Source organism: Sphaerodactylus townsendi, linkage group LG08 (genome assembly GCF_021028975.2).
Source record: "Sphaerodactylus townsendi isolate TG3544 linkage group LG08, MPM_Stown_v2.3, whole genome shotgun sequence".
In the NCBI taxonomy this organism is placed as follows: domain Eukaryota; kingdom Metazoa; phylum Chordata; class Lepidosauria; order Squamata; family Sphaerodactylidae; genus Sphaerodactylus; species Sphaerodactylus townsendi.
Genome location: NC_059432.1, coordinates 26562885 through 26629912, shown reverse-complemented (window position 1 = coordinate 26629912; position 67028 = coordinate 26562885). Strand labels below are relative to the sequence as shown.

General features: G+C 45.7%; 1 protein-coding gene across 1 annotated transcript; it reads left to right on the top strand.

Moving 5' to 3' along the window:
* Positions 1-7177: 7177 nt before the first annotated feature.
* Positions 7178-42408, top strand: SLC29A3 (solute carrier family 29 member 3). The gene is made up of 6 exons (XM_048507043.1): positions 7178-7273; positions 9480-9781; positions 26270-26352; positions 31139-31365; positions 36140-36302; positions 39312-42408. Coding segments are annotated over exons 1-6 (1452 nt in total). The 5' UTR covers positions 7178-7272; the 3' UTR covers positions 39988-42408.
* Positions 42409-67028: the final 24620 nt, after the last annotated feature.

Sequence of the window (67028 nt, the reverse complement as noted above, 5' to 3'; positions counted from 1 at the left end):
ACGATAAAACAGTGCTACAGTATAAAGGCAGAGTATAGGGTAACAACTAGAACATGTGTCAGCACATGCTGGGATAGCTCCAGAAGTGGTTAGTTACAAGGACAGAGGTGCCCAGATATAAACAGCTGTGGACCAATAATGGCTGTACCCAAAGCATGTGGAGGAATTCTTTAATATCCACGTAGCCTTCATGGTGGCCTTATGGTATGGCAAATGCAATGGTAGACCACTAGAAACCGCACCTGTGAATTAGTATTAGGAAGCATTCAGGCAAACAGAAGTTAATCTTGGCAGAAAGCTAGAGGGGGTCCCACCCAGCAGGCATTGATGAGCCCAGACACTGCTGAAAAACTCCTGAAATTAAGCCACCTCAAGGCACATTGATGGTTTCTCTTCCTTTGGATTCAGCCTGTAAGGTCAAAAGGGAAGATACAGATCCCCCCCCCCCCTCCCATGCCTGATAAGTGTTGAGGGTTTTGATGCAAACCACCACAAGGGTGCTTTCACCCAGGGAAACAGTACAACTCCATTATCTTTCAAAGCCAGGCACTAGGGCAAGCGGAGATGTGGGAACTGGGGTGGGCAGGATTGTAAAAGAAAAATCTGATTTTTATTTTGCACACAGAACTTCAGGAGCTCTGCAAATTCCATTCGAATTCCGTTCAGTTTAATACAGAAAGGACATCTTTTCAGGCTGTGTGCCAGGAAGGCTCAGGAGCGAAGCATAAGCTTCACTATTGACACTTAAAGAATCTCAGGTAACAGAATAGTTTCCTGCTTGAGGATCTGGTGTGCTGCTGCTGCCAGTTAGAATAGACTGTACTGAGCAAGACAGAGCAATTGAGGGGCTCAGTCATGTGTTAAAGGAGCAGCCATAATGTTCACTGGAGAGTGTTAATGGAACTTGTGATGGTATAAAGCAGCTTCATATGTCCATAAACATAAATAAAGGGAAAGGAACCCGAGAAGTCATTCTGAAAGGCCTGTATAACCTGAGTAAAACTATCCCATTAATGGCATTCCTTTAACATTCCTGCACAATTAAACAGGAGTCCAGTGGACTACAGTCTGTCTCAGAAAAAGATATTAGTAAGGTTGTATATTCCTTCACTGCAGAACTGAACATGATGCCAGACCTTCTTTGTTGTAGAATGCTCGGCTTGGGTCCGAGTGAGTGGTGGGATTCAGCCAGTTTGCAACGGTTCACTAGAACCTGAAGCTATTTTTTTCTAGTTTGCAGAACAGGTTATTATCCCCCAGCCTGGCCTCTCTGCCCCTCCCTTAAAACCCAGGCTCTTAAAGGGAGAGGACCTTTCCCTTTAAGAGGACCATTCCCTTTAAGATGACCTTTCCCTTTAAGAGCCCCAAGGGAGGGACCGAGACCAGGCTGGAAAGTGGAGCTTACCAGGCGGGAGGGGGAGGGAGACCTCCAGGCCCCAACAGCTGCCCGAGACTGATGCAGAGCTTCCAAAAGTTAGTTGGAATGGGGGCATGGCCAGGGCCCTTGGGGCAGAAGCCTTCCCTCCCCCCCCAAAAAAAAGGCCAGCTGGGCCCTTGAGAGCCTGGCAGAGGCCTTCCCTTCCCCCCGCCACCCCTTCCCATTTCCACCCCCCTAGCCACCCCTTGCCTCCCCCCCCCCCCCCCACTACCTCAGCTGGTATTGTTCTGAGCGTGGTGATTTTGAGGTGACTTAGTGCAAAAATCAGGGGATCCATGTTTTCCAAGCAGGCTTTTGTGCCACTGATGTGCCACGGAGCATGGGATGTGTGATCGTTATGTTCAGGCATGTTGCCAGGGGCATGAGCTGCGATGTGCTGGTGATTTTGGGGTGACCAAATGCAAAAATCAGGAGGATCCATGAGGATCCGTGTGTTTTAACTACATTTTTGCGCCACTGTGGTGGCACGGAACATGAGATGCAGGACTATTGTGTTCAGACATGTGTCTAGGGGTTTGAGCTGTGATGTGCAGGTGATTTTGGGGTGACCAAGTGGAAAAATCATGAAAATCCATGTTTTTCAAGCAGGTTTTTGTGCCACTGTGGCACCACGAAGCAAGGGATGTGTGATTGTTGTGTTCAGACATGCGGCTAATGGCTGGAGTTATGATGTGCCGGTGATTTTGGGATGACTTAGTGCAAAAATCATGAGGATCCGTGTTTTTCAAGCAGGTTTTTTCATTAATATTTTAAAATTCTTTCTTATAACATAATCTAGTTTTGTGTTCCTCTTTTATTGTTCTTATTTAAGTATTAACTGTATGAAATAATAAACCACCTTTCAGTATATCTTTTTTTATACTTAAAATGGTCATTAAGGCAGCAAACTGGTTGTTAAATTATTTGAATCCCACCACTGGAAGTTCGGGTCCGGTTGTTACATTATTTGAATCCCACCACTGGTCCTAGTCCATACTTCGCCCTGCTCCCCCACATCAGTTTGGAAGTAGAAGAGGAAGGGTGGACCTTCATGTTGGAATCACAGGAGGTTGAGTGGGACAGAGATGGCAGTGAAAGGGGGGCATGGGTGGTAGGGGGGGTGTCAGAGGTCCCAGCCTCCCCATCTCTGCCTTGCTCCACAACCTGTGCTCTCACCATGTATATGCTTAGGGCTGCAATTTCAGAGTTCAGTGGCAAGTTTCAAGTAACTGCTCTTGGATGCATTTGAGATCATATTGAAAAAATAAACAGTATTTTGGAGCAAATATTGTAGCACGGGTGTCTGAAATGCTGGACAGGAATGCCCCCCTCCCTGCTTCTCCCTAAATGGTATCCCTGAACATACTTATAGCTCAGTAATAACTTACAAACTGTACAGACAAAAAACAGGAAACATCATTTTTCAGACCAGACATGGTCCAAAAAAGAACTGAATTCAGAGGACAGATTTTAATCAGCTCCAATGGGTTTTGAATATGGGCTCTGCCTGGCTAAGGCAAAGGGCATGGGGAAAACGAAAGAAAATAGCAGCGGAAAATCATATTACATGTGTATGAAAGCTTGCAAAAGCTGTTACGGGCCACCACACAAATCTGTGTTTCTGATTGAATACATCCCGCTTTTGGCTTTCTAAGCAGTTTTTAATGGGTAATATTTACTTGATGGACCAGAACGGCTTCAGCTAAATGCAGGTTTTTTTCTGTTACTAAACACTAATTGTATTGTTTACCCTGGCAGACTGTCATAGCCTCCCGTATTAATCTGATCTGAGGCGTTATCTTGACAGTGGCTTTTCTGACATGATCGACCACAGCAGCTCAGCAATATTGAGCATGGCCTCCTGAGCCAACAGCTTATGTAGTCTAGGTTCAGCTGAGCGACCGCTTCCTCGGGTGTTCCTGTGACCTGATTTGGCCACACTGTTGAAGACTGCTGTGCTCTTAGGGATGCTTCCAGATTTAGGCACCTCTTCATTGGGTACTCTGCTGTGGGGACTTCCAAGGGTTCCTCTTTGTCTGCCTGTGATAAACAAACTGCTGGGTTATTTCATTAGCTCAGTCTACTGGGTTATTTCATTAGCTCTGGAGGCCAAACATTCTAACCTCAATGGTTGCAAGAGGTAGATGTAAACTCTGCTACAAAAGATAAATTACCCTCCCCAAAATATTCATCCATTCTGTTTTACCACTGCTGTAGATAGCTGGCTGGTTAGCTGTATAACATTACAACTGTTTTGATATGATGAATTATTGGATATTTACTGTTCTGATTTAGCTACTGTAATGATGGAAACCATCTTGCAGATCTGGGTGGGCTGGGAGTGGAGGATATAAATTAATCCAGAAAACAATATATTTTTTTAATCTGCTGTGCATACACAGATAGATAGATTCAGGTGGTAGTAATGTACTCGTGGCCAATGGTTTATCAAAGTGAAAATGCTGATAGATTTACAGTCCACCAGTCCACAATTTCTCTCAGATATTTTCTCTCTGAATAGAGAATTTGGCAACATTGCTGGAGTGTTCTCTCCTCCCTGTCACTTTAACAGCAGACTGTCTCAAGGAAATGACCCGGGAGAAATTTTCTCCATACCAGGATAAGCATCACCTCTCTGCAACCCCTGGAAAGCAGGGTTACAGCCCCATACACAAGTCCAGATGGTCTTGCCTCGCCCTACCACTCTCAAAGGTGCTTTCCAGGAGCCTAGGAAGGCTTCAAAAGCATGAAAACCTTCCCACTGCCAAGAAGCCCCCATTAAGCAGCAGACTTACATCCTGCCTAAAAAGTAGTAGAAACCCAAGTCTCAACTCTCGTACGCATGACATAGCTTAGATCAAATGACAGGGAGAGTGCCAACTAATATCACCTCCTCCCCTGGCCCCAGCCCTGGCCTACTGGTGGCGGCAGGGGTGCGGGGATGCTGGCACTGCATCCGGCACTGCATCTCAGTGAAAGAGAAGTATGCAGCAGTTGCATGCTAGCGGTTCCCCCTCCGCCAGGATAAGTGCCCAGGGAGGGCAAATCCAACAGTGCTGCCACGGGCCGCTTCCACCAGTGGATTTGCCTCCCCTCTCTCCAGTGCTCTTAAGCCTACTGAAACCAATGGGCTTAAACACACCTATCTCTGTGTAGGATTAATTTCTGTCTGACAGAAACCTGAGAGTAAGGGCCAAACTGCAGAAAAGTCTGGTGCCTGGCTTTCCAGGCCCAACTTGCTTTGTCTGCAAGCTGTACAGCAGCAACAGGGAATGTCATTTTAAAAAACTAAATAGGAAGCCAATCGGCTCTGAAATGCCATGGGGGTAGAGGGGCTCTTGCTTCCCCCCAGCACTCCTTCTGTGAGCACCCTTTCCCTCCCCAGCAGGGAGTTATTTGCTTAACTTTGGAGCTGATCCAAAGGGTTAAAAAGTAGTCATGCAGTTTGGCCTTCGGTCTCGCAGAACTCAGAAGTGTTGACTTTTAAAAACTGTATACTATAGAGGGATGGATTGTGGTATTCTAACATTAGGGTCATGGGGTTCCTGCATGGAAAGTCACAAAAAATACTTGCTAGTAAATATATTGTTTGGAGGTTTTGATCATGTGAGTTCCCTTCTGGAGTCTAAACTGGTATAGTCTAAACTGGCTTAACAAGCCTCCTCAGAACTAGACAAGAGAGGCAAAGGTTTTGTTGGTTTTTTCTCTTTGACAATCTCACTTTGCCTTGTAACTGGTTTAAATGTGAACGTTAAATCAAATCAGTAACTTGCAAATGAAATTCAGCTTTGTGATGCCTCCAAGGAAGTGAAGAACGAAAATAAATTAATTTGGAGCAGACAAATCCTCATACATCAGCAAGTACTTCAGTAGGATGTGTTTTCTAAGTACAGTTGTGGGTATTATTCCAAACCGAGCTAGAAAAGAAATTGTTTACATGCAGATGTTCCTGCCTGGCTCACCTGTGCATTCTAGGATGGTCGAATGGAGTACTGCATTTAAGAGTGCAGGTGGTACATTCCAGCTTTGGGTGTTCTTTTTTGCATAAAACTCTCTATGCAAACTGAAAAATAGCATAGAAGGAAGAAAAGCTTAACTCCTTCATGGTTTTCTTGTTGCTCTGGTTTTGTATTTGCAGGTAATTTTTAACACAGTAGATTTTCAAATGTGATCTTCAGTTATCCTCCCCCATCTGTTTGAAGTTGTGTGCTGCATTCTACCACCTCTGCCCTCATTCTCATTTTCTATTTTTAAAGTTATTTATCTGCATACTTATTTCCCTCCGATTGTGTGTTCCTGCATGGCAGGCGGTTGGACTTGATGGTCCTTGTGATCTCTTCCAACTCTATGTTAGTTCTGTGATTCATCACAGAAGTTGCCAACTCTTGATGGGGAAATTCCTGGAGATTTGGGGTGGACCCTGAGGGGGGTGGGTTATGGGAAGGAATCTAAGTGGGATATAATGCAGTAGAGTCTACCCTCCAAAGTAACCATCTTCTCCAGGGGAATGGAGCTACATCCTGTGGAGATCAGTTATAATTGCGGCAAATTTCCAGATACCACCTGGATATATGCATTACGTGTAGTTTCCCAACTTGAAATCTAGTCCCTCAACAGACTCCCATAACATCTGCAACATACTAGGTTCCGTAGTGAGTAGGCAGTATTACTCATTCGGTTATTAACATTAAAAGAGCATGGAGCTTATAGAGGTGGCAAGATGTCACATGTACCAGAAAAAAAGGTAGGAGGTGGTCATGCGAAAGGGCATGCCAGTGCTCCCCAGAATGGGCTGTGCCTAAAATCAGTGGTGAGTTTCAAATAATTTAACAACTGGCTCCAGTGTGGGATTCAAATAATTTAACAACTGGTTGTTTACAAGCACCATTTAACAACCGGTTCTGCTGAAGTGGTGCGAACCTGCTGAATCCCACCACTGCTAAAATATCCAAAGGACAGAATAGAAACCCACTCACCACTACCCCCAACCCCCGCAAGAAGTCGTTTTGTTTAACGATTGTGACTGATGTCTGAAAGTAACACTCCTGGGTAAGGAAACTGTTTTGAACACATTTCAGGCTATTGTCCAATGTTTTCACGGCCGGAAACACTGGGGTGCTGTGTGGTTTCCGGGCTGTATGGCCTTGTTCTAGCAGCATTCTTTGGCCCCTTCCGCACATGCAAAATAATGCGTTTTCAAACGAGTTTCACAACTGTTTGCAAGTGGATTTTGCCATTCCGCACAGCTTCAAAGAGCACTGAAAGCAGTTTGAAAGTGCATTATTCTGCGTGTGCGGAATGAGCCTTTCTCTCCTGACGTTTCGCCTGCATCTGTGGCTGGCATCTTCAGAGGATCCTTTGAGATGCCAGCCACAGATGCAGGCGAAACCTCAGGAGAGAAAGAATGCTGTTAGAACACGGCCATACAGCCCGGAAACCACACAGCACATTTCAGGCTGTTTTCTAAAATGAAGCAATGAGGCTGAGTGGGGAAGGCGGACGGCATAAGGAGCCTTCTGTCTCCCCCCTGCGACCTAATTCTGATAAGTTTTTCAAGACCTTGGGCGAGGAAGAGCTTGGCCGTGCCTGCGCAGCCACGGGCTGACGTGAAAGCCCGCGAGGGAACGGCGGCGTTGTGAAGGGAGCTGAGGGGACCTTGGAGAGCGGAAAAAGGAGCTCGTGAGCCAGACTGGGCGGGAGGGAAGCGGCGCGTCACTGCAGGCTGGGAGGGCGGCGCTGCGGGCTGAGGGCGGCGCAGGGGGAGCGGCTTCAGGAGCGTCGGCGGAGCTTGTGGGCAAAGGCCCGGCTGTGCGGCCGGCCTCTGAGTTGATGGGGAAGCCAGCGGGGCCGGCGACAGTAAGTGCTTCCTCCTGCCGACTCTCTCCTTTGTTGTGCTGCGCTCTCTTGGTTCCGGCTTCCTCCCTTCCCTGGCGCCATCTCTTTCTCTCCCCGCTCACTTCTCCCGTCTTCACGCCTATCGTTGATCTCAGAGGGAACGTCAGAGCATGGACAGAGGGCAATCCCAATCCTTGCCCTAATCATGGCTCTGACCCATCCTGGTGTGCGCTCTGTTCATGCTCTGGAAAGCTTCTCGGGATATTTATGCCTTGGGTCTGTAGGAGAAGCTTCGCCTCGGGAGTTCTTCCCACCTCTTTCTATCTTTTTATTGCCCAAATTTATTTATCCAGTTTCCTCATGAATCGACGTGTTTGTAACTGAAACTGGGTTTGCACTGAGAAAAAAGTCTTTGTGTGAGCTGGCCATTCCTGTTGGAAGCAAGAGCCAGGTCTCAGCTTTTGACCCAGGAGAGACCCAAGCAAGGAGTCGTTCTTGCCTTCTCTTGGATTCAGACATCTGCAGAAAGTGTTGCCCACTTTTTCTGAAATGCTTTGGACTTGGATATTTCTTGAAAAGCAGCTTGGCGTCATTTGAAAAGTTTCCACATCTTTCTGAGCTTTTGCTTAGCCTAGTAGAAGCTATTACACTGTCACTATGAAACACACAGGCAGCTTAGATACATAATTGCATTAAAATAATTGCATAATTCCATTAAAATCAGCTTTTTATTTGGAGGTCATATGAGATGTAGCAGCTACCCCAAATTTCCTTGCAAACTTTATCTCCATAACTAGACATTTTCCCCTGCGCTCCCCTGCATAAACAAATAAATCAACAAAAAATATTGTGGAACAATAACCAATTCAATATTCTAAAATTCTTTTAATAAAGCCATGTTGTTGTTTTTTTAAGTCTGTTTAAAATTTTTGGAAATTTTTCTGAAAATCTATGCAGACTTCCTGAGGACTCTCTAGATAGCTTTTATGTTCCAAAGACCTGAAGGACTTGCTTTGAATCTAGTCAGTCTGTTGTTTAATACTGCTTTTCTACCTTCACAGTGACCAAATTTTGCAATTTGGCATGTTTTCATGGAGTTTTTGCAGCTATCACTTCATGTTGGAACAACAAACTGATGGGTTAAACTTTAATAGTAACAACAGGAAGTGTGCATGTACCTTAGGATAACATAACTGATGCAAGTACAAGATTTTAATCCTGCAATAACCCTGTCTACAAAAATCACCTAAAACATTTCTAAAATATTTTCAATTTCCCCCACTTTACAATGATGTAAGTCCACATGCACCCCCCCCGAAATGATTACATGATTTCCCCCCTTTTTAAAGTTTTGCATTGAATCAGCGCTTCAAAGTCTTGTGCTGCAGTGCTCTGCTCCTTGTACGCTGAATGCTTTGATGATTGCCCCCCCCCCCAATTTAAAAAGCAGTAATGCTGCAAATAAACAGGCGAGGGAGAACTGAGTGAGTTCAAAAAATGATGCCAAGGAGAAAGTTCAGGAAAGCAGAGAATTGTGGGAAACATAGTAAATAGATTGCACAGCAACTGAAGAAGTTTTCAAAATGTTTTAACCAGAGAATTGTTTTAAAAGGGGATTCATTTAAAACGTTTTGAGGCTGCAAATAAAATGTTCAAGGGTAAAAACAATGCAAAACTCCCTGGAGGAAATGTTTTATTTCCCACCTCAAAATGTTTTAAAATAATTGTGTGGGAAAGGCCAATGTCTCTATAAGGTAGGACAGTATTATTATTTCCATAGTGCTGGTGGGTAAGGGGTGCTAAAGGGTTATCTGAGGTCTCCTGCAACTGAAGTGAAATTTAAATTTTAAAATATCTGTTTCACGGCTTGCTCATTGTTCTCTTGGCTGCCTAATCCCACTGAAAAGTCCACATCCCTGTAACAATTCCAGAATGATAGCTATATTAGTCCACTGCAGCAAAAATAAACAGGAGTGTTGTGGTATTTTAAAGACTTAAGATTTTATTCCAGTGTGAATGTTTGTAGATCAGCCCACAAAACTGATCGGCTGGCGTAAACCTTGTTGTCTTACTAGAGCCATGAGACTCAGTCTGTGGCAGTGATTGCAATTGTGTTTCCAGAGTTCTTCAATAGCAAAGAGGTTGTAAGAATGTATCCTGAGCATTGCAAACTACACCTGCTATAGTTCATAGGTTTCACATAAGTCTTTTGAATTTCTCTCAAAAGTGTCTGTTGATTCGGAAGAGGATGAAAATGGCTACCTTGACAGTGTTAATTCCTTATACAAGACAGCGGACTCCACGATCCAAGAAGAAGATCCACTCCTGAAGGAGCCTGTTCAGAACAGACCCGCATCATACAAGCCTAGAGACCACTTCAATGGCACCTATATTATTTTTTTCTTTCTGGGGACTGGCTCTCTTTTGCCTTTGTCCTTCATCATGACTGCAAAGCATTACTGGGTGTATAAACTTCAGAACTGCTCAGAAGAGCTGTCTCCGGCAGAGCGGAGACCACCAGATACCCGTGTAAGTGTGACACGTTCATGTTTTAGCATTGCTGTACAAAAAACAACATCGCTGTATCAATAGCACTCCCTTTACCATCAGTTTAATATGTGGATCTGCTGTTGCATTTATTATAATTAGAGAGGAGCAGGAGCTCCTTAACATGCAGCGTTGATGCGGAGTATTCATTGTTTACCTGATAGTGGTAGCAACACCTGTAGGTATGGATGACATTGCAGTCTCACTGTAATCTTATTTTCCCTCTCACTTGCATTTTTCAAATGTGGGCATGTTTTGCCAGGATTTTTTCTGCCATATGTCTCCAGCCTAAAAGCCAGGGCGCACTTTTCGCTTGCCACAGAAATGCCACTAAAGACAGTTCTCTTTCCTCCATGTTTTGGAAGTACTCAACAGCATGAGATGCAGTCCTTGACTGCATGCGATCACATGAAGCTTTTATAATAAGTCAGATCTGTCAGGGTCGGTATTATCAGCTCTGAATGGCAACCACTTTCACCCCACCTACTGCATAATCCTTTTAACTGGATATGTTGGCATTTGAAGCTGGGATCTTTGACATACAGAATCTGTGGTGCTTCTCCTAGTGCCAGTCTTTCCTAGGGAACCAGCTTCTTGTTCTGTAGAAGCTGCACCATTTCTTTTTTCTGGCACATTGCCAAAAGTAAAATTCTTGTCACCTTTCTTTTCTTTTTAATTTGCAAAAAAAACACCTTACAGGGACGGGTCTTGTGTGCATCGGTAAAGTTTACCTTGTAGTCCAGAATTTCTCCTAAGGCCTCTGTATTTGGACAACCCAGGCAGACGCAAAGTTTGTCTGAACTAGCGGAAGCTGGCAAGAAACATGCTATGTGCTTGATTGCTCAAGAATTCTAAAAATATAATGCTGGCATTTAGGAATTTGAAATAAAAATTTCCAAGTCAGTGTCAAGATGTTGCCTTAAAAATGACACTCACTAGACATTTTTATGATCATCTATCATGTTTTCAGATCATAATTCATACAGGTATAAAGTGTAGGAGCCAGAAATCACGTGTATGAAACAAAGAAGTGTTTAAACAGAAAAGCTGTTGCTGTATGTGATAGCAACAAGCACAGAGCTTTTGAAATGGCATTCTGCCTACTTCTAGGGCTGTTCATCCCATGGACATGTGGGGTCTGCTGTTGCCATGCCATTTCAAATAAGAAGAGCTCCACGCCACTTGTCACACTGCAGCTTGAATCTGGGGAATGTCATGTCTGTAAAAAGTATATGGCTAATAGTTGTTCCAGACCCTGATCCAACTCAGAACTCACAACATAGTAGTCATGGGAGGGTCTTGTGCCATGTTCAACAAATGCACAACTTGTCATTCAGATATGAAGGTTAAGATAAAGCTGCTCTCACAGGGCTTGGCCTCTGTTTGTCCCCAGCCAAGAGTAGCCGGCAGGAATATCTGTGACTTCACTTTAACAAGAGACGGACGGCATTTGCTAAGGCTTGGGAGAGGGTGAATGAATCGTTTGGGCTTCAGAATCATTAGGCAGATTTCTGATTCTTGTGCTGAACCAACCTCACAGCTTCTATTTTAAAAAGGCCCTCTATTTTTCTGATGTGGGTTCCCCTTCTTCTTGAAGGATAGCTAACATGGGGGAGGAAGCAAACCAGCTGTGTTTGGGAGACTTGAGGTATGTTTCCAATATATTCCTAAAAATGAACAGGTCGCCTGGCCCCAGAGACGTAGCAAGGGGGAAAAGCACCCGGTGCACTGGTGTGTCCTCTGCCCTGGAACGCCCTCACCACACCCCCACAGGGGAGCGCGCCTGGTGCACCATGCCCCCCCTTCCCCTTGGAGCTATGCCTCTGCCTGGCCCCCTTCTTTCCTCTTCCTACCGTGCTTTTCTCTGGTACTCTCAGAATTTTGTGTTTGTAGCAGTTGCTGCTGGTCTGGGTCCTGCAGAATGGTTGCTACAGCTGTCTAGGAAAACCAATTTCCGCAAGCGCTATCAACCTCAAACAGGGGCTTACCAGCCTGGCTATCAGATTGCGAAGCACTATAAGGAGGATTAATACAAAGTTCACACAGGATAGACTGTAGCCTGAATGATGATGACTTGCTTATTGGAGCACCATATCCAGAAAAGTAAAGCAAAAGCTCTGCCTCCAGAAGGGGACCCCAGTAGGGCCTTACACACTGCAGAAACACAAAAGTGCATTTTTGTCTGCTTCTTGAATTAAGGTGCTGCTTGAAAATAGCTGTGGGTAGGTGGGTGAAGAGGGAATTATGTGTTGAAGATCCATGTGAGGGTGAGAAGCAACTGAATAGTGGATATACCATCCCAAGGGTCAACTCAGTGCCTGCTGTTCAGCGCAAAAGACTCATCTCTACTGATGTAAGAATTGGTTGTAATTATGTCAGTATTACTTTGATGGTGAGCTCTATATGACTTGGCCCTAACATACTTCAGAATTTGCATCCATACCTATGTCCCATCACTGAGGGAAAGGTGGGTCTTATCCCATTTCATGCTGTGTTTGGAAGAAGTGAGAGTCTCTTACTTTCCTCAGAATCTGGCAGAGAGAGCAGCTTGTTCCTTTCACCAAATTCTCTGTCTGCTCAGGAAAGGGGCTGGTGGCACCCTCAGCTGAATGGCTAGCTCTTAATCTAAGCCAGGGGTCTGCAACCCGAGGCTCCGGAGCCGCATGCGGCTCTTTTGTCCTTGCACTGCGGCTCCACGTGGCTTGGGTTCTCTCAGTTTCCTTTGGAGAGTCGCCCTAATGGTTAATGGGAAAGAGTCCCTGTTCCTAGAGAGGCACAGCCCAAGACGGCTATCCCAAGCCACTTCCGGCTTCCCTGTCCCAGCTGCCTGGTTGGCTGATGCCGGTGATGATGGCACGGGGCGGGGGCGGAGCACCGCTGGTGGATCCTCTTGAACAGGTGAGCGGCGAAGGGCGGGAAATGGAAGGGAGTTGCAAGACTGCAGATTTTTAGCGCAATCCTAACCTCAGTCCGCCCCCCCCTTGAATGGGGGTGTCAGGGGTCGACCCTGCTTTGGGTGGCCTCATTTCCCCCTCCCCAGGTCTTTCTTGGGGGGTGGGACCACATGGGGGACCCCAGCACCACCTTGGGTTGCAGCCCCCCAGCAGCCCCACTGAACTCCAGGGGCTTTCCTGGCGGATGGCAGTCTGGCTGAGTCCAGGTGAGAAAGACCATGTCAGGTTTTAAAGGAATTATTACCTGCAGCCCTGCAAGGTTGCACTTGTTGGGGCTGTTTGATGGGGAGGCAGGGGTGGGTGGGAATTGTTTGCTTCTGAATTGCCAAGGAGGGCAAGAGCACATGGGGAAAGCCTTGCATGTGGAAGGTGTACTTCAGAGTAAGCCAGTGGAGGGTAAGCTTGTAGACCATGGAAGGGAGGAAGGCCAGGATCATCCTCAGTCATGGTTGTCACGGGTTGCCAACTCCCGGCGGACAAATCCCAGGACATTTGGGGGTAGATTCTCAGAAGCTGTGGCTTTTGGGACCAGGGCGGGGGCTATGCTCAGCGAAGAATATGGCTGTCAAGTCCACCCTCCATGGCAGACATTTTCTCAGGGGGGGAGAAGTTCAGCCCCCCCTGGAAGTTGACAACCCCATTAAAGGCACCAATTTTGATCCACCATCCAAGTGGAATTTGAGAGGGTTCTTTTGGGGTGGGGCATAATCAGTGTCTTTCAACACAAGAAAAGAGAAATGTGTGAAACGGGGGTTCTATTGCTGGTCATTTGAATCATGTACAAAACAACAGGCTTTTTACCCTCCCCCCCTTTTTTTTGCTTCGATGGTTAAACATGGACTCCAAAGAAAGGAACTTCTCCCTGCATGAGAATATATATAGTGTTATCTTCATTTGCAGCTCCAAGTGTTTTCTTTTCTGTGGAAAACGGGTCCAAATGGCTCTTTGGGTGTTAAAGGTTGCCGACCCCTGATCTAAGCCAACATTTATGGGTCTCTGTGTCTGCCTTCTTTTGGGCTCTGGGCCACCCTTATATGAGGCATGTATGCAAAAGGTGGTTGTGAGAGTGGGGTTGTAGCAGTGCCAATGACAGGCCAGGCTTTTCCAGGCTTGCACCTGTTTGGAATTCGGCAGGCTGTCTATGATACTTTACGGCTTTTTCCAAAGCACTGGCAGGTGTGAACTGGCTGCCTGCTGCTGCAGTGAGCCTCTGGTCTTGGCAGGCGAGATTAGAAAGTTGTCACATCTCGATTCATGGACCAGGCTTCCTGATGCAAACACAGCAGTGGAGAGAGCCTGCTTTGGGTCCAGCCTCTCGTTTTCTTCTTATTTCTTTGGGGTTTCTCCCCCCTCTTCCCCTGGATTTTTAAATATTTTTTCTGCAAAAGGGTTGATGACGTCCGTGGGTGAGCATAAACTTGTCTGTCATGATGGGCAACTGCACAATTTATTATGTGTTTCTCCCCCTTTTGAGTACATGGTTGGATGCTAATGCTGTTTGAAGTGTTAGCTTCTGAAATTCTAGCATGGGTAAAATTAACATACTTGATTTGCAGCTTTGCTGAAAATCCTCACTTTCTCTAGACAGCCTGATGCTTTTGTAGCCAACTTGCATATTCCAAAAGAGAGAGAGAGAGGGGGGGGGGGGGCTTGCAGAAACTGTATCCATTTTATTTTCTGGTTCTCCTGCTCAAGGCTGAAGGACAGAAGTCAAGAAGATGCTGCTGTTCCCTTGAGGGCTGAGGGTGAACCGAGAGATTCAGTACTACCGCATAGAGATGGAGGTGCAGGCTCCTTCCTTCCAGGAGCAGTCTACCAGTATTTAAAGGTGCCACACCCTGTTATGGGAGTACTCCAGAGGGACTGAAGTCATTCAAGGCTTTGAGAAGGTCAATTGGGGAAGATTTATGGTTCAGCAGCAGGCTCTAGGGCTATTCTCCTGCAAAGCAGCATTGAAGGGGGTGATCTACAGTGGGGAAAATGCAAACATTTTGTTCATGGGCCAAGTCTGAGTCAGAAGGCCGGGCTTTTTCCCAGGGCAAAGCAGGCTGACTCAGAGTCTTGGGGCTCCTCCAGCACAACTGGAGATTCTCCTGAGGGGGTGTTAGCTGCCCCTCCAAGTGTTTGGCTTCTTCCCATAACAAAGGAGTGCCTGTACACTGGTTCCTGATGCTGATGTATTGAGATAAGTCATGACTGGTGGAATTCTGCTTGCTGGTGTCTGTGAGCTGGAAGGACTCAACTTGGGATTGGAAAAACGAGTCGCAAATTAGTTGTGTCATGTGCTTTATTACATTTTGAGATAGTTCAGAACAGTTGAATAACCAGTGGCAAGAACAGCAGCAAGGAAATTGGAACGAAAAACTCTGATAATAAAATTGTCATGAACGTACCATATAAATATGAAATACTCAAGATCCTTTGAAAAGATGCCTTCAGATGACACATCAAGGTGATTTTAAGTCAGGATGTGCGTGAACTATCTTGTTGCCAGGCTGACATGCAAGCGCCTCTTCTGCTTTCCTTATGTGCTGGAGCACGATGAAGTATTGCTAGTATAAGGCTTCCTCCAGTTCTCCAAGATGTATGAAGTCAGGCTCATGACTTACTTAAAACTAGAGTTTGTTTAATCCAGCCTCCCCAAACCAGGATTCTGATTCTAGAGGGCCACATGTATGTCATGTGTAACCAAATCTAGCTTAAAACCAAGATTTCTTCAGTGGTGCCAGGGGGACGGGTGATGAGGCACAGAGACAAGTCTGGAAGCAAACTGGGTTTGTGCACACTCAGGATTTGATGTGATGTCTGACTACAGCTTAGTAATTCGTGCAGGAAACCTGAAATGCCAAAATTGCTATTTGCCATAATGATGGTGGAAGTGCCATCAAATCCCAGCTAATTTGTGGTGAGCCTGAAGGGTTTTAAAAGTAAGAGATGAGCTGAGGTGGTTTGCCATTACCTGCTTCTAGATAGTGACCTTGGAATTTCTTGGTGTCCTCCCATCCAAGGGCTACCCTGCTTAGCTTCTGAGAACTGATGAGAGTGGGCCAGTATATGGATATCCAGGCAGTTAATTCCTTATCTGAGATTTGAATTGTTGGCTTCCTACTCATGCTGCTGGGACTTGGTCCATTATCTGATACGTCAGTGCATTGATTAACATGTTACATCAAAAGCAAGTGCTACTTTCATTTATACAAGCTCTACATCGGACGTAATGACTGAATTGGCCCTTAGATTAGAGAAAACATCTTTACTCATAAACCTCACGTAAACAAATCAGTGCCATCCTTTATAAGAGATATGGTTAGTGGTAGTTCTAATCACCAGCAATTTCCTGAGTTAACTGGTAGGAATGCCGATAGTTGAGCTTACCATTGGCTTAAATTCCTGTTGGAAATTGATCCACTAGTTGCATGAATATTCTTGCTTTAGCAATTCAGTGCCAGAAGATCCAATATCTTAGTTCGTTTTGGGGACAAGAAGCAGCAATTTTTTTACACCTCCACTTAGTATGGAACCCCAGCATACCCTCAACTGAATCCCAGTGGGAAGGGCATCCCAGTAACATTGTTTGGGGTCTGAATGTGGCCACTTTTCTTGTATGGCGCGGGAAAAATGGCTCGAGTGCTCCATCACTGTTAGTGCTCCAACACGCATGTAGTATCAGCTCATTCAAACAAGTAATGCTGTTTATCCTCTCTGGGTCACTCCATCAATCTCTGTGTGTTGTAACAGCAACCTGGGGATATTTGTCTTTCATCTTGAAGGGTCCCAGTGCACTCTGCAGATTTAACAAGCTGATGTGGGAGTAGATGCAGGGATTAATGTGCTGAGCCCCATCAAATGTAACGGCTCCAGTGATACTGTGTAAGTTGTAACATTTTGGGTGAGATGCATCTGACTTCTAATGGACTGCCTGTGACACCTGTGGGGAAAGAACTGGTATTGAAGGGGTTCGTACTGTGTGTTAAACTTCTTTTTCACTTTTCTGAGCCTCTTTCTTCATGCCAGAGCTATATCTTCTGCGGTCCCCTCGTGTATTGAAACTCTGGGCTGTTCCCCTGCAAAGCAGCACTGAAGGGGGTGATCTGCAGTGGGGAAAATGCAAACATTTTGCTTAACATTCCCCGTTCCTCCTCCTCCCCCCCCCCCACAAGTCAGAACTCAAAAGGTGTTTTTGCGCTGATAACTTAACAGCTGTCTCTTTGCTGTACCTGTCAGCATGTTACATTGTTACAAAATATAATGTGAGGTAGTATTCCTCTTAAACATCTGTGGAGAGATAAAACTATTTTAAGTGTCCCTGAGTTTACAATCCCCCGAAGTTTTCAGAAGGTGACTCAAAAGCAAACCTGTTTCCTTTTCATACTTCTCTCAGATTTCTTAGAGAGTGTTATCCTGGTCAGTTGGCTGGTTACAAAAGAGTATCTGGGGCAGGATAAGAAAGCTATAGACTTAACCTTATGAATATACTCATTAATAAGTGTGTTCCCATTTTTAAGCATGTCTACTTAGAAGCCAGTTTCATTATGTTCAGTGGGGCTTACTCCTGGTGCATAGGATTGCAACCCCGGAGTGCCCCTTATCTCAGACAGTGTACTTAGCATCTTAAAACAAAAAACAAAATGAAGAAGCCATCCCTGCGGTGGGCCATGATTACATTTCAGATGTTTGAACGTATCCTTCAGAACTCTGCAGTCCATCTCCATATGGAAATCTGTGCCCCTGGCTCATGCCTCCTTGATCATGGAGCAATGTGTCATACAGCAGAGGTTCTCCTCCTTGACTTGTCTGCAGTTACAGAAGGACTTTATGTTTTCTTGAATCTCTCTGTTGCTGTCAAGAGAAATCCTCCACTTTCTGCTTTTGCTATGTGGTTCAAATTGTGGTCACCTGAAACTGAATTTGGGGCTTTCTGCATATTCTGTAACCAAATAAGAATGTATTAAATTTTGGTGATTTTGACAGGCCCAGCCCAACCAGCCATTCTCTCTGCCGAATGTTGTAATCCAAGAAAAGCAGAGTTGGGCAGGTATCTGGTAGGCTGAAATACTCCATGTTCTTTGTCCACATCCCGAAGTTGCAATAGCTGAAATTTACTTAAGTGTTGATGACCCAATAGTGTCTAAAACATTCTCTGAATTAGCGTGGTGTCCAAGATGTGGTCCTGCTTGAGATGGTTCTTTTGTCCTCGAAGTCCTTTGCAAACAAGTTACTGTGGGCCACTGAGAATTCACCCAGGTGGCGTTGTGGGCCAACCTGCAATAGATTCTCCTGTGCCATCAGCCCAGCCCTGCTAAACAGTACCTCACAGATATGATGGTGGTGAGTGTTCACAGTTACTGCCATAAATGAGCTCTAATCTGGGTTGCATTAAGGATTTGGTCTTTCTGCAGCCTAGCTATTGTCCCAAAGTAGTTTTATTTCCACTGTTTCCTTAGAATACTAAGCAGCCAATCAGGCCCTACTCAGCAACAGTGAGCAATTTGGGAATAATTGTGTGTCCCGTTGTTGCCATTTCTACCTTCCAAAGAGTATTCAGAACTCCAACAGGAGAGTCAGTGATGCCAGAAGGAAAACCCCTGAGGACCTAGTAGAAGCCATTAGCATTGAGGGGTGTGGGTCTTGAACTCATGAGTCCTTCCGAGTCATATCATTTGTCTGTCAAGCTGGGTGTTGGCAACTGTAAGCTGCTCTCCTGGGCCTCTGGTAGAGGACTTTCACATCACCAACTACCTGATCCTTTTAATTAGGGGTGCCATATGCTAAGCCCGGGACCTCCTCTGTGCCAAGTAGATGACCTGCCACCTTTGACATGCCCTTCCCTTTCACTGACCAGCACCTCCCCCCAGGGTGTCCTTCTTGCCCCACTCCCTGAATTCACATTCGCAGACTTGCACTTGGGAGCACGTGGCTTCCTTTGGTGTGTATTGTCTTCCAGGCATATATTGTGGTCCACGGGATCTTGGATACATTGGTGGCCTTAGCTCTGAGCCACAACATGTTTTCAGTGTCCTAATGCAATATCCTCTTGACACTTCACTGTAGAAAAATCTGTGTTGAGCCACCTGGTGGTAGTTTGTGGAGAGGCAAATAAGTTTTCTAAATAATAATAATATAAACCTGTAGAATCAGGTTTACTTCCCTGCTGCCTGTGTTGCATCATGGAAGCATTCCCTCACATCCATGCAGTGTCCAAAATGAAGAGGCCTTAGTCTGCCTGCTCATAGAAGATGCGGAATGAGTACCGGATAGGAGTAGAGTACATGTAAGTAGAAAAGTAAGTACCTACATGTAAGTAGAAATGTATGCAAGTGCTACACGGTGCCATCCTATGCAGAGTTACATCTTTCAGAGTCAGTGGATTCTCTCTGTTTATGATTGCACTGTTAGAGAAGCAGTGAAGCTCCATACTTTGACATGGTCTCAGGAGACATCAGTTCAGATCCCTCATTGGGTGACCATTGATTAATCACGGTTTCTACAGGGTTTGGGGAATGGTATAAGTATGGTGCCCTAAAGTATGTGGAGGAAAGGTGGGATAAAAACAGGGGCACATTTACCTTTGGAGCAGTGAAGCCTCTGACAGTTCAGTTGGAGCTCTCAGTGAAGAAAGCGTATTTTCCTCCAGGTCTATGAGAGAGGGGAATGTGGCCCTTTTGGCTAGCATTAAAAACCTGACATAAAGGATGTTGGGGAACTGGGAAAAAGTCCTGGCAGAACATGAAGCTAAGAGACCTGATATCGCAGAGGTGGCAGGTGGGCTGAAGGAAGGGTGTAGAGCATAGAAAATGGATACAGAAAGCACACCCTGGAGGGAATGTGAGTTGGGAATAAAGGAGGTTGATAGGCCTGGGGAGTCTTCAGCTTCTAGCTAGTTGGTTGCCACCTGCCTGAAAAACCAGAAGGAGGTCAGAAAGTAGGGCTGGGGCAAAATGGTGGAGGGGTCTTTGCATGGGTGGCAGGAAGAAACTAGACAGGAAGGATAGGCGCTAAAAGGATATTGCCTAAATCCTTACAAGCAAAATTCCAACAGTTGCAAAGTTTACCATCAATATAGCATGGTAGACTACCCTATATATTGTTATTATGTTGGGGGGGGGCTGAATTTAAAATATTGATGTGAACTAAATAGCCAGTTTGTTGGCTTCAGGCATCTGGTCTTGTGATGTTCACATGTTTTATCAAGTAACTTGCAGAAGCCTTGAGTTGTTAAAGGCTCTCTGGTTTCAGAGATCCCAAACTGAACTTGGAAAATACATAAGATTTCAGCAAGTCCTGAGCCTGTTGAAACTGGTAGAACTTGCTTCTCAGTAAACATGGCTAAGATCTGGCTATCAGGCTATAAAGATTAATCTCTACTTACCAATGCAGAAAAAAATTATTTTACCTTTCAGTACAGATAAGAATTTCCTCCAGGCTAAGAAGGCAGGGAGAGCCTTTCTGAACCCCTGTCTCTTTCCTTTTGATCCATCAACAACTCGATATAAACCTGCATAAGGAACTGGGCTTGTAATTGCTATGATCTTGTTTGCAAGGTTAACAGGCACAAAATATTTATTCTTCCCTTGTCCCCAAACACTTGCAACTTGGGCAAAACAACCTGGCAAGGTAACTAAACTGGGTTGTTGGCTTTTGTAATGCCCCCAAATGGCTTTGTGTGTTTGTGTGTGCGTGTTTGACTTCTGCGTGTGTGGGTGGTTATGGTTGCCTTATGTGAAAAGGAAATGAGCAGTGTCGTGTGGTTGCACTATTATTGCTGAATTGCTTGGGGGAACCCTTTTCCCTGAGGTTTATATAATCCAGCCAGGCTACAAGATGTTCTAATTTAAAGAAGGACATTGAGGGGGCTGACGTGGGGCACGGGGGTGGGGTAGGGGCTAAGGAAATCACTAAGTGATCTTTATTGCTTATGGGAAGTGCTGCTTGCTAACCCTGAAAAATTAAATGGTTTAGCTTTAGCCACTGAAGGTGGCCAGCGGCATCGGAAGCTGAACAAACCCTGGCTCTCCTGTCCTGTCCTTTGACGTTCAGAGGAAGCAGTTCTTGGGCCAGCAGGCACAGCAAGAAAGCGGCTGACTTGAGCCACCCCTGGGAACAAGGATTCCTGGAGCATCGGCTGCGTATGTGTTTGTACACTGGTGATTTCTGTGTTTTCAGCAGGAATCATCACAGATTGAACATTTGTAGTGGTGGATCATAATCTGCAAGGCCACAAAGAGGGTGAACCTTGTCATATGTCAAAATCCATGGAGTATTCTAAAAACATAGCTTTTCCTTTTTTCCTTTTAATTTAAGGAATCTTGTGACTGTAGTGGTAGGCGTGAAATGTGAGTTAGGATCATCTAGGTCTGCAGAAATAACTACAAGGGGCTTCTGAGCCTCTATAGCTCCTCGTGACAAGCCTCTTTAAAAAGCAAGATAAATTGTAACAAACAAGGAATCTGCAGATTTGCTTTATTTGCAAAACTTATGTAGGTTTCAGAAGTTTTCCTTTTGCAGAGGTTATGTTACTGTCTGAAGGCTAGTATGTTTACTGGGATTCCTTTCATACTTTGTATACGGATGCAGATTTGGTGACCTGGGACCACTTGGTCAGCCTGACCTATCCTATGTTGTTGTGAGGATAAAATGGGGAGGGGGGAGAACTCATTGCGCTGTTCTGGCCTTGAGCTCCTTGGAGGAAGGGTGAGATTAAAAAAAATAAAAGAGCTATAGTAGATATTTCTGTCTGATTTTGCTTACGCTCATTAAATGGATTGGACAGAAGCTTTTAACTCCACAGTCCACTTTTCCAACAAGGATACCTGCTTTTCCTTGGCTTCTTGCCCTCGTCTTTGCACCAGGAGACATGGTTTATTCCTTCTGAGAAGCAACAGAAATCAGAGATTTTACATATTTTCCAGCACTTAAACCCAGAAGACGGGCACAGTCCCATGGCTGTTACACAGGAATTTTAATGATGCCGCCACCACCATTATCAGATGCACTCAAGTGAACTGAAATGCCAGCCGAAATGGCCTGATGCGCACATATGTCCAACTTGCCAAGTTGATTGCACAGCAAGCAGTCTGGCAGCCTGCTGATGAGGCCTGACCTACTATTTCGGGAAACTCTGACTTGCAATAATGGTCAAGTAAAGTCTCAGGAGTGTGGGTGTGGGTGTGTAAGCCTAGCAGTCTGGATTGTTTGGTGCCATGAGTAAGCCATTCTTGGTTATTGAGGACTAGAACTAGGGCTGAATTTGTGCCAAGGTTCAACTACAACATATGCCCTCAGTGCCACTCTGAGAGGCAGCAGGGCCCCAAAGCAGGGGCAGGGGGCCTTTCCCTCTCCACCAAGTAACCACAGAGGGTATGCCCCTGTCAGGTGTTAGGGAGGATGACTTCCAGATCAGAGGGTGGCATTTCCAGGCAGACATGAGTCCCGGCATCTCCCTCTCCCCCTCTCTCTCACTGATTAGAGCCAATCCCTGTCATGCAAAGAGACCTCCTGCAGCGTGCTATTTAATTATAGCTCCCTCCATCTGGAGGTTTCTTAAGGTGCTGCGCAGTCGGAGATTCTTCCTGATAATAAATGACCAGAAAGAAGAGGTGTGGAGGCTGCAGTTCTGTAATGAGGCACAGAGATGTTAGAGATTTGACCAGTGAATGAGATGAGACTTGAACCTGATCCGGTATTGGCTGGCACTAAGTTTTTGGGAACATCTGTGTGTGTGAATCTTGGCTTAGGTTGGTGATTCAGTGCACGTACTTTTCTCAAACCATATGGCCAGCAAACCCTAACCCCCCCCCCCCCCCCGCCCTTCAGACAGTGTATTGGGCCAGAGGAATGGCTGGTTCTTATGAGTGGTGCATACAGGAAGGGCGGGTATTCTGCCCTGCCCTCTCGGGTTCTTTTTTGCCCTCCTGGTGTACATACTTGAGGTTTGAACATGGAGTGCAAGAAGCAGCTTAGCCTGATGCAGCCTGATGCAAACCTGGTGCAATGAGAAGGGAAGCTTCAAGTTTAGCAGCTTGGTTAGCTTGAGGTCTGTTGGCTGGGAGGTGACAACGAAGGAGTAGAAGACAAGGCTGTTTGAGTAATTGTTTGAATCTGTGGGGCCAGTCTCCCTGCCTGTCATTTGTTGAGTGGCATCCAAGGAGGTCTCAGGCCCCTTCTGCACATGCAGAACAATGTACTTTCAGTCCACTTTCACAATTGTTTGCAAGTGGATTTTGCCATTCCGCACAGTAAAATCCAGTGGCGAAGTGCATTGAAAGTGGATTGAAAGTGCATTATGCTGCATGTGCGGAAGGGGCCTTAGTGCTAGCAATGTTGGGTGGAATGTAGTGATTTGCAGAGTGAATGCATGCATAGATGTCTTCTGTAGCTCTGCACATCTGATGGGGATGCAGGAAGGGAGTGGAGACTGCTATGTGCCTTTTGGGGATTGCTGCACATGTACTTGTCCTTCTTGCCTGACTATACTAACTCTGTATTAGTATATCCTACCAATCCAAGGAAACACAGCAAAGTACGTAACATGCACTGGATGAAAAATGCAGCTGAGGATCTTGCTTTCATTCTTTTAAAAAATAAAAAGAGCAAGTTTCTAGTCCACCATCATCACAGAGTTTGGCTAAGGAGTGAGTGTGTGTTACCTAAGTGAAACCTTGAAAAGATTTCCAGGGCCCAGAGGCAGATCAGTTACCTCAGCATACTCTGCCCCAGCAGAAAAACACGTTAGGCAAAAATTGGGCAGCTCACAGAATTTAGATTACCGATCTGGATTTATTTATTTTTACAATAAAAGGCTGTGAATGAATCTGTCTGTGACTGTAACCGCTTCCTTGAAAACTCCAGTTCAGAATCTGTCTGAGCCAAAGAAGGAGAGAAGAGTTTGGATTTATACTCAAAGGGGCTTACAAACGCCTTTCTTTTCCTTTCCCCGCAATAGATACCTTGTGAGGGAGGCAGGTCTGAGAGAGCTCTGAATAACTGGGACTAGCCCAAGGTCACCCAGGCGAAATTTTTAGGAGTGAGAAAACAAATCCGCTTCGCCAGTTAAGCCTCCGCATTTGGCAGAGTGGGGAATCAAACCCAGTTCTACAGATTTGAGTTCGCCTGCTCTTAACCACTGTGCTACACTGACTTTCAAAACAGCTCTTAAGAGGCTGGTGTTTCCACTGCTGTTGAAACCTCTGGCATTCCACCTGGTTTTTGGAGCTGGCTTCTGCTGGGGCCCACAGTGTGAGCAGAAGGGTCTGTGGGGTTAGCATAGATGCAGCCTAGAAGTGGGCCTCGGCTGTCTGAAGATGAGCTCACAGTTAGTTGCAAACTGTTCTTGGCTCCCACCTGCTTGCTGCTGCTAATTTCATGCCCTGTGATCCAGGTAATGCTCCAGTGCCTCGCTCCGTCACCCAGGGCCTGAACTGCTTTTTTAGCCCAGCAGGAACCCAGCTGCTTCTGCTGCTGAACTTAAGCTGAATAAAAAGCTACTTTGCAAAAGCACCTTGCCAGCATCGGGCAGGGTTTCTGGCTGGAGCTGGGGGATAATTTTTGCCATTTGGAAAAGGAAAGAAGAAGTATCTGCAGATATTACCCCTCTATACAGAGGTGGTTGTAGCACACTCGAGAAGGTGTAGCTCATATGGAGTCATCCCCTCTGTTATAAACCTGTCATCAATGACTTAGAAGGCTGGTCGTAGATGGCTTATTGGTCTGATGCACGAGAAAAAAAAGGAAGGGCTTCTGTTTGGGAAATGTGATTCAGCTCCATTAGTTCAGCATCCTTGGAATTTCCCAGAACCAGTTCTGGGCACTGAAGCTCACCTCAGGATGACAAGCTGTCTGCCCTCCTGTGAGAAGCCATGGGTGATATTCCGCTTTTCAGTATTCCCGTATGTGAAACAAACTGATGAATTGTGGAAGAGGGATAATGATTTGAGCCCTCAGGGGGAGGGCGGTATATAAAATTAATAATACATAAATACATAAATAAATAAAAATCTGGAGATTCCATCTGCCCACCCTCAAATTCCCTCCTATACTCTGGAACTCTCTGGGGACTGGAGCAGATGGATTTCCCCTCCCCTGTCCTTCACCTAGGGTTGCCAACTCTGGGTTGGGAAATTCCTGGAGATTTGAGGGCTGGGCCTGGGAAGAAGAGTGCACCTTAGTAGGGTGTAAATGGCCCCTTTCTTCAAAGCAGCCCTTTTCCTCCGCAGGATCTGATTAACACCTGTCATCCAGAGATCAGTTGTAATCCCAGAAGTTCTCCAAGTCTCACCTAGAGGCTGCCCACTCGATTCTCACCCCTTTTAACTGTTTCTCAACATATACGCTCCAGGAGCACCAGGACCTAGTGAATGGGTGTATTCAGTCCCCAGGAGACTGTTCTGGGGCCAGGGTTTGTCCTTTTCTTTTGGTTACTTTGCACTCAGATTTGTGTGGGTGTCTTCGGAATCCCTGAGGATGCAGAGATTCTCCCTCCCCCTTTTCTGTGAATGGCCTTTTTTTTAAAAAAAAAACCATGCGAAGGCTGTCCAATTTACTATTAGATGTAACGATACAGACAGTTTGAGAATTTCTTGCAGCAAAAAATAGAAGAGAGGCACGATTTGCAGGGCTGTATTATTTTCTGTGAATAAGTCAGTGACAGAGTCTGCTGGTCTTCCTTTCCCTCCTGTGTAATGCCTGTATAATTAATTCATGAATCCGAAAGGCTGAAAAAGGACGAGAACCAACTCTTCCCTCGTCTACTTCTGTACCCTGGTTTTATCCACATAACTAAATGAGAGAATTTCTAGATGTGCCACTCATGTGTATGAAGGTAGAATAGTGAACCTTTTTATGGGATGGCAGGAAGCATGGCCTGCAGTTTCAAGCACATTCAGATGAGAAGTAGAAAAAAGTGAAGCTGAGATTCTCAGGGAAAATGAATCCCCCCCCCCCCCCCCCCCAGTTCTCTTTGGAACTGTGACACACTGCAGCCCAGAGCATAGTGTGTCACAATGCAACCCTGGTACAGTGAACAGGTAAGTGCCCATTTACAATACGGCTCTAGAATTTGGAGGATGTTTCTGTTCCTTCTGGAATCAGGTGCAGTAGCTTAAAATTGCTGGGGTTCACACTGGGTGTCTTGGCCCGCAGTGCAATTCATGAGAATGAAGGGAATGAAAAAGAAACTGACCCTTTCCCGCTTCCTCTCATGTTTTTATTGTGTTTGATTAGAAATGAGGAAAGGGCTCTCATGCAATGCACATTCCAGAGGACTGGGAGACTGTAAAAAGGTTTGAAGCTTACCAAAATAGACACGCTCCTCAGCTAACTAAGTGGAATGCTGTAGGTTTATACACTGAGCCAGCTCCTCAGTCCTGGAAGCTTCAGAAGGCCATGACTTTCAGCTGCGTTGTCTTGGTGTTTCTGATTTGTGAAAGAGAGACTCAGGACAGAGCAGGTCATGTTCTTGTTGTTTTTGCCCTGGGATTTTTTTTTCAAACCATCTCTGACTATTTTTTTTTCCACCTAGGACTTCTTTGAAAGCTACATTTCTGTGGCCTCCACTGTGCCTTCGGTGCTGTGCTTGATTGGGAACTTCCTACTAGTCAACAAGTAAGTGTAGCTGCATTAGTCACCTTGGTCTGTTCTTTCTTTCTGTGTCTCTGGACATGCCACTTCTCTCCCCAGGATGCAGTGTTAGCTCAGCGGTAAGCTATTCACCATGTTAAAAACTCTTGATGAACAAACGGATTCAGCCCAAAAAACCCTTTAGAGCACAACTTTCTCAAAGCGATTATGTCTTACTGTCATTTACTGTTTCTCTTAGCCCAGGGGTAGGGAACCTGCCAGGAGAACTGGAAAAGCAGCACATGAGAGCTGTCTCCCACCTATTGGGTGAAAATCTCTGCAAAACAACTCCAGTGATTCCCCTTCTTGACTCCCCACGAAGCAGGAATTATATTTTCTGAGAATCTGTCCTGTGATCTTCCAGGGATGCTGAAGCCTCTTATCTTATCCTGCCCACATTCTAGGAAGTGAACCTGTGAGTAGCCATCTGATAAATCCCATGGCCATAGTGGGAGTTGAAATGTGGGCACACTTTACTGGCCGTGAAGGAAGATTTGCTCCTCAGAACATCCCACCGGTGGACAGCCTCATTTGTTGAAACGGCACTTTCGGTCACTGCTTTGATGTCCTCCATTAACTGAGGTTGTTATCATTGAAAACGGTTTTTGTTTTCAGTGAACCATGGAAAGGGGGAAAGGCACCCAAAGCAAAGGGGGGGGGGACACAGAGATGATGAGATTGCCTGCTTTTCTTATATATTTCCCAGGTTGGAAATCCATTTCACAAAACCTATTACGTGCTTAATGCATTACATTTTAAACGTAGCATTCATTTATCTTTGGCACATTGTTGATTCTGCTGAGTGGCACATCCATAATCAATAAGTGTTTTATTATGCTAAGTTCTCAGCGTCATAAATACACATGAGGCCGACTTGCCTTTATGGAAACTCGTGCGCAAATCAGTTCCCCTTGGTTCGCTTGCCGCCAGAGGGTAACTTATGGCTACTCTGTGTTCCTCCCTTGGTGAAGGCATCTGTGATGACTAAAATATTACCATGCTTCTGAAATGGATGTCATGTTTGCACGAGTGAAGGTGACATTTTTTAAGAAGAGTGTGAAGAAGAAAGTGGGCAGTGCTAGTGTACTAAGTGTGCAAAAATTGATTACCGGGGTTCCTGTTTGCCCATAAAATGAATGGTTTGCTTGTTGCGTGTTCTTAAAAGTATCCTGTTCAGGTTGCATTTGTCTTGAGTCCCTGAGTCAGGCAGGTAACATTTCTTACTTGCACAGTTGACACGGCACAAAGTATATCACATCCTAGACCTGTTAGAGGAGGACATACATCACAAAGGGATACTTAAACCAGGATCTTAGTCCTGAAGGAGAAATAGAGCCTCCTTTCACGGACTTTTTCTTCCTTCTTCATCTTCTGCACTTAGAGAGAGCTGATCAAGTCTTCAGTGTCTATAATAAGCAGCTTTCCTGTTCAGGTCGCTAATTACCTTGTGAAGATAAGCCTGCAATTGCTTTTCCCCAGCCTACACTATTCCCCATACACAGACTTTTGACTGTGTGTCCTGTTGTGATTTCTTTTAGAAACAGGCATTTCCAGTTTGGCTTGGTTTATAGAGAGATTGGATCAAGGTACACATGATATTTTTTTCAAGAAAAGGGTTTTTCCCCCAAGCCCCCAGCCAGATTTCTTTTGCATCTTTTCTGAGTGGGTTCTTTTCTCCCTAAAACATTGGTTCATAGCAGCTTGTGTACTACCTGGCCTCCTTTCAGTTCCCAGAGAATACTCCAGGGGTGCCATAGGAGGGATGGGAATCACTAGGTTGCTTACAGACAATGGTGCAGCCAGGCTTTGAGGGGAAGTGCTGTATTTTCTTCCTATTTTGCAATTACAACAGATGGAAGCTCGTGGAGTCAACCGCAGTCGTGCACTATGTTCAGCTCAGGGAAGCCACCAGAAGCACAAGAATTTTGATTGATAAAATGTTGGTTTTCCTGCTCACACAATGGTTCAGGCATTATAATCAAATCTTTCTTAGCAAAATGCAGCAGAGCCAAAGTTTGTCCCATTTGCCCATGCTTGGCCACAGCCCTGCTCAATTGGCTGTGAGGATGTGGCTGCTTGTACAGCCCTCTTCTTTATCATGGCTGAGACAAGGAGAATTATAAGAAGCCCAATAACTAAGTGGGGGAACATAACCAGCTTTCCAACTTTACAGGACACTTCAGGCAGGAATAAAGACAGTTTCATTTGGTTGGACAGCAGAGCTGAAACTTGGATTTTCTTCCTGATGTTGAGTCACACGTTACATTTTTAGTACTACACATCAGACTTGTGCCTTAACAACTGCAGCGTGAATGTGACAAAAATCTGCTTGCAAATACCTGCATCACACATGATGCCTCTTGTATATGTCTGCAGCTCCTTTAAGGTAGTGGCAGACCCAATTTAGCTTCTGGATCATATATGAATGACCCCTTGAAGCAAAACAGTGACAGTCCATTTAATGGTGCAAAGATGATAAATTCCTTTTAACTCTCTGGTGAAAAGGCACAATTTCAAACCTGAGAGTCCTCTTATTATACTATACAGTGTTACGTACATTACAGAAAAGACAGACTGGGTCTGGTGTCCCTGCTCTGCAATGTAACAGTCACATATGACTTGATCAATTCCAGTGTCAGTTTAGGATTATGACAATAGTGCATGCCTTCAGCATATCCACACAGCCATTAAGAACATAAGAACATAAGAACTAGCCTGCTGGATCAGACCAGAGTCCATCTAGTCCAGCACTCTGCTACTCGCAGTGGCCCACCAGGTGCCTTTGGGAGCTCACATGCAGGAGGTGAAAGCAATGGCCTTCTGCTGCTGCTGCTCCCGAGCACCTGGTCTGCTAAGGCATTTGCAATCTCAGATCAAGGCGAATCAAGATTGGTAGCCATAGATCGACTTCTCCTCCATAAATCTGTCCAAGCCCTTTTTAAAGCTATCCAGGTTAGTGGCCATCACCACCTCCTGTGGCAGCATATTCCAAACACCAATCACACGTTGCGTGAAGAAGTGTTTCCTTTTATTAGTCCTAATTCTTCCCCCCAGCATTTTCAATGAATGCCCTCTGGTTCTAGTATTGTGAGAAAGAGAGAAAAATTTCTCTCTGTCAACATTTTCTACCCCATGCATAATTTTATAGACTTCAATCATATCCCCCCTCAGACGTCTTCTCTCCAAACTAAAGAGTCCCAAACGCTGAAGCCTCTCCTCATAAGGAAGGTGCTCCAGCCCCTCAATCATCCTCGTTGCCCTTCTCTGTACTTTTTCTATCTCTTCAATATCCTTTTTGAGATGCGGCGACCAGAACTGAACACAGTACTCCAAGTGCGGTCGCACCACGGCTTTATATAAGGGCATGACAATCCTTGCAGTTTTATTATCAACTCCTTTCCTAATTATCCCCAGCATAGAGTTTGCCTTTTTCACAGCTGCCATGCATTGAGTTGACATTCCCATGGAACTATCAACTAAGACGCCCAAATCCCTTTCCTGGTCTGTGACTGATAGCACTGACCCCTGTAGCGTGTATGTGAAGTTTGGATTTTTTGCCCCTATGTGCATCACTTTACATTTTGCTACATTGAACTGCATTTGCCATTTCTGAGCCCACTCACCTAATTTATCAAGGTCCGCTTGGAGCTCTTCGCAATCCTTTGTGGTTCTCACCATCCTACATAATTTGGTATCATCTGCAAACTTGGCCACCACGCTACCTACCCCTACTTCAAGGTCATTTATGAATAGGTTAAAGAGCACTGGTCCCAATACGGATCCTTGGGGGACACCACTCCCTACATCTCTCCATTGTGAGAACTTCCCATTTATACCCACCCTTTGTTTCCTGTTCCTCAACCAGTTTTTAATCCATAGGAGGACTTCCCCTCTTATTCCTTGATTGCTGAGTTTTCTCAACAGTCTCTGGTGAGGAACTTTGTCAAAAGCCTTTTGGAAATCCAAGTAGACAATGTCCACTGGTTCCCCCTTATCCACATGCCTGTTTACACCCTCAAAGAACTCTAGTAAGTTTGTAAGACAGGACTTACCTCTGCAAAAGCCATGCTGACTCTTCCTCAGCAGGTCTTGCTTTTCTACATGTTTTATAATTTTATCTTTAATGATAGATTCTACTAATTTACCAGGAACAGATGTCAAACTGACTGGCCTGTAATTTCCTGGGTCCCCCCATTTTTTCTGACCTGGAGTGATCCTGGGTTGGTGGGAGAGGGGTCGCATTTGACCTGTTGGGGAAACCTACAAATGTACACATGGGTCTCTCCAGCAGGCCGAAGAGGACACCTCAGGGACCATGGCAGACCTGGAGATGGGTGCAGTTGCAGGCCTCCATTTTCATGCCAGTTTTGGATACGAGATGACTCTTCTACCCCTGTAGGCTTTGCGAGCCTTTCTTTTAAGTGCTATTTACTGCCTGTTACACTTGTGGCTTAATGATTGCTGTATGTATCCATTCACTTAGATTGAATATCTGGCTGAAGGAGAAGTAATGCAGGTTGCATTTCTTTGTGTGTTGGCAGGAATGAGGCTCTATTTCTCTGTGCCATTTACAATGCTGTACACATTGCCTTTTTGTTTTTTCCTCCTACCCCCTCACTCTCTGTCAGAGTACTTTTGTGTAGAAGTCCTCACCACCCCACCCACACCAAAAATCTGTAACACACCATCACAGTCAAGTTGCAAGGAGCTGGAAAAGAGCAGGAGACTTTTGTTCAGAAGCTGCCTTCTCACTGTTGCATTTCTTCTCCAGGGTCTCCGTCCATGTGCGCATTCTGTCCTCCTTGGTTGTCATACTGGCTGTGTTAATAGTGATCACAGTGCTGGTGAAAGTGGATACTTCTTCTTGGACTGGTGCATTTTTCATAATCACCTTGATCTGCATCGCTGTCATCAGCAGTGCCGGCACAATCTTCAGCAGCAGTGTCTTTGGCCTCACTGGGTGTTTCCCCATGCAGAATTCCCAAGCCCTGATTTCAGGTAAGTTCTCCCAATGATGCTTACTCAGGAAAGGGAACGTTGCCAATTGCTGACTCCTGTAATTGGGTTTGTGAGCACAAATGCTCGTGAGCACAAATGCACGTGCTGTCTTTGGACTTCTGAGTAGTTGCAGCCAAAACCTCGTGACAGTTAATTCCCTTTGAATGAAGTGCACTGAAAGCTGACTTTTTTAAAAAATTAAAAACCAGAGAGTGCTCTTAAAAGGAAGTTCTGCAGGAAACTCAGCAGCTTCTCTGAGCCGATTTTGCAATTTCTGTAGATTTCTCATTTCCTTGTTTTTTTATTTCATATTCTGATCTCTCCCAGAAGTTTAATCCCGTGGTCCTCTCCTGAAGATCCAGCACTAACTTTTTTTCAATACTAAAAGGGAAACATCTGCATTCAGCTCCATGTTTGTTTATGTCTTAGAAAAAAATATGAAACTTTGCATTGTCTCATTTTATATTCAGCATTAACATTAATTTCCATAACTGATGAGTTCCAAGTTTGCAGCTATGAATGATGAGGCCCCTCGAGGTTTTGGAGGCGTTGATAACACTGGAAATATACTTTCAGGGTGGAGGAAGGCGGGGGGAGGAATAGATGTGAAAATCAATGCAGAGATTTCAAGGATTCTTTTCTGCCATTGCAGTTAAGTCCATTCTGGTGACTGTTCAGCCAGTGGGTGAGGGTGGCATATGAAAATACACAGAGCACTGGCCATCTGGAATCAGAGACCAAAACTGAAACTGTGAATGACTGGAAATGTTTCAGCTTTTCCCTCAACCCCTGTTGGAAGCACTTACAGAATGCTGGATCATAACTTTATTTTTTAGTGCAGAGACAGCCTCTCCCTGCATTGGGAAACCCTTGCATATGACATCCATGAAGGGGCTCTGTGGAAAGAATGGGAAGGAAAGGCGGAAGCCATTGCTCAGGGCTGATGAAAAATCTCACCTAGGCGGTTTGTCTCATTCTCAACAGAAGTGGCTAAGCTCTCTGCAATCCTGGGGTACTTCTTAGTGTGGGGAAAGTCTCTTCTCAACATTTCTGTTTGAAAAAGAACCACGTGAAGTCATCGTTACTGAAACATATAAACTGTTGGTATTCTCAGGATTCTGACAGCCTGCTGCCCCAAATGAGATGAATACTGATCTTTCAAAAGGCAGCATGTATAACTGCCTCTGTACTCCTTTGGGAATCATAGTAAATTGTCTGGTGCTTAAAAGCTACCAAACAAGACTGCCTTAGTCAAGGCAGGACCTTTGTATACTCAGGGGACTCCCAAGGTATGCAGAAGACACTGAAAGCTAACTAAAAAATCACCAACAGCACTTTCTAAACAACCAGCCCATTGAAGACACTCATGTGCTCTGGTGCATGAATGTGGAGAGTGGCAGAGGAGAGTTTAGCCTGCTGAGGAGGGGTGAGCGGGGGTTTCAGACTGTCCCTTCCCATTGAATCCCCCACCTTTCTCCTTTGAAATTCAAAAGCCACTTGCCATGTGGCAGAGCTGGCCTTCCTCTGTTGTAATAATCTCCAAATAAATGGGAACATCCATGTCCAAGGGAACCAACCAGCCCTTCTTGTTTGTCTTCTCCCTGTCCTTCCCCACTGAATATGAATGATATAGCCATACACTGAAACCACACTTTAGCAAGGCAGGAGGGTAGGGCTCACTTGCTCTAGTTACCATTCATCCTGATGTTGGCACAGCATTCTCCTTTTCAGGGGTTCCATACTCAAGAACAGCTTGCCATATGGTGGAGCCCCTCCCCTCTAGTGGTTATAAATGCCAAACTAACAGTAACATCCATTCCCAAGGAAACCTCTCTGTCTATTTGATTCTCTTCATGACCTTGTTCCACTCTACTTTACAGCCCTATTATTGAAAATATGCTTGAGTAGGGGAGCACAAATGTGACTGCTTCTCTACCTAGTTCATGTCTAACATTGGCCCAGCATTCTGCTTTTCAAGGGGTTCCACACTTAGGAGCCTTCAGCAATGCTCCTAACTGCATAGGCGAAGGCTACACCTGTTTAATATATATGAAGAGAGGAAGAGTTTGGATTTATACTCCACTTTTCTCCTTAAAGAGTCTCCAAGTGAGTTTGAAATTCCTTCCCTTCCCCACAACAGACACCTTGAGAGGCGGGTGGGGCTGAGAGAGTTCCAAAGAACTGTGACTGGCCCAAGGTCACCCAGCAGGCTTCATGTGGAGGAGCGGGGGAAACAAATGCAGTTCTGTAGATTAGAACTCACCACTCTTAGCCAGTACACCATGCTGCATTTAGGCTACTTTAAGTGTAGGTCCTGTATTGAAGGTATCAGTCGTCAGAGCTCTGTGGATAATTACATTTTGGTCTCACTGAGTGATTCTAACAGGGCTTGGGGTTTGAAGGCCTCCTCCTGGAAAATGGACCTTTTCTGATCATAGCTAATTATGTCCCAGCTTACAAGGATACTTTCTTAACAGTTCTGGTAAGACTCCTTAAGAAGTCACCCTTGCATCAAGGAAATGTAGGCAATTATAGAGCAGCCACCAAGGTTTTTTTTTCTAAAAAAAATAAGCTACTTGATCAGATGGTAGCAGAACAACTGCAGGCCTATTTGGATCTGTCCTTGATCCGCTTCAGACCTGGTGTGCTGCCAAATGGCATTTGCCGGGTAATCTCCATTTTCATACAGTTAAGGGTTGTGCATCTTTATTGATCTTGATGGAGCTTATCAGCAGCTTTTGACACACTCTGTCATGATATTCTGTTGGATCAGCTGGAGTCTGTGCTAAGCACGAGAAGAGCCCGTTGCTGGTTTTGTTCTTTCCCTAATAATTGGATGCAAAGCATTTTCCTTGGACAGGTAACAACAGTCTGAGCCAATAAGGACTTATCCTGTTGTGTTTGCTCTTTCAAATGTTTGCACCCAAGGCACAAAACTCAGACATTGTGGACCATAATGGATCTTAACAGGAACTAACTATGCTGCCTCATGATGGCTCCACCTTGTGGCAGGGTCTGGCTGCATTATGGCCCATGTAACTATGAGGGCGGGGGGAGCAGGGTCAGAACCCTTCTAGCCTGAGAGGTGGCATTCTGACCCCAGCTCTGGAAATTTCTCCCTGGGATGGAAAGAAAACATTTCTCCATTGTGTCCTGGGGACTTGCAACAGAGACATTTACTCCTTACAACCGCCTGGGGAAGTTCTGTTGCATCCCAGGGGCTTGCAATGGGGAACTCTTGGGTGAGATTTCAGAACGTGAGTTCCATCTCTCAGTTGAGAAATGGAATTTTGAAACCTGCCTCCCACATGGGAAATTACTGCTGATCAGAACATACCGTACCTGAGCCTCATCATCGCCTATGATGACCTATTTCCTTCCATGCCCAATTTTATGTGCTGTTTTGACTTTTAAAGCCCTTCATAGCTAGGGACTCTCAGGTCTATTGGACCACATCTCTTGATATGAAGAGGAGGAGTTCTCTCCTGTAAGGAAACTCAAAGGGGCTTACAAACTTCTTTCCCTTCCTCTCCCCACAACAGACACCTTGTGAGGTAGCTGGGACTGACAGAGTTCTGAAGAACCGATTAGCCCAAGGTCACCCAGCAGGAATGTAGGAGTGGGGAAGTGAATCTGGTTCACCAGATAAGATTCCATCACTCATGTGGAGAGTGGGGAATCAAACCCAGTTCTCCAGATTAGAGTCCACCTGCTCTTAACCACTGGAGCCCGCTGGCTCTCATGTGCTCCCAGGTGCCACTTGCACTTTTCGGATGATCTTCATACAGGACCTTCCTTCAAATAAATCTGTAGGGCTTATGCCATGAAGGGGTTTTCCTAAAGAGGTGTGAAAGGCAGCCTCCCTACTTGCAGGCTATATAAAGGTGTTTCATTTCTTAAGTTGGGAGGGGGGGGCTTGGTTTAATATAATTTTTTCCTTATGATGGTATTGTTTGCCGCCCTGAGCCCTATTGGGAAGGGTGGGAGGCAGAAGATAGATGGATAGATGGATAGATAGATAGATAGATAGATAGATAGATAGATAGATAGATAGATAGATAGATAGATAGATAGATAGATAGATAGATAGATAGATAGATAGATGTTGATTTAGTTTTGTTGCAGTTTGATGTTGCATGTATAAGCAATCTAGGAAAATGACAACATCCATTTAAAAAAAATAAATACATGGAGGAAAAGGGGGCATGATTTCTCTTCCTAGTCTACACATGTTGCCTTTAAAGTCATGCCATTGTGTACAGTGCTACTCTCACATTCATAAATACAACTGATATAAAATGTTCAAATACTGGAGACTTGCACATTTCTGATTTGGGATGGAAGGGCAGTGTTGATAAGAACAACAAAGTCTGCCCCAAACATAGCAATGCACATAGCAATTTCACAGCCATGCTGTGAAAGGATGCTTTAAGGATATGCACAGAGGAAAGAAAGGAAGGAGAGGCGAAAACATGCAAGGTAATAAGCAGAGGAGGAGAAAGTAACACTGCTACGAGGAAAAGCATCCAGAACCACACAACTTCTTTCAGTGCAACTGCTGTGGAAATATCAGCCTAAATGCTCGTCTGCTCTTTCTCCCCCTCCCCTTTTGTAGTGTTGGCTGTTTCCATTCCAGCTCATCTGGTTTGATTTTAAAACAGCTCCCTCCACAAAATGTGTGCTTTGGCAGATCTACGGCAGGCTGGGACTTCTTCTGCAGCTCTCTTGTCCTGCTCCTCACCCCCCACCCCCACCCCCGTTCTTTCTCATGTAGGTCAGGCCATGGGAGGAACGGTGAGTGCCGTGGCATCGGTGGTGGATCTGGCATCAGCATCCAGCGTTACGGACAGTGCTCTGGCCTACTTCTTGATGGCGGATGTCTTCATTGTTCTGTGCATTGGGATGTACCTGATCCTCCCCAAGTTAGAGTATTCCAGGTAAATCCCACTGGACCATCAGGTCAAGTCTCAGCGTGGGCCTTAACAATTTAGTGATCCAAATTTAGCCGAGCTTGCTACAGATGCCAAGGGCCTGCATTTCCAAGGAAGAGCTCTCCTTCTGTACTGAGAAGATGTTGCGCAGTGCCAACCCATATTCTACTGGGCTGAGCTTCCTCATTTGAGCAAAGCCCCAGGTGGAAACTGTTGGGTATGCAGTGGTGTGCACAGATTTTTTTTCCCTCCCTTCTCTGAAAGGCTGCCCTTTGTGTAGATGTTCTGGCAGTGTCAGAGACGACACAGACACTGAGAGAGGACTATTATTGTGTTTGCTAACTACGAAATATAGGTAACCAGCTGCCTGAGCCCTGTGGCAGAGTTTCCTCCAGATCCAGTGTTCCCACAGTTCTTGTGCTCCATCTCAGAGTTTTATTGCAGCTTTGTTTGTAGGCTGACATGGCTCATAGCTCTTGCTTAAGTGACTTCCCAGCTGTAGGTCAAATCGAAAATAATGAGCTTCTGACCTGCTATCTAAGGATTTCTGGGTGACAACATCTAAGGTCATTGTTCTCTGCGAGACAGTCTTGTTCAGTGCAAGCCGGTTATGGTGCGGGCTGGTTTAAGCCTCACTGGATCTCCTCATAGCTGTTCTTGCCTGTTTCTTGTTCGGGGCCTCTGCCAATTGGTGCAAAGGCAAGACAGAATGCTAAGCTGCCTCACGGTGTAGCTGCTAAAGGGGATGAATTTGGAAGTCCCAATTTAAATCCCTCATCAGCCATGAACCCACCAGGCAGCCTTGGTGAGCTGGCCAGCCCTCCCTCACCCCAGATCTCTGCTATGGGGATGATAATGCTGACCTATTTTATAGCTTCGTTACAAGGATGACTGAGAGAAAGCCTGTGAAATGCTTTAAGCACTCAACAGTGCACTAGAAATGTTGATAGGGGATTGCCATTTATGCACCATCATCCAGTACATCTGATGGAAAAGACATGCACATGTGAAAACTCAGACTACACTGAACAATGTGCTTCAAGCAGTTTTGGTGCAGTACAGTGGGAAAATAATGCAGGATAATGAAGAAAACATGATACTGAAACTACTATATAAAAAGTGCAAAATATTTTTATAAGGTACAAGTAAGACAATTAAATGCATCACAGTCAAAATGCTATGAAAGATCATGTATAAAAGATTGCGTCATCTTCTAGTTGAAGCATGAGAAACAGAAAATAAAAGTCCAAATAGTGATCCTGGAGAAAAATATCGTTCACATGAAAGGACAGGTTTTCCAGATAAAAAGTTCTTGCTTTGTAGGGAAATATGATTCCCTCTTCCTCAGCAGTACAAAGAACTGATGTGTGCAGAGGAGAAAACTGTGAAGTGTCGATGCAGCCCTCAAACGCTGCCTTTTCAGAATATCTGCCAGGATATAGGATCACGTATTTCGTTCTTCAAAAACATAAGCAAACTCTCAAGTCCCGATGATTCTACAAACATGCAGCCAGGCTATAATTCCATCATAATCTGAAATACGCTGAGGAAGGGGAAACCGTATTTCCCTACGAAACAGATTGACACCAGTGTTTTCAAATACATACTTTGACTTCTAAAAGAATATGAAATATTTTACCCAGACAAAGCAGGTTGACAGCACCTGGCTTAGATGCCAGCTGAGTTGGCACTTCAGGTGTCATGGTCAAAGAGCAGGTAAATAGTGGATACTCCATGCAAAGGCCCAGATTGTGTCACTCTTCTCCTTTCCAAAATGGAGGGGGAGGCAGATAATAAAATTGTCCATCTCCTAACCTCAGTCAGAAGGGAATCCACATTCCTTTAGGAGCGTAATAGAGGGGTTGGGATAATGTCTACTCGCTGTCCCTCCATGTAAGTTATGCTTGCCTTTGAATGCAAGTGTTCAAATGCAGCATCCTGTCACTTAAATGAGGTGAGGCAACAATGAATTATATATGAGTAAAATGAGCTTAGGTTTATGACCAGTCCAAGCAGGTGTAATCCATAGCTAAAGTAAGAAGAGCCTTCTAGAGCATGAGCAAAAAATACAGCCTTCCTTTAAAAATACAGTTGTTTTCTTTTCAGAACTTGGTTTTCTGTGTCTGTGATGTGTAAAGTCACTTCTGACTTATACAACCCTATGTGTTAATGATCCCCAAAACTTTGTATCGTTAACAACCTTGCTCAGGTCTTGTTAACTAAAGGCTGTGGCTGCCTTCACTGAGTCAATCATTTCCTGCATCTTCCTCTTTCCTCACTGCCTTCAGCTTTTCCTAACGTTATTGTCTTTTCCAGTGAGTCATGTCAGTGTATTATTTCAATTTCTTTCCATCTTTAAACATCTCTTTCTAATTTCTCAAGGATAACATTTTCATTTTCTTCGGGTGATGGTTCCCCATGGTGCAGGAAGCTTCTTGCTAACCTGATCCAAGTATGCTCGTCGCTCTTGCCTTTCTTGCCAGCACACTCTGTTATATTGGGTTCTAGATAGGTTTTCCCTGTCACCTTTTCCTATAGTCAAGGATCAACTTGTGTATTTGAATGCTATGGAAAGGAATTCACTTAAGTATACCTGTGCCCATATAAAGCCACTCTTTCCCTCCAAAATAACTTGGAGATGACTTTTTTATTGCTATGAATGAGCTATTTGTGCTTTTCTACTGGTACATTTATGAAGCATGATGCAGAGACAGAGTACATATAAAATTGCTGTTGCCCTATCCTAGATTCCTGTGACTATTAGGATTCTCATTGGGTCCTGTTGACTGCTACTCAGAGACCTTTTAACTAGATTAAACTTGGGGGAAGTATGTACGGAAAGTATATGTTTTACCTCTGAGCCATGAACTGTTGCTAGTTGTTGACGTCTAGTGTGACATCACTGTGGAACCAACTGATGTTAATTTCAGTCCAAACATTTCCAGGTGGAGTTTTGCTCGTCGGACCTCTGGATGATCTGTGTATGTGTATTTATTTTTTCCTGTCTCCTTGTAGGTATTATATAAAATGCCACAAAGACACCACACAGACGGCATGCATTTTGCCTGGTGATAGTTTGGAGGAAGATGATTCAACATCTGGTAACCCCAGAGGGATGACACCAAGGAGAAGCAGTGCAGGAAGCATGCCTCCCCTGCGGACCATCTTAAAAAAGACTGGCATGCTGGGTTTCTGTGTCTTCTATGTATATTTCATCTCTATCATCATTTTCCCTGCGGTCTCCTCTGGCATACAGTCTGTTGATGAAGTCTCAGGGAGCTTGTGGACAGATAAGTATTTCACACCCCTGACTAGCTTTCTCCTGTACAACTTTTCTGACTGGTGCGGGAGACAGATCACAGCCTGGATCCAAGTCCCTGGACCCAAGAGCAAGCTGCTGCCCATGATGGTTCTGCTGAGAACTTTTTTGGTGCCCATCTTCATGCTTTGCAACTTTCAGCCTCGGATGTACCTCACCAAGGTGCTCTTCGCCCAGGATGTGTACCCAGTGGTCTTCACGGTGTTCCTGGGATTCAGCAATGGCTACTTGAGTACATTGTCCATCATCTATGGCCCCAAGGTCACACCTAAAGAACTGTCAGAATCAGCAGGGGTGCTGATGATGGTGTTCATGCAGTTGGGGCTGGCTATGGGAGCAGGCTTCTCGGTTCTTGTGGTCCATCTCATCTAGAAGAGAAGTGTGCAAGTTATTCTCTGAGCTCAGTCAGTAAATATGTGAACAGAGCTATATACAGTTCTCTTCACCACATTTTGAAATGGACGTTCTAGAATTGCAAAGGGGTCAGAAATGGGTGACCAAATTATCAAGGGGGGGGGGACAGCATCTTCCCTGTGAAGAAAGGCTGAAGAGTTTGAGGCTTTTCATTTAGTAGGGAAGGTGAGAAATGGTGGACTATGAGAGAAACGTATAAAATTGTGCATGAGATAGAGGAAGAAAGAACTGTTTTCACCCTCTCACAATTTCGGGGCGCACAATGAAATTGATGGGCAGGAAATTCAAGACAGATAAAAGAAAGCACTTCTTCGCATGGCATATAATTAATTTGTGAAAATTACATTCGTGGGATGTGGTGATGAACACTAGGCTATATGACTTTAAAGGGGAATTAGACAGATTCATGCATGATAATACTGTCGATGATCATTAGCCATGAAGATTAAATGGGACCTCCATGTTCAGAGGCAGTATACCTCTGTATAGGGAGAAGATTATTTTGGTCCTCTATGCCCCTGGCTGAGCACTTTTTAGGGCATCTGGTTGGATACTATGGGAACAGAATGCTGGTCCAGATGGATCATTGGCCTAACCCAAAGGTGGCTCTTGTTTTCTTGAAATTATAAAGCTTTAAATATAGAAGGTCCACTTTGACAACCTTGTGTTGCATTGTTGAGCTCTCACTCTTTTTCAGCAGTGGCCTTTTCCTGCTGCCTAGTGATGTTTACGGTGATCATCGTGTTCAGACTGACTCTGTTTCAGAATATGTCACCTCTCTGTCCATTCCATTTATGTTAAAGGAAACCACTAGTGTCTTATTATGGAACACTAACATTGTTAAGGATTTTAAATGTTCTTTGTAATTAATTTTGAGTTGTTCTTGTTAATTCTGTTCTTCCTACACCTTCGGAACTGTGGACTTGTGGTGATGTTTGCCTATGGTGCACTCTCTCTCACTCACTCACTCACTCACTCACTCACTCACTCACTCACTCACTCACTCACTCACTCACTTACTCACTTTCCCTCCTTTCCCCTCCCCTCCCCTCCCCTCCTCCTATGCCCATTTCTCAAACTTTCCATGGGGTGATTAAAAATAATAATAATGATAAACTATGAACTATATTCAGCTAATGGGATTATGTAAGGCTGAAGTAAAGAACTTCCTGAAATCCGAGTTTCTGGAAGAAATGATGTTATGGAATAATATTGATTCATGACCTGGTGGTTTATGCTTATAGTTAGGACCAACCATAAGCAGATCTTCTTGGAAGTAAATCTAATGTTATTCTGTGGATTTCATTCCCAACAGAGTGTCTTCAACATTGACCATGGTACAAAAATTGTTATAGGTCTGTTTCATTTTGCTTTCTTCCTGCTGAGTTTATTAGAATTAGAGGTCGTGTCTAGGAGAATTAGAAGATGATTTTGAACTATGATATTTCTGGGACTACGTTTTGAACTATTATATCCTTTTTTGTTGCAAGATAACTCATTTGCAACTAAAAGATATCTTCAAAACTTCTTTTGGACCTCGTGCAAGTTACAGGCACAGAAACCATTTCCTTTGGGTTTCACTGGCGTATAGTTGCTCCACACTGTGCTCAGGGATTTAAAAAACTGTACAGTGATGAATGCATAATCATCTATTTTGATATATGTATAGTGTGTGTGCCCAGATGCATGATGGAGTGTTACATATTTGCTCGGCAGTCCACCCATCCCAACCTGGTGTTTATATAGCTGGGTCTGAAATGCCTTAAAGCCACCAGAAACACACAGCATGTCCCACAGTGTGTTTGTTCCCAGATGTTTAAAACCCTCAGAGAACCATCTGAAAAGAGGTTAACAAGAATCCACGTGGGCTATAGGAATGGAAGAAGAAGAGTTTGGATGTATAGCCCCCTTTCTCTCCAGTAAGGAGACTCAAGGCAGCTTACAAGCTCCTTTCCTTTCCCCCAGCAGACACCTTGTGAGATAGGTGGGGCTGAGAAAGTAGCTAGCCCAGGGTCACCCAGCAGGCTTCTTATATGCCTTTAAAGGCCATAATACACATACACACAGAAACATATATCTTCAAATGTTATGATCACAGGGCCTGAGAGCCTACCAACCATGCATAACAGGCACATATTCCTCCTCAACTAGGGCAGCCACCACATTGTGTAAACAGAGGCAATGCAGGTATTTACTATGCACATACAGCCTTGGTATGTATGAATACAACCCTGAAAAACACAATGGGAAGTTTATGTAACCCCTATGTTCAGAATGGGTTGACCCAGAAAGGGGTGGAGACTCAAAGCAGCAGGAGGCTTCAGGAACTCATGAAGTTGGAGGAAGCAAGGCTACCAGGATGGGACCTTGATTTATTTCTTTATAAGCTCTTAACACCTTGTTCTTTTGGGGACCCTCATCATCTTGAATCCAGTTCACAAAGCCTCTGAAGTCTTCATAAGCCAACCACCAACAGGAAGAATTGGACTTGGCATTACAAGACTAGAAGGACTTGAAACGCAACTTAACAGGACTGTGAAGTGTTAATGTTAAATGTTAACGTTAAATAAGTGATTATTTGTTAAGAAAGTAAACTGTTTTGTTGTAAATTTAGTTGTTGCAACTCCTTTCAAGTTCTGCCCCAGAGAACCCACAGTTAGAGGTTACATTTACACTTGCTGAAGCTTTACATGCTTAGTAAGTCCATGGCTTGCCCTGCTCACACAACATGCATTAGGGAATTATAGAAGAGGTTTGGATTTATACCCCACTTTTCTCAACTGTAAAGAGTCTCAAAGTGGTTTACAAACTTCTTCCCTTGCTGAGGTGCATGTAAACTACTGATTTTGTTTCCTGATTGACCCCAGGGAAACCTATTTCTATGGCCCCTTCCGCACACACAAAATAATGCGTTTTCAAACCACTTTCACAACTGTTTGCAAGTGGATTTTGCTGTTCCGCACAGCTTCAAAGAGCACTGAAAGCAGTTTGAAAGTGCATTATTCTGCATGTGCGGAATGAGCCTATGTCTTTTTTATAGCAGAAGCGAGCTATCCACAGTGTCCGCTGGCTTGCATCTGTAAGTTACAAACCCACCTTCCCCGCTCAGCCCCAGAGCACTTTACAACTTTTAAAAAAATGGATAGTGGTGGTTCTTTTTAAGTAGCAGACAAATAGATAACTGTTTAATTGAAAAAAACATATGGCACTTTAAAAAGGCCTGGAACTGGGCAAAACTGTTGGGTGTGTTCCAAAGATAAAGGAAAGCCTGACTTATCCTCTAGGGGAAAATCTGCTGTGGCTCCTCTTTTCATGTTTTCTTTCTTTACAACATAAAATGTGTCTCTGTTTTAAAAGCTTCCATTGGTTTTCATTTTCCTAACCTTTTGCACGTGGCAGGCACGCTGGCTGTGCTCTCCTGACACCTGCCAGCCAGAAAGGGGCTGTGCCCAGCTCTGTTCTAGCCCAATATAGTTAATAGGGGCTGGTATCATAGTGGTGGTTGTGTGTAACCAACTGTATTGTGCCAAACCAAACTACTCCACCTCTTTATGCTGCTCTGCTTGCGTTGCGAGGAGCTGCTGTCTAAAAGCCCTGCAGTGTTTGCTGCTGTATTTTTGTTATGGAAAAAAACCATGACATTATTTTTGTTCATGTCAAGGCCTGATTTTCTGGCATTGCTCACAAACTAAATGAGTCATAGGCCCTTTCCGCATGGGCCAAAAACAGCGCCTTAGGGACGGCAAAAGCGTCGTCCCTAGGTAGCTGTTCGCATGTGGGGTGCTGCTGCGATGCATGAGGGCGCTGCTGCCCTCGCCCGCCCCCCCCCCAGAGCTTAGTACTTGCATGAGCTTAATGCAGCAGTTGTGGGCACTGCTGACATTTTAGGAAAGCATTGTGGGTGCTGCCATAAAATGGCTGCCATGGACAGTGGGACCAGTCACAAAATATCGGCAATGTATGTGTGTAAGTGATGTGAAGCCTTTTTTGTTTTGCTCAGCATTTTATCAGTGATCCTTCCTCCTCAATGTTTTAATTGTTTTTAACTTTTGTACTTATTTTTAATCTTTGGTTTTAACTTGTTGTAAGGATGTATTTGTGTGTTGGTCAGACACTGTTGAGGAAACCCTTGACTAGTAGCGTTGTATAGTTTTTTTCTTCTTTTTACAGAACTATGAGAAGCATACGGCATAAAATATCAGGCACAGCCCACTGGCAGAAGAATTTTAGACATCTTTTGCAACAGCTGGTAGAAAACAAACACATGAGGAAGATGAATGAGTTTGATGAAGGTGTTTGGAGGGGGGTAAGAGGAAGGGGGAAGTAGAGAGTCCACAGCTTCAGCAGCAAGTAGCTTTTGTTACTCTAAACATGCTACAGTTCTCATCCAACAATTGTGTATCTGTGACAAGATCTGCAGCTTGTGGGTTACTTTTGGTCATCTTGTGTTTTCAGTTCCACACTATAAGCCAGAGGTGTCCAACGCTGGTGCTTCAGATGTTCATGGACTGCAATTTCCATCAGCCCCTGCTGGCATGGCCAATTGTAGTCCATGAATATCTGAAGCACCAGAGTTGGACACCCGGGCTATCAGTGCTTGCAGTCTTCTTCTGCCTCCATGTTTAGGCTTCCTCAGGTCCAGCCTGACAGAATGCTCTGGCCAAGGAGGTCAGGAGAGGCACCATCCCTATCCAAAATTTGCTCCAAAAAGCTTCTGTTCCTTACAGCTATCTACTAATGTTATAAGCTTCTTCTGCCAGGATGCAACATTCAAGGTAGCAAAACCCATAAAAATCCATTAAAACACTAAAAAGCAACTAAATAAACTAGTGTGTGTGTGTGTGTGTGTTACTCCACAGGCTGGATTCTCTGTTCAGCTCCCCAAATGAAGCAGTGTGGATAGAGAATGCGTAGTTGTGTGGCATGAAGAACCTTGGCTGAGGGAGTGCAGAGATGTTTCTGTGTTGATAAAGACACAAGAGCCCTGCCTGAAAACAGCAGAGGAAGGGTAATTGTGGAAAAAGCAATAACGAGGAAATCATTGAAATGAGAAGATCATGGTGTCAAGTAGATGGTCAAGTAACAGACAGCTTGGGCGAAATTATATGCTGCAAAAGAAAGAGGTAGGAGTTTGGACAGTATCACTCCTGTAACAGCAGGAAAGTCTTGTGCCTGCATGCAGAACAGGTGAGCCAAGGTTGATGCTGACCAGGAACAGGACAAACTAGATGAGAGTCTGCAGTGATTTTTTAAATCTTCTTTAAATTACAGGAAAGTAGTACTTTAAGGAACGTTATGAGCTTCCATTTGGGGTTGACTATGCTGATGGTAGCTACGTATTTTAGCCTAAGCTTCGTATTTTGAAAGTGCCATCATAACACAGCCAATTTATGGCAGATTTCAGCAAAGGGCTTTCTAGGCAAGCGAGAAGCAGAAGTGGTTGTCATTGCCTTCCTCTGCAGCATGTTGGTGGTCTCCCAAGATCCAATGAGATCAGGCTAGACCATGCTGCCTTCCCTCCCAGTCGAAGTTTTATATCTGGTTAATATCACTTTTGAGAATACTGTTCCATTTAATGAAACAATTGAAAGGTGTGGTCATGGCTGAGTGGAGTATCTCTTTTGCACATAGAAACTCTCAGGCTCCACCTCCGGCATCTCCAGTCAAAAGGATCAGGTAGTAGGTGATATAGAAGATCTCTGCTTAGGACCATGGAAAGTTGCTGCCGGTCCAAAGAGAAAACAGACCTCAAAACACCAATGATCTCTCTCAGCATAAGGTGGTGTCATCCATTGAAGTGAGAGGAAGATGAGAATGTTTAAGACCTTTTGTTTCTATCCATCCTCCATGTTCTTAGTTGAGAGGTAGGATCTAAATGTTTAAAATCAATGTTAGTCTCATACATGCGCACAGATCACTACATACTCAATTTGAAGTTCTTTGGGAACTAGAGCCTGGTAGTTAGAAACCCAGAAATATGCCATTTTGGACTCAAAAGTGCACCCTGCAAATAACAGTAAAATAACAAGAGAGTGAAGGTAACCAGATGCAAAAGATGGCAGGGTGCCAGCACGTTTTTGTAGTGATGGCCTTTTGGCTGTGATAACATTTTCTCTCCTGTAGATGACAAATTTGCACCTGCGGAAATTCCCTGAAAAGTGGGCCCTGTCATCTTCTGAGCATCTTAGAGAAAGTGTTCAGAGAAGAGGTCTTAATGATGGGAAAGGTTAACAACGGCCTTCCTGGGACCACAGGCTATTAAAGCAAGTGAGTTACCAAGAGAAAATGAGCACAAACATTTGATTTACTGGAGGTATGCATTTATTTCTGGTTTTCAAAGTATCGAGGTAAAAAGTTCAAGATGGCTTCAAACCTGCTAACCCTCTTTTATCATTCAACTATCATTTTCCCTGTATTGCGATGAGAGAAAATTAAATATTCTCTTCTTTATTTTAGCATCCTTCTTTCAGACAGCATGGATGGCACTAGAATACGGAAACAGGGTCCTACATTTTTGTGTCACCCTCCCCTCCCCCTTCTCTGCATGCTGCCAACCACAGTGGACTACACACACCCAACATACATTATTTTAACTAGGATTAGTCATTCCAAACCACATTTGAACCTACCATTTGGAAAGTACGTACGGGGGGTGGGGGTGGAGGTTGGAAGGCTTTTGGGCAGTTAGAGGGTCATGGCATACAACAAATTCTTCTTATTGGCTTATCTCACGAAGGATGCTCCATCAATTTTAGAGACTCATTTTTTTTAAAAAAAAGATTAGATCAGCAGATAACCACTGTTGATACTCATCTCCCAGTGTCTTCACGTATGAATGGGCAAAATTAAGCTCTTCTAAACCTTGCTGGTTGCAAGCAAATATGTGTACCGAGCTCACTAATGTCAGCATCGAGAGCCAGTGTGGTGTAGTTGTTTAGAGCAGGGGTGTGACATTGGCAAACCATCTCAGAACATCTCTTGCCTTGGAACCCCTATAAGGTTCCGCAACCTGTTGCCGTTTCCGCAACCTCTTGTTTGTGGCAATGGGCAGCTACAGCTTCTCATGACATAACATCCCATAGAACCTCGGGGGGGGGGGCATTTTTTTTCTGCAGGTTGTTGGCAACTGCAGTTAATTTTTTTTTGTATTTGCTTCATTTAAACCTCACCTCTCTCCAGTGGAAACTCGAAATAGTTTACATCATTCACCTCTGCTCCATTTTGTCTGTTCAACAACCCTGTGAGGTAAGATAGGCTAAGAGTGTTTGATTGGCTGAAAGTCACCCTGCGAGCTTTGATGGCATTGTGTGGATCTGAACCCAGATCCTGGTCTGACACTCTAACCACTGCACCACACTAGCTTTTAACTGTTCAGTGTATCAATTTGTATGATTGTGGGATAGGTTGTTTCTACTGGTGGCTTCAGAAAGCAGTCTGCAAAGAAAGCAGTCTGCAAAGGAAACTGATGTTGCTCCCAGCGTCAACAGCCTCTCTGTGGCTGGGACCAGAGTGGTGTGAGTGACACGCTTGGGAACATAACTAGCCCAGCTGCAGATTCACCTTCTGTCTTCCTTGTTCCGTTTGCCTTTTGTCTGCTTGGTGGGCTGATTTGCACCACATTTGCATGATGCTGATGAACACTTTTGAAAAGGAAAGCGGAAAAAAATGCAGCCGAGTGGATGGTTTCAAAGCAGCCCTGCTTAGCATTCCAACAACAACAACAAAAAGATTGAAAAGTAGGAGAAGGAGAGAAAAAATCGCCATCCCGGGGACATTCTGAACACCATGATGGGGTTGGGTGCTTTTCTCTTGATTTATTAATCATAAATGTAACGAGGAGAAGCCGCAGTTGGTATGAATTCTGCAGAGGTTATGTAAATGCATTCGAATCATTTACAACTTTTAGCGGATGCGATTATATAAAAAATACGTTTCTTTTTTGAATTTGTAATTAGGTTTCCAGCAGATGGTGAAGGAGTGTAGCGCCCGATTAGGCAAGCTTTTACCGGACTGCACTTGGAGAAACTCACCAAGTTTTGGAAATTGCTTGATCTGTCCCGTCGTTTGTGAACAGAACAACATCACTGTGTTGTGCAAGAGCTGTCCAAGGAAGCCTCCCAGAGTTAATCTCATCTACCCAAAACTGAAGCATCCCACATATTAACCCCCCCCCCCAAGACTCCCTATTAATGCAAACTTCATCATCTCAAACTTGGAGAAGTCCAGATGTTAATTACAAACCATGTTGCATTGAATTAAAGCATAACAAAACCCATTATGGAAAGCTCCATTGTGCTAAGAGAACTTTCCTGGGTATTTGTCGGAGGATTATTCTACCTGTCACCACTTTTCCTCTTCTCTGAAGAAACAACCTATTGACTAGCCAGAATACATGTCTCTTGGGCACCATTTAGAGCAGGGATTTGCAACCCTTTTATAATTAAGGAAGCAAACGATGTCACCTTTCAAAGCAAGAGATCAGCAGAAAGCCTCTATAAAAAAGCCTATTGGCATAGCAGAAAGTGTCCACTGTAATACTTCTGATGATTTACCTGTTGATTAATTGCCATAAACGTTTCTGGATCCCGAATACGGGTTGTTGTGCATCCTTCATTAAAAAGTGGCCTTTTAAGTAAACCCCAGGAGGACCCTGTGTGATGGCTTCAGTGAATGGGCATAGATGTGCGCATAGTTTGCACTTAGATTACTGAAAACATCCCAAAAGCCTTTTCTTTCTTTTTTTGCCATCAAGTCACAGCTGACTTATGGTGAACCTGTGCGGGTTTCAAAGCACAAGACACTGGGAGGTGGTTTGCCATTTTCTGCCTCCATGTCATGACCCAGTATTCCTTGGAGGCCTCCCATCCAGATACCGGCCAGGGTCAGGGCTGAGAGTGTGTGGCTGGCCCAAGGTCACCCAAGCAAGCTTCCATGGTATGACTGGAAATTTGAACCTGGATTCCCCAGATCTTAGTCCGATACCTCAACCACTACACCTTTAGCCCCATAAAATCTTGACTGGCCATTTTCTTCATGTTCTAGTATCGCACTTTCCCATCCAATATAATGTAACTTGCATATGTCGTTTTCTGTTTTTAAAAGAGCCATGCGTTGCCGACTGCCGCTTTTGACATTAGACTGCTGCTATAAGATGTATTCTTCTGCACTTTCATCCCCAAGCGTTTACCTGTTCTGCAAGTGTGTGCAGAGGGCTCATCCATGTGGCTTTTCTTGAATAAATTACGGCTGGAGGAAGGTCAGGACAGATTGCTACAGGGTCAGGCTCCATGGTGGTTGCAAACTTGAAGGGTTAAGAACAGGATGTGCCTCAGAGAATGAGGACTGGAGGTAAGAAGAGGTCACAGCTCATCAGCAGCATGGGAGGCAGCTGGTGGGTTAGGGTGGTTAAAGAAGGAGCCACCTGCAGAGAGGCAGAGGAATGGGAGCGGTTGGAAAGGGAAAGGCTAGTCCCTAAATAGTAAGTTTCTTGGTGCTCTTCTTGTAAAAAGTTTAACATTTGCAAATGTCATTTTTTCCCTTGGGGTTCTATTTTCAAATTGCAAGCTATTTGGTGTAGAGCTGGAATGAAAATCTTGCCTGATTAACAAATGGAGAAAAGGTCTGTGGTACATCTCTTTTGGGCCTGCACCATTCTGTTTTCAAAATGAGCCGCCATAATGAACTGTTGCAAGGTTTCATGGCTGGAACCAACCGGCTGTTGCGGATTTTCCAGGCTGTGTGGCTGTGGTGTCTACTTCTCCATAACGGGGCAAGTTACAGTTCGGGGAGGTAGGATGGCTAAGGGAGACAGCAGAGGAAATGTTTCCCGGCTCAAGAACTAAAGACCTGTTCTGAAATGCTGTGATTTTTGTACAAGCTTTTTGTGAGTGGCTCCACCCACCAAGCTGCCATTTTGTGAATGGCTGCACCCACAAAAGAGCCAGTGCGGAGTAGTGGTTAAGAGAAGGTGGAATCTAATCTGGAGAACCAGGTTTGATTCCCTACTCTTCCACATGAGCGGTGGAGTCTTATCTGGTGAACTGTTTCCCCACTCCTGCTGGGTGACCTTGGGCCAGCCACAGTTTTATCTGCACTCTCTCACCTACTTTACAAGGTGTGGGGAGAGGAAGGGAAAGAGTTTGTAAGCCCATTTGAGTCTCTTTACAGGAGAGAAAGGTGGGGTGTAAATCCAAACTACTACTGCTTTCTCCTCTCCCTGCCATTTTGTGACTTGTTGCTCCCAAAGTTCTCTACAGAATTGTAGCTCCTAGAAAATATGAAGTCTGCCCTGTTCTGCTGCTATTGTGGTTGCTACACATCAGAGAGCCACAAATAAGGCAGTGTCAATAATCCACAGATTTTTGCAAATAATCCAACTTTGCATCAGTTACTGAAACAATTGTTGAAAATATTTGGAAAGGTTGGCAAAAGAAATCACAAATGTCTAACTGAGTAGTACTTCGCTGAGGAAATAACTGAGAAAAAACATATGCTGTAAAACAGTTCATTTACCTTTTTTAAAGCCACCTAATATTAAAATGGTTGAGAATCACTCTGAGGTAATTACTGTTCTACTGTTAATCTGTGATATATTTTGCCCTCCATAATCAATATTCTAAAAAATGGTTGCTGTGGCATAGGCATTCTCCAGAATTCCAATGTATTAAAATAAATCAACAATGCAGGAACAAAGCTGCAAAAAAGTTACCAAAGAAAAATTAATAAAATTGAATTATGCCTCTTGGGGGAAGATAGAATACTAAAAAGACTGTAGTGTCTGACTTCAGCCTCGAGGTGGCGCTTTGAACTGTTCCTTTGCTCTTTAACAGTGAAAATAAGCATTTGTACAATAGACTTCAATTAAGCATATTCACATTAAATGTTGATTCTGCTATATTAGTTCAATTGACACATGTTCATTTCCTGAGACTGCAGTCTGTTGAACCTAGGAATAAACCCCTTTGAAATTAATTGGGCTTACTTCTGAGAAAACATAGAATTGGGACCTAACACACCTTTGCTTCTTTGGGAGCTATATCTGACTAAATCATGTAAACAGGATTTTTCTGGGAAGGAACTAATCTGAAAAACATAGCACCAATTCATTTCTTATCTCCTTGCCAATTCAAACAAAAATAAAGTAAAAAATAAAAACAAACTTCTACTCTGAGAACTAATGCAGGTAAATTAAGCATAATAGACACCATCCAGCATAGAGTTTAGAGTGCTTAAACTCACTGAAATCAATTAATAGGTCAAAAATGTATCTGCACTTTTAATAGGTACTGTATCATTTACAGGGAAATGACTGGCTTCTATGCAGACTTTATAATCAAAATGAGCCTATAAATTTAATGCACAACTTTATGCAACTGTTGCTTAAAAAGATACATGAGGTCAATTTAATCTGTCCTCTTTAAATGACTCGGCTGCATGTAAATAAGCTCTCTTGGAAAACTGAACAAAGCTCCAATAATGGGCATCTCATAGGGGTACAAATGTCTGCCCCCATAAGTGACTTATGTTGCCCTGGTCTCCATAATGCTGGCCCTGGCCACATCTTACCATGTTTGACTCTCAAAATGAGCGCATGCAGCAGAAACTAAATGACATTAGTGGGAGGGGACATTTTCAAGAAGCTCACACAACGAGCATCTGATTTTAGGAACCAGTAGTTGGAACAATGTTGGCCTTGTTGTAACCTTTTTTTTTGCATTTCTCAGCAAACTTGAGAATTGGCCAGGGAACCAGCAAGTGGGTTAACAGCAGGCACCAAACAGATCTGGAACTCTCTAATTCAGAAACTCCCCCATTAAAACCTTTGAAATGGTTCTTTTTGTTACCATTGTTGTCATGTTGCATTTGATAATATTTTTATCAGCATTACTGGCCCTTGAAAATGCACACATTGTTTTATGGTGCAGAAAGACAGGCCTGCATTATTGAAATACGGATTCCTCCTGCCCTTGTGTTGCTGAAATGGGACACACACACACCCCACACACTGGGTTGGAATCCTTTCCGATTTGCCATACACAGAGCACAATCCCAGCACTGGTCTTCAAAAGTTGCGTGTAATAGACCTAGAAATTAATTTCACATGAGGCGAAAGCATTACTGTCAAGCATAGCATTCTGATATGTTTGCACGCATGAACCAATCAAAACCAGTCCCACGCAAATTAATTTATCGCACTGGGCTCGGCGATAGCAAAAGGTGCCGCTCGCCCAGATGGGAGAGACTGCAATTGGGGCAGAGAAGGACACTCATGGCTGAACACTCGACATCCCCTCCGGAGCGCTATTGCATGAAGAATGATGTTAGCTCTGGCAATTACGAGAATTATAATGCGGAGGAGAGATATCAGGCAAGAGGACGGGGCCACTGCATTGTACGCACCAATATCCAGCGGCTTTTGTCCCTCCAGTTCTGTGGCCCCTAAAGGGAGTGTCCCCTGGATATTTTAGGTCAGTCTGATTTCATCAGATCTTGGGAGCTCAGCAGGGTTGACCTCGATCAGTATTTGGGCTGGAGACTGCCAAGAAATGCCAGAGTTGTTATGCAGAAGCAGGCAATGCCAAACTACCTTTGAACATCTCTTGCCTTGAAATGTCTATGAGATCACCATAAGTAGAGTTGCCAATCTCCAAGTGATGTTTGGAGATCTCCTGGGATTACAATTGATCTCCAGGTGACAGAGATCATTTCACCTGGAAAAATGGACTCTGCTTTAGGAGATGGACTCTGGCATTACAGCCCACTGAAGTTCCTCCCCTTCACAAATGCTGCCCTGCTCAGGTTCCACTCTGGCGTTCGCCAACCTGGAGCTGGTAACCCCAACTGTGATTTGATGGCAAAAGGGAGGTGGGAATGTGTGCAAAACTATGCAGTTTTCGGTCTCAATTCATTTATATTGAATAGAGACCAGTCATGCTCTGCCCATGATGATCATAACACCTGCAACATACTTGGCATTCCCACTGCATGTTTTCTGCATTACGTCCGTAAAGCTACTTAGGTGGGGCCTGATCCAAGATAAGCTCTTTAAAAATCTCATTGATGTTACCAGGAGAGATTGAAGCATGTGCTTTGTTGAAACCAGTGAGCCAGAAGTGCTTGATAGGATAATGCCTTCAGTGGTTAACATAAAAATTCAATGTTTTACATTTCATAAAGACCAGGGAGGGGGAATCTTAAACAAATGGGATTTCCCTAAGTCTTGCGTGAGCAGCCTCTCCTAAACAAGCCGTGTTTTTTGTGTACGGCTCAGAGAGTGACTGACAGATGCAGAGTGTAATGGACTTGCCCCACCCTGAAGGGCTGGTGTGAAGCAGGCCTGCTTAAAGAGGCCTGGGTGACAGTAACAGTATGGCAGCAGGCCCTAATTTAAATAAAAGCAAGGTGATTGGTTGATGGCAGGCACTGTTGCCCCTGGCCAATGTAAGGGGACACTAAAACTCTGCTAGATAAACAGAAAGAGAGAGCCTGTCAGACAGTTCTTCGTTGGGAGTTCTGAAGAGAACAGCTTGTGTCCAGTTGAGAGCAGAGTCTGTGGAGTGAAGTCTCCCAGCTCTGTTTCTAGTGTAAAGGAATTCTGGTCCAGCTCAGATAGCTGGCAGGATTCTAGTGACTCTCCTCAAGCGAAGGAAGCTTGTGAGAGGAAGGAAGGCACTGGCTTTTTGGTGCAGAGTGAAGTGCCGGCCAGAGGCTTGTCAGTAGACACTCACTAGGAGTCTGTCCTGCCCTTATACAACACCAGTCTGGGAAAAGCCTGTTCCAGAGGCAGTGAGGCCAGTTTGGGAGTAGTGTGAGAGAGGGAGGCTTTGTATGCCAAAATCTCACAGGGCATAGACTCTCTGTGTGTGTATTCAGTGGGTTGTGGATCAGAAAGGACTAGTGTCTGTCTGTGAAGAAAGTTAGTAGATCTAAGGCAAAATCGTTCCTGAAGAGAGACCTGTGTGTGTCTGTGTGTGTGTGAAACCTAAGTGACATCTGAAGCTCTGTAATTTTTAAGTGAAAAGAACCTCTCTGAAACCATCAAGCATTAGTACCTCTCTGAGCCAGTTTAAGAAGCCTTTCTTTTGTTTTAAAAATAAATTTCATTCGTTGTGTTCCAGCAATTACCCTCATTGCCAGCCCATGCTAGTTTGTGTGCTTTGAGGAGGTTAGAAGAGTGCCTGTCTGAGAGACTAGAATCCCAGCCAATTTTGAGTTCCCTCCATTTTTGTTTATGGGGCTCTGAAGGACATTCCCCCTCAGACCAAGAGTGAATGTGAGGTGGGATCCTTTATTTATTTGGCAGCCAGCAGCAGTTTTTGGGATTCCTAGTTCCTTCGCTTTTATGGTGGCAGCAGAGTAAAAAGAAGATCCCTGAACACTAGCCTGGGATATTTTGGGTGGCAAAGGAAACCCCACTGATCAATTTAGTGGGAACCTTGATTGCTGCAGATGGTGAGATCCTACTTCTGCACAATAGAAATTAATAACCTAATGACGACAGGCTGGAAAAGGAATTGGGCCGCAGTCCGTTTATTGAAATATCAAACATAACAGCAATAACGTTAGTATACCAGCAAAGAGCTGTAGGCGGCAAACGGGTCAGCACATCCCATCCTCCATCATATGGGACTGGCGGGAAGGGAAGCCCAGAGGTTAAGCACTCCTTGCTTCCACCCTCTTCCCGCCCAGCTGCTGAGGGGAGACGGGCACCGGCTAAGCCCCAAGGCCGCCATTAACAGCCCGTCCTCCTGCGCTTGCTTTGCTGGGGTAGTCGGGCACCCGGCCCTAAGCCCATGGCCACCTACCGGCCCGACCCAACCCCACTCCTGGGGTGTCGGGCCAGCGAAGCCCGGCACCTGCCTGCCTGCTCAGTGCCAGCCAGCCTGCCCGCACCACCCCACGGCCCATAACAGGGGCTGGCAAGCCTGGGAGAGCCCTAGTCGGAAGGCTCGCTCTCTCCCCAGATGTCGCGACACCGTTGCCAAACCCTCGCCACGAAGCCGTGCCCTCCCTCGCAGCTCACCGCCCAGCTCCTCAAGCCTGAGCCTGTCCCTATCTCAACCATTGGAGGAGAGTAAGTTGAATGGACTGAAGCTCACATGTCCAAAACCCCATTAACTGGGTCAGGCGGACGCCATCCTGCTCAAAGAAGTCTCTGTTGTCCCGGGAGATCTCGGAGGATGGTCCGCCACCGCTCCCCCAAAGGAGAGGACCACCTTGGCTGTCCGCCTTGTTGACCCTTCTGCAGGCCCTGTCCACTGCTCTGGTGGGATCCACGAAAGCTCCCCTCCAGTGGACCCGCTACAGCATCTCGTAGACCAAACCAAGAGTCATACCAGGCCGATGCCTGGCAAAGTCTCCGAAATGTGGTGGTGGCTTAATCACACACCGCAGGTCAAGGCCCGACCTGGCAGGGAGGTCCTCCTCCCAAATGAATGGTTCGCCGGCTAGGTCCGGGTGTGGCCGACTGGAAATTATATTCAATTATTTTGGGCTCCAGCTCATGCCACAGCATGTGCCCCTGCCCCATCCACTGTGGCAATCCTCACGCATGCGCCCGGAGTCCGAGATGTCGGCATTCCCAGTCCCAGAGTGCAGGCGTATTCTTCCAGCACGGTTGACTCCAGAGCTGTGCCCCCACGACCCACACCTGTCGATTAAGACAGTCTGGCGGCGCCCCTGGAGGCACTGCAGAAAGAATTAACAAGTCCAGGTGTGTGTGGCGAAGATCGTACGCGCCGGAAGGCCCCGGACCGCCACCTGCCCAAAGCGCAATGTCTTCCCTGCGTCCTACCATCCACACACTATTGTGCCGCGGCCGCGGCGGCTACCCTATCCTGAAGGGGAGCGCAGAGCCAAATTCTAGCGGCCGGTAAGCTCCAGCCCAGGCCAGGCATGCCCGAACACCGCCAGGAACTGGAACCTGGTGAGGGGGGACCCATCCTCATGCACTAAGAGCATGCCACCGACCAGTAGCCCGTGCCGGTTTCACGCTGATGAGTGGATGGAGGGGGCAGGGTATGCCATTGACCGGTAGGGCTGGCATAATGGTGACCCGTTAGCACCGCTGACCACTCCTGAGTCGGTTTTGAAAGAGCCAGCCACGCATAGACCATTGGCGTCCCCAGACAGGACTTCAGGTGCTCCCTTTGCAGCGCTGGTGATTAACTGGAAGGCTTCGATCCCCTGAGGTAAAGGGGGCGACCAATTACCCGGGCCTGGAAGCCCCATGGTGTGCCAGGTGGAAAGCCCGGCTGTGAAGAGCAAGCGCTCATAGCTGGGTGAAGCGCGCACCTGCCGCTTAACGCACCCCCCGGTGACTGCCCGAAGAGCACCTCCCTGGTGACTGGGCTGCCTCTGAGATCCCTCTGCCTAGGGCTTTCGACCTTCTGGCGCCAGCCAGCCACCAGCCGGCGCACGATTCGAACCGCACCTTGGTAACGTCCGGAAAAACCCGAGACCCTGCAATAGAAGGCGATGCCCGCCAGCTGCACCCCCATGGTGCGGGGATGCATCCCCTGCCCATGGAGCCCGGACAAGGTACTTTCGAGGAGGAGGCCCGGTATCCACCCCGCCATGCTGGACATCCCTCCCGGTGGTCGCGAAGCTCACGGGTCCCGCAGACTGCTCGGAATTAGAGTACTGCCTGCATGTGGCCGGTGCCAACGAAGTTCAAAACACCTGTGATGACTGCTCGCTGCCAAAGTTGTCTCCAGAGAGGGACGCCCGGCACTGTCATCACCGAACAGCTCCGCCCCGGGGGCCAGGCGCTACGCAAAACCGATCCACCTGCTGGCGCAGATAAGCAAGCGTCAGCAATCTCATTCGGTGCCATAAGGCCACCTGGAAACTAGAAAGCAGCTTTCAAAGGAAATGTTAAAAGAGAGGCAGGTAAGAACCAAATTGGCAGTAACCAAAGCGCGGCCGATGACCCGCGCTTCGCACTTGGAAAGACTGCCTGTTGACCTCACCGCAGCAGACCACGTAGCCCTGGTTATCACACCAGAAAAGCACCCTTCAATTTTTGGCTACAAAGGTCGTGCCAGACGTTCACCGCCACCAAGATGGGAAACAGCTCCAGAAAAGTGAGATCCCTGGTGATACCCTGTGAATGCCAGGCCGGGGGCCAGAGACCTTGAGCCCACTGGCCCTGAAAGTAAACCCCAAAACCAAAGGCACCGGAGGCGTCAGAGTGCACCTGCAACTCCAAGCCGGGTTCTAGAGGTGCCTGCCACAGGGAAATGCCGTTGAAGCCCCGAAGGAACGCCAGCCAGACCTGCAGATCCTCCTTCAGACCCCGGGATACCCTGATGCGGGGATCAGGGGCTTGCAGCCCGACAAGGACCTAGCCAGCCGAGAGCAGAACGCCCTGCCAGGCGCCACCACCCTGCAAGTGAAATAAAGGTGGCCCAGTAAGGATTGGACCTGGTGAACCCTGCATGTTTTTTTTTTTTTGGAGCACGGATTGCAGCAGGGTGGTGAGGGCCAGGAGCTTATCCGCAGGGAGCGAGGAGATGCCTGGAACCGAGTCCAGGTGGATGCCCAAATAGTAGAGGGCAGTGGAGGGCCCCTCTGTCTTGTTGGGAGCCAAGGGGACCCCCAGCTCAGCTGGCAGGGCCTGGAAAGCCTGCAAAGCAAAATCACATTCCCTGGTGCCCTGCCCACTGATTAACAAAAAATCACCCAGATAATGAGTCACCCGCCCGGAGGGCACCCTCTGCTGAACGCCCATTCAAGGAACGTGCTGAAAGTCTCAAAAGCTGCCCAGGCAAAAAAGCAGCCCATGGGCATGGCCTTGTCCACAAACCAGCTGCCTTGGAAATGGATGCCCAGCAGCTCGAAGTCCAGGGGGGGAATGGGCAGGAGCCGGAAAGCAGATTGAATGTCACATTTTGCCAGAAGGGCACCAGTGCCTGCCTGCCAAATGGAGGATATGGCCTCGTCCAGGGTGGCATACCGAACGAACAGACCTCGGGGTCTGTGAAATGATAAACGGAGTCGCCCTGGGGGTGGGAGAGGTGTTGAATTAAACGATACTCCCCCGGGGCTTTTTTGGGCACCATGCCAATTGGTGAGACCCTGAGGCTGAGGAGGGGCGGGTGGCTGAAGGGGCCCGCAATGCGACCGGCCCTGATTTTCTTGGCAAGTTTGTCAGCCACCACGCCAGGGAGTTCTCGGACCGACTTAAGTTGTCCGCCTGGTAAGCCCTGCGAGGGCCTCGGTAGGGGATTCGAAAACCAGAGGAGAAACCTTCCCCCAGCAGGCACGCGGCACGCCTGTCTGGGTAACGCTGCAGCCACACCAGCAAAGGCTGAAGGCGAACAGGTGTGGGAGCCAGCGACTGCAGTTGGGAAAAGTCGTCAATGTTTTGCGGGGGCGGGGGCACAGCTTTGACCACCGGAAACTTTTTGTGTGGGCCCGGCGCTGGGAGACTGGGCCTGCCGCAAGGGGGAGCGCCCCGCCGGCTTGGGGCAGCTCGCTCTGCCATGACTGCCAGAACAGTTGGAACAAACATGCTCAAACCTGCACTTGGGCTGCTGGCAAGCGCCCCGGTTGAATTCCCAACAAAGCCCTTTTGCCCCCGCCCGCCCCGGGAAAGCTCTACGGATTTTTCGGGGGCAGATGGCTCGACGGCCCCTTTCATGGCTGGCTGGACGACGACCATCCAGGTTTGGTAGTGGATGAGATCCCAGCGGAACCGGCTCTTGTGGGACGCGTTCTTCCGGATGGCTTCATCAGAGGGCAATGGTCCGCTGGCTCGCCGGCCAGCCCCGAAGCTCGCAGCATCGGGACATGTGGGCCGCGAGGCGCGAGGCCTGCCGGGGGTCGGCGGCCCCGACGCGGGCCATGAATTCAGTGAAACCCTGCAGCCAGTTGCTGCACGGCTGCCGCCGGTCCCACCGCCTGTCCGCTTTCCCCGACCAGTTTCATATTCGCCCTCCCGCCGGGGAAACTTGAATATATCGACATAGTACCTGGCTGAAAGTGCCCGCCCTGGAGCTTCCTGGGGAGGTGGGACCCAGGCGGGTTGCCGCGGTCGTCCTGAGCCGGGCTGGGAAGGGTCGCCTCCGCACCCCCCAAGCGCCTGCGTTTTGCGATCCAAAATGGGAGAGCGGGCACGTGTTCCCCTTGGAACCAAAATTCCCCCCCAACCTGGGCATCGTCGTCCTCAGAGGACTCACCCGAAGATGAAAAGCTGGGAGACCGACTGGAGGACCGGGAATGCCTCGACGACCGCTTCCTCCTCCTGCTCTCCCGAACGGAGGGGCCAACGGATGCGTCCACTGATGTGGATGCACTGACTGGCGGCGAGAGCTGGAGGGCCTCCGCCGCCCCGCTCGAGGTGCCCGCCCGGGCCACACCGGCAACCGCTGACGTGGAGGGCTCCGGCTCCCCTGCACCCAGCGGGGGACCGGAATCGCTGGCCACACCGCCAAGGGCCTGCGAGAGGTGCATCAGCGTATCCGCTAAGTTGCGTACCAGGAAAGGATCAATGCCCGCCGCCGCCGGCTCCGTGAGGCCGCTGGAGAGCCCTCCCCCGCCGGGAAGGGGTGCTCCACTGGGCCAGCGGGCCTGCCCCCGCCAATGGGGACAGACCCAAAGCCGCAGCCGCCCGCTGGGTCGCTGCACCAATCCGCCCGACCACCGGGCCGCCTTCCGGAGACCCACGGGCCGGTCTTGGCCCGAACCCTATTTAAGAGGGCTCGAGCTCTGCCCGAAGGTTCCTTGCTCTTGGCCCGCTTGGGACCCATGCGAGCGCGAGACCGGTCACGACCAGCAAGGAGAAAGAAGGAATAAAAGTGAGAACAAGCAAGGTGAGGAAAAGTCGGAAAAAAGGAAAGAAAAGGCAAGTTTAGAGGCCGCAACCAGTCTCCTTCCAGGCCTTATGCGAGACGCCAACCACACCACCACCCCTTGCTGGGTCTCGCCGCCGGGAATGGCGCGGACCGGGAGAGGCGTCTATATATACCCAGGCTCCTCCCGCCAAAGCGGCTGGGAGCCAATCAATGCACCCGGTTCTGCAGCATGCAATTCCTACCTTGCAACCCCTTATTTTGCTGCGCTGCTTACCCCAGCAGCAATGGCTGCCCCTGGTTATTCAGGTGCATCTTATTTGTCGGCCACCCGTCCCGTTACAATTGGTGGCTAGTGGTGGGATAATATCTCTCCCTAGCCCGGAATATAAGTCACCCCGTTACACAGGGCATGTTAATCAGAGTGCAACTTCCCTGTGAATTTTGGCCCTCTACCTGTGTCCCAGGATAGCCTGTACTCCTGTGCCTGTGGTTCAATGGAAGAGACTTAGCTTGGCATGCAGAAGGCTCCCAGGTTTGATTCCAAGCATCTCCACTTACAGGACTGGGCAGCAGGTGATGCGGAACTGAAGTCTGTTTATTGAATTTTGAGTTTTGTGTTTTAAAACTCAGAAGTGTGGTGCAAACGGGAGTGCATTAGACCTGTTGGCCTGATTAGTATTGTCGGCAATTTAAGTGGATATTTGCTCATTGGTTTTCTGTCTCCTGCCCCTATTTTATCTACTCAAAAGTGACTCCTAAAATACACACACCAGTTAGCTGCAAGGAGATTAATGTGGGGAAAGAGTCAGGGGGGTTGGGATGGATAAGCCAGGGAGTAATTTCAAACCTTATCATCCTTTCTCTTGTGTGTAATGAAGAGCTCTCTTGTTGCAGACAGCTGCTCTTGAGGGGGATGTTTTATAGCATCACTTTCATAATTCAAGGTCTAATAAGCTTTGAAACAGCGAAGCTTAGGTAGACTAAAATTTCCGCTTGAGCATTAAACAAACCAAAAAGAGGCCAAATTGTGGGCTTGACTTCATTTGCATTCTTCTTTTTTGCAAACTGTGATGTTTATAAAATAGATGTCTTGCTCCTCATTCTGTAGAATTTGGGATAAAGGCTTTGCAATAATGAAACGTATTGAGCTCAATCAACAGTGTTTTCCCATCGAAGTGTGTGTCAGCAAAAGTAACAGCAGCAAAGGGACAAAAATGATGGAAACAGATTCCTCCCTTCATATTGTGAACAAAGTCTCTCCCTTATTACCTTCAGATCTCTACTGAACACTGCCTACTAGTATTCAGGACTTTATTAAGAGAGTCACATCTTCGATCTGGCATAGCACAGTGGCTACAAGGATGAGCTGAGAAGTCCCTGGTTGAATGTTATCTCAATAGTGAACTCATGATGTAGCCTTTGCTAAGTTGCTAGCTGTCATTTCAGCCTCCTCAAGTGTAAGGGAACCAATATAGATCTATACAATCCTGTTAGGATTACTGAGCTATTTTCTGGAAAATGCTTTGAACACATTGAAAAAATGCTGTCAAACCCAAGAATTGTGGCCAGCATCACAGGCTAGTATGCCAGAGTGTTTGCCAAGGACTGCAGAGGGTCAATCACTGATCAGCGATATTTACTCAATCTATTCCCATTAGGGAAAGAAAAATCATCCCAGAAGCACCTTCAGTGTCACTTAGAGCCTTCAAGACAACTTTATATTTTGTGATGAAGGCAATATTTGGGGGGAATGGAGGCTCATGACTTTGCTGCACTTATTCCAAGGGCCTCCTCAAACAGGAAATGGGAAGGTCATGATGTCACTGTGGGGCTCTGGGATGATCTCCCATATGGGGATGGAGAAATGCCATGAAGAAAGCAATAAGAGATCCATGTTCGCACAGGAGAGCTGCGCTCTGTGCTTTCCCACAGATATTTTTCCTACTAAGAAATGGAAGGTTGCTTCAGAGGTCTTTGAACATCACATAATTTTCTAGGGCAGTTTCCCTGTTGCTGGTCACAGAAAGCAGAGGAGGTTGAGCTCCCTGAGCCTTGCTTCACTAATTCCTGAATGGAAGGAAGGTAAGGGACAAGTATATTGGTGTTTATGTGGAGGAAGAGGAAGCATAGAGGCATGCTTCACTGAGGGGCTCTATGGACATCTGGCCTGCTCCTCTTCAACAACCAGAACCTGACCTCCCACAGCAAATATATATAATGTATCACCACTGAAATGCAGCAGCAATGTGGATAGACTGAGTCCCAAAACCATTGAAGCCAATGCCATGTGATGCCCCCATCATATCTCATCTTCTTTGCACCACCCTCTCCTTGGCGTCAGGGTGGCTGACTTTGTTTATTTAATTATATTTATATCCTGCCCATTCCCAACTAGATTTGGGTTCAGGTTGGCTTACAAAAATTTAAAACATAAATAGTTTACTAAAACATTATAATAAACTAATAAAACTTAAAATTGTCTGCTGATGGCAAGTAACAAAACATCAGCATTCTTTAATCACCTATAATATATATCTCCCTGTCTCGACAGCTCTTCTACAAATGTTGTCTGAGGGTGGGGGAGAAAAAAAGAAAACCAGGAAGAAGAAAAGTGGCCGGGGGGGGGGGGGGGTACAGTTAGTCATTAATAGACAAGTTGATAGTTGGTACTTGGGAGACCAGCAAGATGGAATAGTGGACAATGGGTGGCCTCAACCAAAAGCCCAGTGGAACATCTCCATCTTGTCGGTTCTGTAGAACTATGTGAGGTCCCGCAGGGCCCTGGTGTCAGCTGACAGAGAGTTCCATCAGGCTTGAGCCAGAGCTGAAAAAGCTCTGGCTCTGGTCGAGGCCAGCCTAACATCCTTGGAGCCAGGGACCACGAGAAAATTACTGTCAGAGGACCAGAGGACTTTGCTGCCTATGCTTCTTTGCCTGTATAGAGGCATCCTTCAACTGACCACTGTGTGTACAGAGGGGTTTTGGGTATCCATTTTACCCTTTGTAGATAATTTCCAGGTACGTGCCTCAACTTTGGAAGAAAGAGGAGTATAGATACAGTGTGATGTTGCGGTCTGGACAACATAGAGGACTGTTCACCCTGCTCAGTTTTCAGCCACAAGACTTCACATGATCTCAAAATATCAACACAGGATATTACAGTAGCATGGAAGATGTGGTGTGCAAACAGGCACAAATGCATCGTCAGGCAGCAGCACTGCACATTGTGTTTGTGTAAACCACAATTGAAAACAAAATGGGCTGCAGTGTTCACATGACTCCACTGGGAAACTGCCCAAGTTAGCTTGGTCATGCTGGATGAACAGTCACTCTGCCTGTGTTTCCAAACCAGCAGCAACGCTCTGTATGCCGGCTTTCGTAGCATCTGAACGATGCAGCAGCTCATCTTCGGCTGGGGACGATCAATAGGCAACTCACAGTTTGATAACAGAGTTGCTGTTGACAGGTGTTGTTTTGGAGAGGCTTACTATAATTAGCCAATAGTTTCAGGTCATTCCATTGAACACCCCAAAGCAATCACATGACTTTTCATTGAAAGTTGGAAGGAGAATAAACGATTTTTAGAAAATACTCTAGGAGGGATTTCATGGCAATCTTTTTTTTTAAAAAAAAACACCAGACATACATTTCCAAAAATGATTTTAGAAAATGTAGAACTGTCAATTGATAGCTGTGGTAGTCCTTCTATGTATTTTATATGTTGGATGCCTCCTGAGCCCATAATGGGAAGGGCAGCATACAAAAAGAATAGAATAAAATAAAAATAATAAACACATATTTGGAGCAAAGTACAACTGAAGTCAGTTTTCTTGTAAAATTGGGTTGTTAGGATGAAACCTGTAAAATGCTACACCTCAGTCTGACTTGTTTACAATGATAAAAGAAGCAATTCTAAGCAGGCCTAAGCGCATATTACCTTGAGGAAAGAGTTCTTGGGGTTAGATCTTTATTAACTTGCACATTAATGTTATACCTTTGGTTAAGTCTGTTGTGTGTTTGAATATTATGCTGATCTATTCAAAACACTACAGGGCACAATCCATCCAAGTTTGTCCCATCAATTTTAGTGGTAGACCCAAGCATATGTTTGTCTATCCCACAGAATGTACGTGGCTAGTCTTAAAATCAGAGCTTTCACTGGCTGACTGACTTGCATGTAATCACTTAATGAACCTATTCAGAATTATTATTTGTAATCTTGCATATCTATATTCTAAAAGTGAAGTTGACCAGATGTGAGGATACTTAAATCTGGTGGCTGGAACTGAGACAGATTTTTCTACAAGCCTGAAAAATGCCCAGGTTTGCTGAAAAACCTGAAATCTAAAAAAAAATGTACACATTGGGAGCTGTTAAAAACCCCAATATGATGAAAGGAGAGCCTGTAGCTTTAACAAACACGTTTCCTCAGTGGCTGCTCCAGGCTGTGCTTCTTTTGAGTAAAAGCAAGGGGAAGAGTCAGGGCCCTTTCCAGGGCTGTCTGGCCTTTGAGGAAGGACTCACTGGAGCCAGGCTAGGGTTGCCAGCTCTAGATTGGGAAATTTGTGGAGATTTTGAAGTGGAGTCTGGGGTGGGCGGGATTTGAGGAACAGAGGGGCCTCAGCCAGATAAAATGCCATAGAACCCATCCTCCAAATTAGCATTTTCTTCAAAGGACAGATCTCTTTGAACTTCAGTCATAATTCTGGAAGATCTCCTGGTCTCAACTAAAGGTTGGCAACCCGAGACCTGGTAGCAATGTCTGAGTGATTTAATATCACCCAACTTAAATGACTTCCCTAGGGCCTGTCTGCTTGCTACTGTTCAAGAGCAGCTACTCTATGAAAGTCAGTGTAGGGTCTGGGAGACCCAGGTTTGAATCCCCATCTTGCTGTGGAAGTTCACTGGGTGATTTTGGACCACTCACATACTTTCGACCTAATCTACCTCACAGGGTAGTTGTGAAAATAAAAAGGATGAGAGGAGAATGATGTAGGATGCTTTGGTTCCCACCGTGGAGAAAGGTGGAGTATAAATGAAGTAAATGAATAACAAATGAAGCTAAACGTGGGAGGCAGATAAAAGGTAGGTGGATGTCTGAGAAGGTGCCTATGAAGCAGAGAATGGGGAGAGGATATGGGAGGACAGGAAGGAGTAGAGAAAGACGAGGAAATAATGTGTGGAGGGGATAAGGGGGAAAATTGTGAGGTGCTTCCCCCCTTGAAGTCCTTGAAGGCTCCCTGCTGTGCAAGTGGACCTGGCCAGTGGCTCGCACCACACAGTGAGGGCATAATTCTCATAGAAAGAGACTGTTGGGGCAGAGAAAGGGAAAGCTGAAGATGGAAGGGTAGATAAAGGTGGGATGACTGTTGGGTGGGAAGGAGAGAAGAAAGGAGGAAAAGGAGTTGGGGAAGGGAAGGAGAAAGTAATGGGGGAATGGGAAGTTACATGCCTTCTGCAAGTCATTGTAGGTTCCTGCTTGTGTAATCTGCTCGTAATATTTTATGCAGAAGCAGTTTTACCCAGACTAAACACAGGTGGCATTTATTTGTTTATTTAGAGAGGGTAAAATAATCTTGCTTGTATAGTTTCTGCTATAGTCTCTTAACACTGATTGTTTATAACAAAATTATCACCATTGAAAACATCTCTCAGTCTATTAAATTTCTGATTAAGGAAGAAAATTAATTCTGTCACTGTTTTCAATAACTCATAAAATCCATGAAACAAAAGATTTGCAATATTTAAACAACTGCTTGAAAGCCAAAGTAAATATTAGAATCTTAACAATTGCCATCAGGGTCCAAAACAACTATAACCTTAAAAACAACTATAACCTTTTGTGAAGCTGAATCATTAATCACACAGATCCACAAAGTGCTAAATGGCTGGTCTGATGATCTTGGCTGGATTTGCTGACCAAGACAAAAGGGCAATTTCTGTAGCTCAGAAGAAAATTAATAGTTCTTAAGTAAAGGATCCAAGTTTTCCAATACCAAGAACAATGAAACAGACTTTTCTATAACAATACCATAGTAGTTGTGGGGGTTTTTTTTGGGTAAAACCTCTTGTATAATAATCCTTACAACAGCCCTGTAAGGTAGCTGAATTTGTTTTTCAGTATTACTGCCACAATAGCACTGAGGCAGAACTGAGATTGAGGGTGACTTGCCTTATCCTGGGAGCAACAACAAAACCTAACATTTCTAATCCTTTCCAATCCCCCAATTTGTTCAATTCAGTGTTTGCACTTGGAACTGTGTGCATATTAACCATGAATTTGGAAAACTATGTAATTCACAAAATTAGCAGAGTTTTGCCTGAATCATGAAATCGACAAGGCCACTGCCTGAGCAATGAATTAAGCAAGCTCCTTGCCCAGTTCATGAGATAAGCAGCGTCTCCCCTGATTTATGCAATTGGCAATATCTTTGCCTAATTCATGAGGCCGCATGATGTTATCTGTCTGCCTCTTTCAAGGAGCCCAGAAAAGTGGGATGTGAACTGTGTGAGCTGCGGTGTGCGCGCGCCTGGCCCCCTGAATCAGCTGTGGGGTGGGATCAGAGGGAGGCCCCAGTGCTGGTACACGGGTCATTCTGCCTGGTTTCAGCAAAGCAGTATAAGAAAAGGGTTGTGTGCAGTCCAAGCTCCAGGAGTTGTGATCAGTGGTGCACTCTTGTCTCATTTTCTTTAGTATAATAAGTGTAATGATGTGAGGGCAGCAGAGCCACCCATGTCCATGTATAAAAATATGCTGCCCTGGCACAAACAAAGCAACAGAGGGGAGCCATGTGGATCTGCCGTAGAACAGCTGGATTAGAATCCTGCAGCACCTTGGAGACAAACCGGAATTGGCAGGTATAGATTTTTGAGAATCAGAGCTCCCTTCATCAGATGCCAAAGCTCCTTTCATCTAACAAAGGGAGTTTTGACTCCAGAAAGCTCTTACTCCAAAAGTTTTATTGGCTTCTAAGGTGCGACTGTACTTGAATCTAAAGTTGCTCAGCAACTGTTGCAACTTTGGCAGAAATTTAAGTTTCCCAAGGTTTCCCAAAAAATTTAAGTATTCCCAAGTGTTCCCAAAAACAATTGCTTGGGAATAAACCCCATTGAAGGAGATGTGGAATTGTATGGAACGGTCCAATCCCATCACATCTTAGAAGCTAAGCAGGGTTGGTGCTTGGATGGAAGACCACCAAAGAA

Excerpts from the sequence above, each read along its gene's own strand:
- SLC29A3 (XM_048507043.1), top strand. Across the intron at positions 9,782-26,269 it reads GGAGACCACCAGATACCCGT|GACTTCTTTGAAAGCTACAT; the intron begins GTAAGTGTGACA and ends TTTTCCACCTAG. Across the intron at positions 31,366-36,139 it reads TTCCCAAGCCCTGATTTCAG|GTCAGGCCATGGGAGGAACG; the intron begins GTAAGTTCTCCC and ends TTTCTCATGTAG.